This window comes from Musca domestica, unplaced genomic scaffold, assembly GCF_030504385.1.
Source record: "Musca domestica strain aabys unplaced genomic scaffold, Musca_domestica.polishedcontigs.V.1.1 83, whole genome shotgun sequence".
In the NCBI taxonomy this organism is placed as follows: domain Eukaryota; kingdom Metazoa; phylum Arthropoda; class Insecta; order Diptera; family Muscidae; genus Musca; species Musca domestica.
Window position 1 is genome coordinate 85,771 of NW_026712415.1, and position 71,808 is coordinate 157,578.

Consider the following 71,808-nt stretch of genomic DNA (forward strand, 5'->3'; position numbering starts at 1 on the left):
CGAAAAATCCAATTTAGCCCCGAGTGCTTTAGTGAAAATCCTTACTTCTCTTTACTGAAAATCATATCCAGCCCCTAGGGGATAGCAGGAGTTTTCGTTACCGAAAATCCTATTCGGACCCGAGGCTGATTAGGAAATTTCGTTACCGAAAATCCTCTTCAGCCCCGAGGCTGAGTAGGAGTTTTCGTTACTAATCAGCCCCGATAGAAAATGTCATCACTGATGACCTGTCCTTTCTATCGCAAAGGTCATCACTGATATCAGTTTTTTTATGGACAGAGTCATGTTCACAGAACTTTTCTTTGGAAGAAAGTTCCTCTGCTTTGGGCAATCCTCTATGGAAATGCCATCTTCTCAGTTCCTTTCTTATAGGAAAATTTATTTTCTTTTACTTCTTTTGCATCGCTCTTCATTATTAATATGTTTAAGACGCATAAGTTTTCCAGACGCTCGCATAATTTTTAATAAATCTGATGTTGATAGCAATCAGCGATTTCGTAGCATCATGCAGGAGGGGAAGTATAGCCAAGCAACACGGGGTTATATTTTTGTTGTCAACCAGAAGTTGGGACACGATCTTGTTGATGTGTAACAAAATACCCGTCTCAACTGATAACGCACCGGTAATAGCTGTAATTGGTTCGGAATTGAATATCAAATTTTGCTCATTATTTTTATAATTTGTTCCCGTTGGGTCCCATTCCCCGCTTACGGATTCATTGACTTAGCTGTGTTCTGAATTCTCAGACACTTGACAATTGAGTAAAATTTCCATTGTTGTAAACAACAACAATAACGCAATCATGGGCAGCTAATTCGCAAGGAAAATATACACACATTTTTTCAGTATTATTTCAAGTGCCGAGTGTAAACGTCATCAGCGGTGGTTACAAAAAAAAGTTAGAAAACCTCGGAAAATGAGATCAATTGTCTTAAAACAAATTGCCATTATTGCGCCGTTTGCCATAATATTGTGGCTAAGTTTTAATTTGGAGGCGGTGTTGGGTTCGCCCCGGAGAAGAGGATTTGATTGCAAGGATGCAAGCATCAGGCAGCCATATCTGGCAGATACCATAAATACCAGGACCCTATATCTGCTGGGATTGTATTTACCGCTTATCAGCATAATTCTAAATGAACTTCTCTTTTCGAGAATTAGATATCAACAAAGATCTGCTCCGGGATTAAAGGGATATTTGGTGGATCTCTATTTGGCCGCCATGCCATTCTTCTGTGGATTTGCCAGTGAGAGATTTATTAAAAATTTACTCAAATTAACTGTGGGCCGTCTGAGACCCCACTCCTATACTTTGTGTCAGCCCATCAGCCTGGAGGGCTTAACCTGCAATGAACTACCCGAAAATTCCCCCTTTATGCTGGAATACACCTGTACGGGGACAATGCATCTTAGCTCTTCGATATACAAATCCTTTCCCAGTGGCCACTCAAGTCTATCGTGTTATGGTTTGATCTATTTGGCCTTATATCTGAGAGGGTGCAGCCATCATATCAAAAGAAATCCAGGATTTATGGCCACCATTTATCGTCCTTCGGTCATTTTGGTAGAATTGCTGTGCTTGTGTGTTGCTGCCATGGTTGCCATTAGTAGGGTCTTTGATTTTAAACACTTTTGGTCGGATATATTGGCCGGAGCCCTACTCGGCTCAATTGTGGCCTTGGCATTTTTCCGGTATTCCGAAGAGAATTCCAAAGAAGTCAAGCGAATTTTGGAAAATAATTTTGAGGAAAATGCTGAGAAAAGTATTCGGGAGACCTTGAAAGATCCAGAAGCTGGGATAGCATCATTTATGCAGAATAATAAACAACAGCAACCTGAATGTTGTATAACAATGCATGGTGTAGAAGAATTTTCGTTATAAAACCTAAATAAAATAAATAAAATTGTTTTGATATTTTTCGATTTTTCGATAAATTTAGATACTCGAAATTTTAGACAAGCTTTTTCATATCAGCCAAAAGAGAGAATTCATAAGTGACGATTTTTTATTGTAGAGTAGTTATTACTTCTAATGTAGAAGAGGTCATCAGTGATGACTTTTTCCATAGAAGAGGTAATCCGTAATAACTTTTTTAATAGAAGAGGCCATCTTCTTCCATAGAAAAGGTCATCAGTGATAACTTTTTCTGTAGAAGAGTTTATCAGTGATAACTTTTTCTATAGAAGAGGGCATGTGTAAATATTTTTTCAATAGAAGAGGTCATCAGTGATGACTTTTTCTATAGAAGAGGTCATAAGTGATGACTTTTTCTATAGAAGAGGTCATGAGTAATGACTTTTTCTATAGAAGAGGTCATGAGTGATGACTTTTTCTATAGAAGAGGTCATAAGTGATGACTTTTTCTATAGAAGAGGTCATGAGTGATGACTTTTTCTATAGAAGAGGTCATGAGTGATAACTTTTTCTATAGAAGAGGTCATGTGTAAATATTTTTTCAATAGAAGAGGTCATCAGTGATGACTTTTTCTATAGAAGAGGTCATAAGTGATGACTTTTTCTATAGAAGAGGTCATGAGTGATGACTTTTTCCATAAAAGAGGTCATGAGTAATGGTTTTTTCTATAGAAGAGGTCAGCAGTAATGACTTTTTCTATAGAAGAGGTCATCAGTGATGACTTTTTCTATAGAAGAGGTCGTCAGTGATGACTTTTTCTATGGAAGAGGTCATCAGTGATGAGTAGGAGTTTTCGTCACCGAAAATCCTATTCAGCCCCGAGGCTGAGTAGGAGTTTTCGTTACCGAAAATCCTATTCAGCCCCGAAGGCTGAGTAGGAGTTTTCGTTACCGAAAATCCTATTCAGCCCCGAAGGCTGAGTAGGAGTTTTCGTTGCCAAAAATCCCCCCGTTGCCCCAAAGCCTCAGTAGGAGTTTTGGTTGCCAAAAACCCTATTCAGGCCCTAAGGCAGAAGTAAATCCTATTAAAGGAAAACCCCTATTCAATCCTGAAGGCTGAGTAGGAATTTTCGTTACCGAAAATCCTATTCAGCCCCGAAGCTAAGTAGGAGTTTTCGTTACCGAAAATCCTATTCAGCCACGAGGCTGAGTAGGAGTTTTCGTTACCGGAAATCCTATTCAGCCCCGAGTCTGAGTAGGAGTTTTCGTAAACGAAAATCCTATTCAGCCGCGAGGCTGAGTAGGAGTTCTCGTTACGGAAAATTCTATTCAGTCGCGAGGCTGAGTAGGAGTTTTCGTTACCGAAAATCCTATTCAGCCCCGAGGCTGAGTAGGAGAGTTCGTTACAAAAAAACCCTATTTAGCCTTCGGTACTGGATTTTTATACCCTTCGCTATATGGCAAGAGAAGGTATATATCACTTGATACGGCCAAAATGTCCCCCGTCGAAATAACGGTTTTAGACCCTAGCTCTCCTTGAGCTAAATCCGTTGCAGGGTATTTGGAGTCGATCTAGCGATGTCCGTTCGTCTGTCTCTCTGTCGGTCTGGCTGGTGCGCACGATAACCTTCGAAGGGAGTCCAGACTTGGTAGATTATTTTCAAACTTAGATCGAGTTCGTGGGTGGGCAATATCGATCCATCCTTCTGGTACCTCCCCATCACCAAAGGTCGAAATTTAAAAAAAAAAACTGCACTGAAAGAGGATATACAATTCGATTTTGCTCCAACTTTGCAAATCCTAAAAATTCTATCAGTGCTTCGTCAGTTGCGAAAATAGATAATATCGGTCCACTCCATCAAGTACCTCCCCCACAAAGTAACAAAATTTTGAATAATTATAGATAATTATATAATAATTATAGAATCCAATAGTCTTCCAATTGCACTAATCTCAATATTTTCAGTAACCCAAGGCTTGGTGTGAAGATGGAAAGTATCGGCCACTCCCTCATCTACCTCTCCCACAAAGGGTCCAAATTTTGAATATTCATGTAGCTCATAAAACGCGAAATTAAAATCCGATTCCAGACTTGGCACATCTCAATATTTCTAGCAGCACAAAATCTGTTATAAAGAAATGTAGAGATCGGACCACTTCTACTGGTACCTCTTCCACAAAGGGTTAAAGTTTTGAATATTCATAAAACGCGATATTAACATCCGATTCCATTCAGACTTGGCTCATCTCAATATTTCCATCAACACAAGATCTGCTGTGAAGATGGTAGAGATCGGTCCATGTTTCCTGATAACTTCCCCGCATAGGGTTTAAGATTTTGAAAAGATTTTGTAAAATTTTTTATACAGCCCAGGAGTTTTCGTTATCGAACATCCATTTAAGCCCGAGGGCTGAGTATGAGTGTTCATTATAGAAAATCGCCCAGGGCTGAATACCTGGGCTGTATTATAAATTTCCTACAAGAAATTCTATTCGGCCCGGGCTGAATAGCAGATAAATCTATTAAAGTCTAAATTAAATGTTGGTTATTTCAATAATTATTTTGTCCCATCATAAAACGTGCAATGACATTCGAAATTGTCAACAACCTTCTTATCGGCGAGCAGAGAAAGCCACCTCAGGCTATCAGTTTATTTACAAATTGCTTCCAAGTCTTAAAAATTTATTAATTATATGAATTATAATTATATAAAATTTTATTATTATGACGACCTTTTCGCACGAAATTTTGATTGATGTGAATGTCCACAAAAAAAAAAAATAAATAAATAAAAAAATAATACTGGAAAATTTGGACTTGAGGTGACGATCTATGGAACTTTTTGGAATTATTTTTCTTTTCTTGTTAGAATTCCTCTAAACGTTTTTTTGGAGGGTTCCCATTGGTAAAGATAAATTATCTTCAATAGGTAGATCATTTACAGATTAACAGATTTAGATATCAAAAAATGTAAGTTCTTCCATTTAAGGAGGAGAAAAACAGAATTCTGGGCATGTGTCGTCTAGAGGGTTTTATTAAAAAAAAAATAACATTGGCTTTTGGAGGAACTTCTTAGAAGTGTGTTTTTTCTGCAGATTATTAAAATATGCCTTCGATGTTAAGAGAATCTATTGTAGCTACTCTTAAAATAACAGTCCTGCAAATAAACTGAGCCGAATGAACAAAATAGGATTTTTTTGTATATTCCAAATTTTAACAAAAAAAAAAAAAATAAAATACACAGGTAAAAAGCAGCTACTTGGACGGGCCGAACTTTTTATATACTCCACAATTCGAAAGCAACTTACAAATTTTAAAAAAAAAAAAATCCGTCGAAAAATGCAACTTAAACGAAAACCTTTATATGGGGCTATACGAAGACGTGGTGCTGGACAAGTAATATTTTGTCATATGCTGTAGTAACGATTCCGAACTACATATACGAAATTTGACGCAATTCCGGTGAATAATGTCGCTAATATCATCACAATACCGAATAAAGGTGCCGTTGTATAGGAGCTATACTAAGACATGGATCTGCATAGAGAATTTTCCGCCATAGGCTGTAGTACTCATTTCAAACTTTAAATACGAAATTTAAAACAATTCCCATGAATAATGTCGCAAAATCCGACATCCGAATATCTCGGAGTAGCGTTATATGGCTATACGAAGACGTGGACCTGCACAGAATCTTCTGTCATAACCTGTAGTACTTATTTCAAACTTCAAATACCAAATCTGAAAGAATTCCGATGAATATTGTCGCAAAAATCATCAAAATACCGAATATCGGGAGGTACCGTTATATGGGGGCTATACGAAGAGGGGGACCTGCACAGACAATTTTCTGTTCTAGGCTGTGGCATCCATATCGAACTTCAAATACCAAATTTTGAAACAATTCCGATGAATATTATCGCAAAAATTATCAAAATACTGAATATCGGGAGCTACCGTTCTATGGGGGCTATACGAAAGCGTGGACCTACATGACCCATTTTCAATACCAAAAGTCCTGCAGACATAATATACATTTGAGTAAAATTTTATCAATCTACTTCAATTCTTTCGGAAGCTAGAGTGACTTCCACAGACGGACAGACGGATAGACGGACAGACATCCCTAAATCGACATAGAATTTTATGCTGATCAAGAATATATATACTTTGTGGAGTCTAAAATGTATATTTCGAGGTGTTGCAAACGGAAAGACAAACTTAATATACCATCCAAACTATGGTGGAGGGTATAAAAACCATAAGGAAAAGTCAAAAGTCAGGCGGGGCCGACCCTACACCACTATGTATATTTAGTAGAGCTCCCGTAACAAAAGAATTTCAATTTCAAGTAGATCATGCCACCTATCATGACATCACTTGGAGACGGAGCCGTCCCGAAATTCACTCCGTTTGATCAGTCTGATATTAGCCTTTATTTGCACAGATCTTATCCATTCTCGATAAAATTTAGCAAAGGTACTTCCGAGTTCAATAAGATGTCTGGTACCAAATATCATTTTTGTGGAGTGCATATTACGAATGTGAGAGATTTAAAACCCCAAATCGGATGAAACATATATATGTGAGCTATAGCTATATCTGAACCGATTTTCGCTAAAATTTGAAGTACTTATTTCTAGGATGAATTCGGTCGGATGTGCCAAAAATTCAAATAATTTGGACTGATATTGGCCATTTGGTGCACAATTGACCCGAAATCGCTTAAACATATGTATGAGAGCTATATCTAAATTTGAACCGATTCTCACCAATTTTAATAGGGTTCTTGACCAGGCAAATCGACTCAGAAAGTGTTTCTATGCAGATCCTCGAAAGTAACTATGGGTCTATCTTGCTTCCTTCTCCATGTTACGAACAAATGTACAAAGACATAATACCCCTACCACTATGTGATGTAGGGTATAAATACCAACCTAAAAGTTCTCCAAGGGGGTTTCCTTCACAATCTCTCTGTTTTCAATTTAAATCATATTCCTCATTCAACATTGTAATTTTCTCGTCTCATAATGAGAGTTTTATTGCCCTTCGTCACCTGGCTAGCGGAGAGGTCTTGTTAAGGTAGTTAATGACTGCTTTTATGGCCTCATTAATTTCAAATCGATTCGAATCTTGTGACGCTCACTAAATATCATCAATGTCCTTTACTTTTTTTCCAATGACTTTTTTCAGCTGTTTCCGCATTTTCCATAACAACATTTTTTGTTCTTGTCCCCCCTTTTCTCAGTGACATGCAACTAACTTAGAACACTCGGAGCCGCGTTCGGAGCTCTCTGTCATAGTTAGTTTCCATTTAAATTTTTAAAGTAATTAAATTTTTTTCCCTCCCTCATTTGAGTTATTTCAATTTTAATTGTCATTTAAATACTTTTTTATGACTTGAAGTTGTGAGAGGAGTTTTTTTTATTGTCACTTTTTTATTTTAATTGCAGCGACATGTCTCCTACCGTTCTAGACAGTTTTTTTCTGTCCGCATATTTTTTTTTTTTTTTTTTTTTTTTGAATGTGTTAAGAATGCTTTATTATGTGAATGATGTGTTTAGTTGTGGGCCTATGAGCGAGCGTTTGTGTGGGAGTGATAATTGTTCACTTGTTTAAGGTGAGGGGAAGGCATAATTATATTGTGAGGAAAATGGGGGAGGGATTTTAAATTCCTTAGTTTTGTGGAAAAATAGTATAGCTTGATTGTTTAATGTCAAGGGATTGGAATGTAGGTTCAATTCTTGGGCTAATCTGAATATACATAGGAATAACGAAAATGATCTGAAGAGCGGCGAATTTAACCAAGGGTCCAAAGCCTCCTTTTTTTTTGTTTGTAATTTGGAATATATGAAGAAATTATATTTTGTTAGTATGAACCCCAATTATGTTTCGGCCGATTTTTTGCAGGGCTGTTATTTTAATAGTGTTGAGGTTGAGTTCTCCGTATACTTACAAAGGTTTTTAGGTGATACAAATTGCAAATAATCTGTAAATGATCTACTTATTGAAGATAGTAAACCTTTACCCATGGAAAACCTCCAAAAGAAAACCAACCTAAAAAAGAATTCCATAGATCCTCACTTCAAGTCTACATCTTCCAGTCCGAAAATATTCTTCCTTTTTTTGTGGACATTTACATCAATCAAAATTTCGCCCGAAAAGGTCGACATAATAATAAAATTTTATATAATTATAATTCATATAATTAATAAATTTTTAAGACTTGCAAGCAATTTGTAAATAAAATGATAGCCTGAGGTGGCTTTCTCTGCTCGCCGATAAGAAGGTTGTTGGCAAATTCGAATGTCATTGCAAGTGTTATGACGGCAAAAATAATTATTGAAATTAGGATAATTTTAAGGTCCATTCAGAACCACTCAGACCTCAGGCTTTTGTACCTCTAGTACCAATATTTGTTTGATCAAAAGATATATAGGAGCGAGTTTCACCAAATGGAAAAATTAGGTTCAATATGAAAATATATATCCAATTTGGGCTGATATTACATACGTATATGGTGGACAATAGCCGTAAAATCTAATGAAGATATACATCCAAGGTATATAAAAATCTGAACCGATTTCGATATAATTTGGCAGAGGTATTTTCGAGTTGTATCTGATGTTCTGTATCAAATATCATTGTTTGTGGAGTGGATATTACGCATGTGAGGGACTTTAACGACAAATCGGATTAAACATATGTATCGGAGCTGTAGGTGTACCTGAGCCGATTTTTACAATATCCGAAGCACTTGCTTTTAAGCTGATTTCCGTCGGAAGTGCCAAAATTCAGGTAATTTGGACTGATATTGGACATTTGGTGTACAATTATCACGAATTCGGTTGAAGATATATAGGGGAGCTACATTCAAATCTGAACCGATCTTAACAAAATTTTAAACACTTATTTCAGAGATGTATCGTGTATCTGGTACCAAATATCATTCTTGTGGAGAGCATAATACGCATGTGAGGGACTTAAAACCTCAAATTGGATGTAACATATACAGGGTGAGATGAAAAATCTGCAACCAAATTCGGACTGCTGTCATTTCTAAGCCACTCGTCCGACGTATAGCCCCCATGTAACGGTATCTTCATATATTCGGTATTTTGACGATTTTAGGTAAAATATTTCGTATTTGAAGTTCCTAATAGGTGCTACGTTCTGTGACATGAAATAGTCGATGCAGGTCCATGTCTTCGTATAGCACCCATATAGAGGTACCTCCCGATATTCGGTATTTTGATGATTTTAGCGAATTTATTCACCGGCATTGTTTCAAATTTGGTATCTGAAGTTTCTGTTGGCTGCTACGGCCTAAGACAGAAAATTGTCTGTGCAGGTCCACGTCTTCGTTTAGCCCCCATATAACGGTACTGCGACCTAGGGTAGAAAATTGTTTGTGGAGGTCCATGTCTTCGTATAGCCGCCATATATCGGTACCTTCCGATATTCGGATGTTTGATGATGCAGATCCACGTCGTCGTATATACACTAATATAACGGCTACATTCGGTATTTTTAAAATTTTAGTAGAATTTTTAACGGATTTTTTTTTTTTTGAAAATTACCAAATTAGTTTCAAGTGGTGGAGGGTATTCAAAATTCGGCCCTACGGAACTTATAGCTTTTTTTTAATTTTTTTTTTATAATCCTGCTGATACCATGCACTCTATAGCAAACTTTAACTGACCTAAAGCCAAAGTGGTATGATCTACTTGAAATAAATTCTTTTGTTACGGGAGCTCTACTAAATATGCATGATTGGTGAAGGCTATCATATAGTCGGCCTCGCCCGATTTTTGACTTTTCCTTACAGGTTATTTTTTTTATACCCTACACCACAAGCTGGTCAGGGTATTATGTCTTTGTGCATTTGTTTGTAACAGGCAGAAGAAAACGAGATAGACCCATAGTTCCTTTTGATGATCTGCACAGAATCACATTCTGAGTCGATTTATGCATGTCCGTCCGTCCGTCTGTCCGTCCGTCCGTCTGTCCATGTATTTTTGTAAACAAAGTACAGGTCGCATTTATTGCCCGATCCAGATGAAATTTTGCAAAGATCTTTTGTTTGGCCCAAGGACGAACCCTATTGAAATTGGAGATAATCGGTCAAAATTTAGATATTTTGCCTTTTATTGTGCACCATACGGGTAATATCAGCCCGAATTGTATGGAATTTTGCATATTCACCCAAATTAGGCCTGAAAACATGTGTGCCAAATTTGATCGAAATCGGTTCAGATATAGCTATAGCTCCCATATATATTTTTCATCCGATTTGTTATTTTTGTCCACCGCCGCCGTAATATGCACTCTGTAACAACAATATTTGGGGAAATATATCAAATGCAGCTCAGAAATACCTTTGCTAAATTGTATCAAGATCGGTTCAGATTTGGATATAGCTCCCATATATAACTTCGTCCGATTTACCATTTATTGTGCACCAAACGTCTAATATGGAATTTGGCACTTACAAATGATGGAATTTGGCACTTACGACCGAATTGAGTCTAGAAGCTAGTACGTCAAATTTGGTGAAGATCGGTTCAGATATAGCTATAGCTTCCATATATATTGTTCATCCGATTTGTTATATTTGTTACCCACAGCCGTAATATGCACTCCATAACAACGACATTCAGGGAAATATATCAAATACAGCTCAGAAATATCTTTGCCAAATTTTATCGAGATCGGTTCAGATTTGGATATAGCTCCCATATATATCTTTATCCGATTTCAAATTAATTGTGCACAAAATGGTCAATACAATTCCGAATTTAAAAGATACAAATGCTTCGGCATATTTAGTCCTTTGAACTTTAAATTATAATTATAATCATAGCGTGTATGATTGAATTCTCCCATAAAAACTTTTAATTGTTATGTGAAGCTCTACTTAATTAGCAAAGTGGTGTAGGGTATCATAAAGTCGGCCCCGCCCGACTTGAAGACTTTCTTTACTGGTGTCTTTGTGCATTTGTTTGTAACAGGCAAAGGGAAACGAGATAGACTCATAGTTCCTTTTGATGATCTGCATAGAATCACATTCTGAGTCGATTTATGCATGTCCGTCCGTCCGTCTGTCCATGTTTTTTTGTAAACAAAGTACAGGTCGCATTTATTTCCCGATCCAGATGAAATTTTGCACAGATCATTTGTTTGGCCCAAGGACGAACCCTATTGAAATTGGAGATAATCGGTAAAAATTTAGATATAGCTCCCATATATATTTTCGTCCGATTTGCTTTTTATTGTGCACCAAACGTGTAATATCAGTCCGAATGGTATGGAATTTTGCACAAACAACCAAATTAGGCCTGAAAATAAGTATGCCAAATTTTATCGAAATCGGTTTAGATATAGCTATAGCTGCCATATATATTGTTCATCCGATTTGTTATTTTTGTCCTCCGCAGCCGAAATATGCACTCCGTAACAACAATATTTTGGGGAAATATATCAAATACAGCTCAGAAATACCTTTGCTAAATTTTATCGAGATCGGTTCAGATTTGGATATAGCTCCCATATATAACTTCGTCCGATTTACCTTTGATTGTGCACCAAACGTCTAATATTTGCCCAAATGGGATGGAATTTGGCACATACGACCGAATTGAGTCTAAAAGGTAGTATGCCAAATTTGGTGAAGATCGGTTCAGATATAGCTATAGCTCCCATATATATTGTTCATCCGATTTGTTGTATTTGTTACTCACAGCCGTAATATGCACTCCGTAACAACGATATTCAGGGAAATACATTAAATTCAGCTCAGAAATATCTTTGCCAAATTTCATCGAGATTGGTTCCGATTTGGATATAGCTCCCATATATATCTTTATCCGATTTCAAATTAATTGTGCACCAAATGGACAATACAAGTCCGAATTTAAAAGATACAAATGCTTCGGCATATTTAGTCCTTTGAATTTTAAATTATAATTATAATCATAGCGTGTATGATTGAATTCTCGCATAAAAACTTTTAATTGTTATGTGGAGTTCTACTAAATTAGCCAAGTGGTGTAGAGTATCATAAAATCGGCCTCGCCCGACTTTAGGACTTTCATTACTATTTTTTTTTTTTTTGAAAATTTCCAAATTAATTCTAAATGGTGAAGCGTATTCAAAGTTCGAAGCACGGCCGAACTTATATTTTTAATATTTTTATTATTTGCTTTTTAATAAACATTTTATGAAAAAATATTTTTTATCGTCCAATTATTTAAAAAATATTTTCCATTCTTGTTATTTTTAGAAAAAAAACAGTAAAGAAAGTCTTAAAGTCGGGCGGGGCCGAATTTAATCATACACGCTATGATTATAATTATAATTTAAAGTTCAAAGGACTAAATATGCCGAAGCATTTATATCTGTTAAATTCGGACTTGTATTGTACATCTGGTACACAAATTATTTGAAATCGGATAAAGATATATATGGGAGCTATATCCAAATCTGAACCGATCTCGATATAATTTGGCAAAGATATTTCTGAGCTGTATTTGATATATTTCCCTGAATATCGTTGTTACGGAGTGCATATTACGGTTGTGGGTAACAGATATAACAAATCGGATGAACAATATATATGGAAGCTATAGCTATATCTGAACCGATCTCCACCAAATTTGGCATACTAGCTTCTAGACTCAATTCGGTCGTATGTGCCAAATTCCAGCCCATTTGGACAAATATTAGATGTTTGGTGCACAATAAAAAGTAAATCGGACGAAGTTATATATGGGAGCTATATCCAAATATGGACCGATCTCGATAAAATTTAGCAAATGTATTTCTGAGCTGTATTTGATATATTTCCCCAAATATTGTTGTTGCAGAGTGCATATTACGGCGGCGGTGGACAAAAATAACAAATCGGATGAACAATATATATGGAAGCTATAGCTATATCTGAACCGATTTCGATCAAATTTGGCATACTTATTTTCAGGCCTAATTTGAGTGTATATGCAAAATTCCATACAATTCGGGGTGATATTACATGTTTGGTGCATAATAAATGGCAAATCGGACGAAGATATATATGGGAGCTATATCTAAATTTTTACCGATTATCTCCAATTTCAATAGGGTTCGTCCTTGGTCCAAACAAAAGATCTTTGCAAAATTTCATCTGGATCGGGCAATAATTGTGAACTGTACTTTGTTTACAAAAATACATGGAGAGACGGACAGACGGACGGACGGACATGCATAAATCGACTCAGAATGTGATTCTATGCAGATCATCAAAAGGAACTATGGGTCTATCTCGTTTCCTTCTGCCTGTTACAAACAAATGCACAAAGACATAATACCCTGACCACCCTGTGATGTAGGGTATAAAAATAGATCGCGTCTTTTTTAATTCCTAAAATTCCATCCTGTCTGGAGCCCTTTCAAAAATTACGTTTCAAGAATGCAATGATGGGAAGGTATTTCCCCTTCTGGAAAAAAGATATCAAAACATTGCAGAGTCTATAAAGATAAGATTCCAAAATATACGTTGTTTATTTCTTTATTGCCTATTATCAGATCACCTTTTGATAATTATCACCATGGGTTTGGTAAAAATTGCCCTATGTCACAATTCGTCTTCAATATTTATCGGCGTTTGTTTTTCTTTTGGCCTAGTCATCTATGTGCTTTCGAAGATTTCATGTGTTTTGGCCTCAAAAGCCAGCATGAGTCATAGCATAAAAATAGTTACCAAAATACGCCAACGACTTACCATGGTTATCAGAAAATCCCACCTCAAAAAAAAAATTATAAAAAATAACAACAAAAGCCAACTGGGTTTAATTTGAACAAAAATAATTTATAAAATATTTTATGTTTTTTTATTACTATTTTGTTTTTAAAAACTTAAAAATAAAACAAGGCATCTTAAAACTTAATAATACTATGAGACATGTGTTCTGCATTAAACAGCTGGAATGTGATTGTGTGTGTGTGAGTGTTTGTTTGTTTGGTGTAAAAGCTCTTCGTTTTTCGTTTTGTGCATAACTTAAGCTTAGCTACTATATTTTTTCATTTAACAAAAATTTAACATATTTACAAAGCCTTAAAGCTCGATTCCGCCAAGGACCCCTTACACCTTGGTGCAGTATTGATCATTTGTAAAATCCGGCGCCGCTGCTGCCTCTGAGTCTATGGTATAAGGCGGTGGAGTATGGGCCAACACCTCATTGAGTGTGGCCGAGGTATCCTGCCTGGCCAGACCACCGCTAAGTCGCAACGTGGCCAACTCGGAGTGGGGCTTTTTGAAAAACTTACTAATATAATTGGCGGTAATTAAAGCTGCCACAATGCCAATCAGAGAGCCACACAGGACATCGGACCAATGATGCCAATTGTCCATGATGCGGCTGAGGGCCGTAAACCAGGCCACCATAATTAGGGTGAATTGAATGAAATGTCTGGTCAAATCCGATCTGCGCCAGTGCATGCGTTTTTGCAGATACAGAGCAACATAAACCATGCTATAGACTACCAAACTGGAATGGCCACTGGGGAAGGAGAGACGGGCCTGACGCACATCGGCTGCTGTAAAACCCGTGCCCAGGCAAAAATAATTCTCCACATAACGATGTTGATTGAAGGAATCCGCACACGTTGAACCATCCGAGAACTGGGGCTGGCAAACGGCCATGAAATGAGGCCTCAACCGGCCAATGGTGTATTTACCCAATTCCGTGGCATCAAAGGTCAACAGGAGACCAAAAGCAAAATAGACCAATTGTTTGAAAATATTACAATACCAAATGGGTATGCGGCAACCCCAGAGATATCTGGTATTACTAATGGTGCCCTTTTTATACTGCCTCACATACTCCCCGATGCCAATGATAAGGAAGGTAGGCACCGCCAGAATTACACCCAACAGCACAGGAGTAATTGTATTATCCTTGAAGGGATAACGTATGGTTTCATCATCGCAAAAGAATCCCCGACGAAATGGTTCGATGGCAAATTCACACACAGCAATGGGTATGACGAGGACAATGACGATCAACAGATCCAGTAGTATGCGGTGAAGAAGTTTTCGACTCTCAGCCAATTCGGCTGTGGTGGGTTCCACTCGGCTACTGGTTTGCATTGTGATGGGATTGTGGTGCGGACCTGGAAAAGGGTGAAGATTACGTTCCACGAAGTCAGAAGAGACAGACAGGCTATAAAGTTTTCAGGACGAAATTGGAAGGCTTTCCGATTTTTTCTGGACAGATTTTTTAAAAGCTGCTTGAACAGATGTTTTGGAGAGATTAAAGCTCCTCACTTCAACTAAAAACTGAACTTCCCTTTGTTCCCTGTTAGGAAATTGGAATCGATTGGGTGTTTAGATTTCGGAACGGTTCAGTTTCAGACTAAAAATCACTTTAAGGCAAAAAGCTTTTCTTTGAAGCCTTTTCCGTTGCGATAAATTTAGATTCTGCCAATTCGAACTTCGGCTAATCTCGGCGAATTGTTTTCCACCTGAAATTTGATGGTTGATTTTCTGGGAGGGCGAAATGATCAGCGATTTCTCTCTCTCTTTCCTCTCTCTTTCCTCTCTCTTCGGACGATTATTCTCCTTGTGCAGTTTGGGAGCTTTCGATAGCTTTTTGGGTTTTACTCAAATTTCTTGGCAACCCTTGGTTTACTAGTTATTCTCCTCTATTATACTTATTTTCCCTTCTCCTCTCTCTCACTCCCTTTTCTCTCTGAGTAACGAATTGGACGTTTGATTTTTTGATAGGACGAAATAATCAGAGAATTCTGTGTTTCGTTGAAAGCAAATACTTCAAGTTTTCTGCCGTGTGGTGAGAGAGGTTTTGAATGTTTTTTTTTTTTTTTTAATTTACTCAAGGGTTTGGCTGCTCTGGAACTCTTTCTGCCTCTCTCTCTCTCTCTCTCTCTCTCTCTCTGAGAAACGAATTGGACGCTTTAGCTTGTTTTGAGTTATCTTTTCGAAAAAAGCGAAGCTTTTTATTAATTCTCAGAATTCATTTAAATTCCGCAACTCTTTTTCCTGTCTTTCACTATCTCTCTCTCTCCCTCTCTTTTCTCTCTGAGTAACGAATTGGACGCTTGATTTCTTGTCGGGATGAATTGATCAGACCTTCCTTCCTTTGCTACACGTGTGAGCTTCTGAAAGTTTTTTTTCGAGTTCACTGTCTTCCTCTCTCCCTCTTTTTCCGAGGTACGAACTTGGTGGCTGATTTTTGATGGGACGGCCTTCCTTTCTTCAAGTGTATGTAAATGCTTTGGTTTTTTCCTTTGTAACGTCTATGAGCTTTTAAAAGTTTTTTTTTTTCGAATTGACTCTCTCTCTCCAAGGTACGAACTTGGCGGCTGATTTTTGATGGGACGAAATGATCAAGGATGTTCCTCTTGGAGACCAAACAAAAACTTAGGTGTCTAGTGCGAAAGCTTTTGCAAAGTTCCTACTTCTCTCGAACTTTAGTGTTGATTTTATTGTTTCGGAGCTTTCTCTCTCTCCCTCTCTCTCTCTCTTTCAAATGAACTAAAAAGTTGTTGCTTCAAAGTAGTTGTATGGCAAATAAAAAAAGCTTTCTTTGAATTTTCCTTTATCTGCAATTTAATGCTTAGAGCTTACTTAAGCTTAAAGAGCTTTCCTTTTTTTGGTATTTTGAAGAGATTTTGATTAATTATTTAAGCTTTTCAGATCAAAAATATATCTCCTTTAGCTGCGTTTCCAAGGCCAATTTTTTTTTTGTCTTCAGGGTTGTATATCTCGTCTGAGATATCTTTTTTGTGATGGCTCTTTTAGGTTGGACTTCAAAGCTTTTCGATGATTTTTTATCAATTTGCGGATTTTTTTTTTCCTTCCAGTATTTCAGGACTTCAGACTTCAAGTTTCAGAGAATTTCAAAGTTGTTCCAAAAAAGAATTGAAATATTTTGATGTATTTGTTTCTTTTAATAAAATTCCATTGATTTCCTTGAGTTTTCTCTCTCTCTCTCTCTCTATAAAGCTCTCTTTAGACTTCTCTCCGCTCTTAATTAATGTTTGATGTTGTTTGGAAAGAGTTTTAAAATTTCTTTGGTTTGTTAGTTGCCCAGTTGCATTAAGTTGTGTGTTTGGTGGCTAATTGTGAAGCTGCTGTGAGTTGCTTATGCTGTTCATGTGTTATAATTCTCATTCACTTAGTTGGTTTTAAATGTTGCCGTATTTTTTTAGAAATTTTGTTTCGTTTTTTATTAAATATTTATTTTTGTAGTTATGTATGACTTGTCTTGATTTTTTTAAATGATTTTTTAGAATTTTTCTAAATGATTTTTTTTTTTAATTTGTGTTATGCAAATAATTCTCATTTACTCGATATTTAAAAAACTTATTTTATAAAATAATCTTTGGCAAGTTTTTTTTTCTCACATAAAAATTCGTCTGAAATAATTGTTGTATTTTTATTGTAATTTTTTTGTATTGTGTTATTTATATCCACTGCTCCAAATACCGCAACTTTAATTTCCACGAACCCCGTTTAGTGATTGATTATGATTTTTTGATTTTCGATTTGATTTTTGCAAACTTATTTGTATTCAGCTTAAAACCACATTTTGAGGGATTTCTCAATGAGTGTGTGTTTGGTCTCTGAAAAAAAATTGATCTCGTCACAGCTCCTCCGCTCGAATTTGGTAGTAATGCGCGGCGTAACGACGTTCGTGTGCGTTTAATACTAGTTCGATGTGGCGTTGTCGCAGGGTCGTTTGTTGTCGTTAGACTAAAGTTCTCTACATTAATGTCAGGAAATTTTATATGAAGAACCTCATCGTCATCATCACCAATGAGACACAGCAACAATGAGTTGGAGAGCCAGCCGGCCCGCCAGCCAGGCAAGAGAGCAATAAAAACCCAACGTAGTTAAATGAGTCAGTTGAATCCGATGATGTTGCTGATAATGAATGATTAATCCCCACCACTACTACCACCACCAACACACAAGTCGGCTGGGTAGTTATCCAAAAAACAACTGGGTGGTTGAATGTTAACGCCGCTTCGTTGTGCCTACGTCGTAATGAGACTTCTGTTCTATTCTCTCTTGCGCTTTCGCTTGGTCTTTATTAAAGTAGAATCCCAACTACTTTTCTGCGGGTATTTGAACGTGTGTTATTTTTTTTCTCCTCTTTTGATTGTCGTAAATTGCGCTCGGCTTAATCTTATGCGACATTGATCATTATTTTAACTTGTCAAAAGCGTCATCAAAACAGCGTCAGCAACAAAATTCTCTTGTTATTGTCATTTAGCCGTAGAGCATAGAAATTTGCCGCTATTTTATTTCGTTAGTCGTTGTTGTTTTTTTTTTTTTCGGTTATTTTTACTGGAGTACTATTCATAAATTGCCACCGTCGAATCAAAACAAAAGCGGGTGCAAAAGAGGAAATGCCACGAAGTGCTGTAAATAAATCACAGAACTTAAATAGACACCACCAGCAGCAGTAGTAGCAGCAGCAGTTGGAAATCACACGCCGATCACCGGACACTGAAAGAATAATTTAAAAGGAGAGAATTGGATATTAGAAACCTTTTTTGAATGACATATCAACATCTTTGCAGGTGTATTTTGAAACTGTTTAAATATAATTTTTTATACCCTCCACCATACTATGGAGGGTATATTGACTTTGTCATTCCGTTTGTAACTCCTCGAAATACTCATGTCAGACCCAACAAAGTATATATATTCTTGATCAGCGTAACATTCTAAGTCGATTTAGCGATGTCCGTCTGTCTGTCCGTCTGTCTGTCCGTCTGTCTCTCCGTCTGTCACGCTATCTTTCGAATGAATTGAGATAGATGGCTACAATTTTGCACACATGTTTATTTTTCCAGTAGGCAGGTTAAGTTTGTAAATGGGCCATGTAGGTCCACGTGTTCATATAGCCCCCATATAACGGTACCTCCCTATATTCGGTATTTTGATGATTTTAGCGACATTATTCACCGGAATTGTTTCAAATTTGGTATTTGAAGTTCCAAATGGATACTACAACCTAAGACAGAAAATTGTCTGTGCAGGTCCACGTCTTCGTATAGCCCCCATATAACGGTACCTCCCGATATTCGGTATTTTGATGATTTTAGTGACCTTTTTCCCGGAAGTAATTTAAAATTTGGTATTTGAAGTTCAAAATGGATACTACACCCTAAGACAGAAAATTGTCTGTGCAGGTCCACGTTTTCGTATAGCCCCCATATAACGGTACCTCCCTATATTCGGTATTTTGACGGTTTTAGGTACAATACCCACCGAAATTGTTTGAGATGTGGTATTTGAAGTTCGTAATGGATGCTACAGCCTGTGAAAGAAAATTGTCTATGCTGGTCCAGGTCTTCGCACAGCTCCAATTTAACGGTACCTCCTTATAAACGATATTTTGATGATTTTAGCTACATTATTCACCGTTTATTTCAAGTTTCGAATTTGAATATGGTAATTGCTTATGACAAACAATGCCTATGTATGTCTATATTGGGTTCTATACGTCGTATAGAACCCAATATAACGGCTATATTCGGTATTTTTAAAATTTTTTAAAATGGTGGAGGATATTAAGATTTTTTAACTTGTTAAGAATTGCATTTTTTATACCATCAGTCATATGGCTATAGAGGGTATATATCATTTAATGCCTCATCGAAATAACATTTTTAGACCCTAGGTCTTTTTGGACCAAATACGTTTCAGGACATTTGGAGTCGAGCTGGCGATGTCCGTACGACCATCTTTCTGTCTATCTGGATGGCTGATGTGCACGATAACTCTCGAAGCGAGTATCCGATGTGGTCCAAACTTGAAACATCGTAATATTTTTGTCAAACTCATACCGACTTCGGAGATGGGCAATATCGGTCCACCTTTTCTGGTATCTTCCCCACAAAAGTTCGAAATTTTCAACAAAAAAATACCTCTCTGCACAGAAAGAGAAAAAAACCAGAAAAAAAGTCTTAACGTCGGGCGGGGCCGACTTTATGATACCCTACACCACTTTGCTAATTTAGTTTTTATGGGAGAATTAAATCATACACGCCATGATTATAATTATAATTTAACATTCAAAGGACTAAATATGCCGAAGCATTTGTATCTTTTAAATTCGGACTTGTATTGCCCATTTGGTGCACAATTAATATGAAATCAGATAAAGATATATATGGGAGCTATATCCAAATCTGAACCGATCTCGATAAAATTTAGCAAAGATATTTTTGAGCTGTATTTGTTATATTTCCCTGAATATCGTTGTTACGGAGTGCATATTACGGCTGTGGGTAACAAATATAACAAATCTAATGAACAATATATATTGAAGCTATAGCTATATCTGAACCGATCTTCACCAAATTTGACATACTAGCTTCTAGACTCAATTCGGTCGTAATTACCAAATTTCATCCAATTTGGGCAAACATTAGACGTTTTGTGGACAATAAAAGGTAAATCGGACGAAGTTATATATGGGAGCTATATCCAAATCTGAACCGATCTCGATAAAATTTAGCAAATGTATTTCTGAGCTGTATTTGATTTCCCAAATATTGTTGTTACAGAGTGCAAATTACGGCTGCGGAAGACAAAAATAACAAATCGGATGAACAGTATATATGGGAGCTATAGCTATATCTGAACCGATTTCGATCAAATTTGGCATACTTATTTTCAGGCCTAATTTGGTTGTGTGTGCAAAATTCCATACAAATCGGACTGATATTACACGTTTGGTGCACAATAATAGGCAAGTCGGACGAAGATATATATGGGAGCTATATCTAAATTTTAACCGATTATCTCCAATTTCAATAAGGTTCGTCCTTGGGCCAAACAAATGTTGTTTGGAAAATTTCATCTCAATCGAATAATAAATGCGACCTGCATTTTGTTCACAAAAATACATGGACAGACGGACTGACATGCATAAATCAACTCAGAAAGTGATTCTATACAGATCATCAAAAGGAACTATGGGTCTATCTCGTTTCCTTCTGCCTGTTACAAACAAATGCACAAAAACATAATACCCTGACCACCTTGTGGTGTAGGGTATAAAAATACCTCTCTGCACAGCAAGAGAGAGGATAACAGGATTTCGCTCCAACTTTGCAAATCCAAATATTTGCACCAGTGCTAGGTCAGATGCGAAAATGCCAATATCTGGCTACTCCATCAAGTACCTCCCCCACAAAGATTCGAAGTTTTGAATAATTTTAATTCTTATAAAATGTGAAGGAAGTTTCCGATTTTCTGCAAATTACACACATCACAATATTTATATTAACCCAAGGTCTGGTGTAAAGATGGAATATATCGGTCCGCTTCTACTGGTACCTACCCCACAATAGGTCGAAATTTTCAAAAAATATTTTTTTTTTTTTGCACAGAAAGAGAAACGATTTTTCGATTTTGATCCAACTTTGCAAATCATCATATTTGCATCAGTGCTTACAAAATGTGATGTAAGAGTCCGATTGTCTTCAAATTACACACATCCCAATATTTTTTTAACGCAAGGTCTGGTGTGAAGATGGAGTATATCGGTATTTTGATGTTTGCAGGGATATTATTAACCGGAGTTGTTTCAAATTTCGTATTTAGAGTTCGTAATAGGTACTACAACCTATAGTATAAAATTGCCTATGTCGATCCACGTTTTCGTATAGCCTCCATATAAGGGTACCTCCCAATATTCAGTAGTTTTATCATTTCAGCGGAATTATTCACCAGTTTTGTTTCAAATTTTTTATTTAGAGTTCGTAATTTGCCTTAATTGTTACACTTTTTTTAATTTTTTTTTTTTTTTTTTTTTTTTGAAAGAAATCAAAAAATGTCGGAAATAGCATCAAATTTTAGAATAAGTTTAAATTTGTTCGAATTGGTCATCTTTGGCACTAATTATGGCCAATGAAACCGTCACACGCTGTCCGAAAGTTGCTCTGCGGTATTAGTGCTGAGTCCTGTTGGAAAGTCCAAGGTCACAATGTTTGCGTGCCCAAAGCTTTAATACACCCTCCAGAATATTTTCGCCATAATAATCGGCATTTATTCTGATCCCACGGTCGATTACTACGAGCTGAGAGCGACCATCGGCTGTTATGGCGGCCCACACCATCACCATGGCCGGCGCTTGAGTTCTGGTGGCCAACCGAAGGTGCACATTTTCAGCTGACCTCTTTGGCAAGTAAACACGATCATTTTGTTTGTTTACAAATTGCTGGACAACGAATGTTTTTTTTCCATCGGAGAAAAACAAATTCGACAGTTCACTACTTTCGGCCAAGTGAAGCAACTCGTTAGCTCTTTTAAGTCGATTTTCTTATGGTTGCGGTGTAAGTTTTTGCACTTTTTGGAATTTCAATGGCTTTACCACGAGCTCATTTTTCAATATTTGCCGAATGGAATATTGCGATATGTTCAGTTTACGAGCCATTTTTCGGCCAGTGCGACGCGGGTTTCGATCAAGTCGCTTTTTTAACTTTTCGAGCCATTTCTGCTGATGTTTCTGTTTTCTTCCGTCCACTTCCTAGACGTCGGGCTGCGCTACCAATATCACGATAATGAGCGATGGTACGAGACACAAAAGATTTATTTACATTTAAATGCTGGAGTGCTCTAACGATAGCCACTTGTGGTTTTCCAGCCAAATATAAAGAAATTACACTATCGCCCTTGAATTCCATCACGAATAACTTTTTTCTAGAAAATTCTCACCAAAATGCTTTTGTACGCTTGCAAACAATATAATGAGCTGTCACTGGAATAATTTTAACAGCTGTCGGACGAGTGGCTTAGAAATGACAGCAGTCTGAAGTTGGTTGCAGTTTTATCATATCACTTTGTAGTTCCATTTTAGAACTTTTCGTAACCTTAAAGTTCGAATTTCCAAAATCTTTTTACTCTTTACATCTACCCTTCGCTCCATCAGTAACTCTCATTCCAAGTCTCAGAATTCTAGCTCATTCCGTTTATCTAACACCAAGTATTAGATTTGTAGTACATTTTTAGTACTTTCTGTACAATTTTAGAATTTCCAAAAAAAACTCCAGGGTAAACGCACCAGGACTGACCCTCGTGCAAAATTTCAAGATTTTAGCTTCCCCCTTTTCGTGCATAATGAATTCCGCAAATGATTTCTTCCAGTGTATTTACTTACTCGTTTTGCATTGTTGGTTCACGTGAGAGACTGTGCGATGTATTTGTGTATGTGTGTGTTTGCATACGGCTGAAATTTAACGCCAATTTGTTCAGCATTAAATTTCTTTCTTCAAGATCACCTCGCCCTGATAAGATAATTTTTCACAAAACAAAAAAGTAAATATAAAAATAAGACAACAATGAGACAGACCAATTTTGCTCATTTTTGTCATTTATCTTCAATTGTTGAAATCTCGTTGTTGTTGTTGTGCTCCTCTTTTCCCCACCTCAATTATTATATTATCAAAGACAATAAAACAAAACAAAAAGATAACAAGGCGCAACATGAAGTTTAAGTAAATTTTTGCATATAATAATCCAACGGCATTACATTACTTGCAGTTTGTGATGGCATTCGTGTTGTTTTTGTTATAATTATTTTTATTTTCTTTTTGTTGTCAAAAACAACAAACAAGATAAAACTGACACCAAAACATTGAGTAATAGTGTGTGGTGGTGGGTGCAGGCCCCCGTTTGTTTATCAACCACCTAGCCGAGATCAAACAGTAAGTCGTATGGTGTCGTGTAAACAAGAGTTCGTACAATGTGAGAAATGGAATTTACTACCTTTGTAAATATCAGAGAGCGAGAGAGAGTTTAATTGAGGGGGAGGACAAGAACATTCAAAGATTACTTAAAGAGGCAATGTAATAAATGTGTGTGTGCCATTGCAATGCATTAAATAAATAGTGAAGAGCTAGTGAGAGTGGGAAGTTATGGGAGATCAATAATCAATAAATGGAAATCAATGCGGAAAGGAATGTGTGAGAGAGAGTGAGGGAGCATTGTAAAGTACAAAGGCAGAGATTGAATACAAGTTTTATTTGTTTCTGATAATGAGGCAGGAAAAAATCACCTCAGTTATAGAAAGGGGAGATTGTTTACTAAAAATAATATCAATCGTAAGTGGGGGAGCTGTGTGAAGGAGAGAGAGTCTTGTAAATAACAAGGTTTGCCAATTGGAATTTCTCTCCTTCATAGATTGGGTATTCTAAATGAGCAGCATGTACTGTCAATGTTTTGTGTTGTTATTTGAGCATAGAAAACTCTATTAATTTTAGATCATATCATATAGAAAGGGTAGATTGTTTACTATAAATAATATCAATCGAAAGTGTGGGAGCTATGTGAGAGAGGGGGAAAAAAGCATGTAAATAAAAAGGTTTGCCAATTGGAATTTCTCTCATTCACAGAGTGGTTATTCGAAATGAGCAGCATGTACTGCCAATGCTTTGTGTTGTTATTTGAGCATAGAAAACTCTATTAATTTTAGATCATATCGTATTTGTTGTGGCGAGGAATCTCTCCTACCAGTTGAATTGTTATTATTTTTGGTTTCTTGTTGTTGTTTTTTTTTGAATAGTTGTTTTAAAAGATCGCTTGATTACGAATGCACCTTTGTTGAACATCTGTTTTCTTGCCTGTCATGCTGATTACTACCGCTTCTTTTTAAAATTGTGTTTTTTTTTTTTTTTTTTGCTGAATTGTTAATGAGATTTGTTGCTGGAAGCCATGAATGACGTAGCTAAGGTTTGAATTAAAAACCAGCATTCTATTCATGTGTATGCATATAGGTGGGAATAACCACAACAATTCAGGTAGAATGTGATAAGCTACCATCATAAATGGGTAAGAAAAGTTTAAATGGGTACAGCTGGAAAAAATTGGAGGGGAAACCATTTTATAACCTTCGTCACTAGATGGAGGTATATTCAATTCGTTTGCAATTCTGTTTGCAATGCCTTAACCCATTTCGTCCTCTGTTCGATTTTTTGAGCAGTAAAAACACCCCATTTCAAAAAAAATATATATTTAAAAAAAAATCTATTTCTGAAATCCAATTATATGGATACTTTTTAAATTAATTTAAAATAAGACGGAAAAAGTAATGATGAGAGCTTATTGTCAATATATGTAACCATTACACTAAATATAAACAGCATGGCTTACATGCACTAGCGTGACTTTATATATGTGTAAATTTGACTGTTCGAAATTTCGAACACTAGATTCTGAAAAAACGAAAATTCGGAAAAATCTTTTGAGTAAATTTTTGACATCAATTTACACTAAAAAAAGTAGATTTTTTCAAAAAGAAAAATAAAAATAAATGTCTGAACGAAATGGTTTGCAATAAATATGTATTCATGATAAGCATAAAATTCTGGAATTTAAATTTAAAGTCCGACCAACCTATTGGAATTTATGTAGGGAGGGTACAATATTTTAGATAGAATTTTGAAATTCAGAAAAAAACGTATATGATCGGAGGTTTTGGGATTGAATTGTGGCATTCAACAACACACTATATGGAGGGTATATTAAGTATGGAGAGTATATGACGACGTGTCCGTCCGTCCGTCCGCCTGTAGCAATCACGCTAAAGTCAAAACAAATTAAGACAGGAAGCTAAAATTTTGCACAGATCAGTCTTTTGTGTGCATGCGGGCCAAGTTCGAAGATGAGTTTTATTTGCCTACGATATCATATAGCCTTTATATACCCCCGGCATTCGGTATTTTGATGATTGTAGCCAAATTGTTCAATACAATTGTCTGAAAATCCACACGAGGAGTTTCTTCTGAGTACTTTATCCCCGGGAATACAGGGTGATATGAAAAAAACTGCAATCAATTTCAGACTGCTGGCACTTCTAAGCGACTCGTCCGACAGCTGTTAATATTATTCCAGTGACAGCTCATTATATTGTCCAGCAGTCCAGCATTTAAATGTGAATAACTCTTCTGTGTCTCGTACCATAGCTCGTTATCGTAATACTGGTAGCGTAGCCCTACGTTAAGGAAGTGGACGGAAAAAGAAAACAGCAACGTCAGCAGAAAGTGTTCGAAAAGTAAAAAAGCGAAACCCGCCTCGTAGTGGCCGAAAAATGGCTCGTGAACTGAACATATCGCAATATTTCATTCGGCAAATATTAAAAAAATGAGCTCGGGGTAAAGCAATTGAAATTCAAAAAATTGCAAGAATTTACACGGCAACAGAAAGAAAATAAACTCAAAAGAGGTAAAGACTTGCTTCGCTTGGCCGAAAATGGTGAACTGTCGCATTTGGTCTTCTCCGATGAGAAAACATTCGTTGCCCAGCAGTTTGTTAACAAACAAAATGATCGTGTTTACCTTCGGTTGGCCACCAGAACTCAAGCGCCGGTCATGGTGATGGTGTGGTCCGCCATAACAGCCAATGGTCGCTCTCCGCTCGTATTAATCGACCGTGGCTTCAGAATAAATGAATAAATCTCGAAAATATTTTGGAGGGTGTATTAAAGCTTTGGGCACACAAACATTTTGTTCGCAGACATTGGACATTCCAACAGGACTCAGCACCATCGCACTCAGCACGCGTCACCCAAGAATGGTTACAAAATGAAGTTCCTTGCTTCATTTCCAGCCGTTGTGCGGCCACCAAAATCTCCGGGTACCAATACGTTGGACTATTGGACGGTGTCTGGAGTATTTTAGAAAGCATGGTTGCCACTAAAAATTACCTAAGAGTCGATCACCTCAACAAGCAAGCGCTTCGCCGGGAATGGGTCAAAATATCTCAGAGCAACATTCGGGCAGCATGTGACGGTTTCATTGGCCGTTTGAAGGCCACAATTCGTGCCAAAAGGTGACCAATTCGAAAAAATCTAAACTTATTCTAAATTTTGATGCTATTTCTAACAGTTGTTGCTTTCATTCAATAAAATTTAAAACTAAATGTAAAAACCAGTAAAGAAAGTCTTAAAGTCGTCGGGGCCGTCTTTATGATACCCTACACCACTTTGCTAATTTAGTAGAGCTCCGCATAACAATTAAAAGTTTTTATGGGAGAATTCAATTATAATTTAAAGTTCAAAGGACTAAAGATGCCGAAGCATTTGTATCGTTTAAATTCGGACTTGTATTGTCCATTTGGTGCACAATTAATTTGAAGTCGGATAAATATATATTTGGGAGCTATATCCAAATCCGAACCGATCTCGATAAAATTTACCAAAAATATTTCTAAGCTGTATTTGATATATTTCCCTGAATATCGTTGTTACGGAGAGCATATTACGGCTGTGGGTAACAAATATGACAAACCGGATGAACAGTATATATGGGAGCTATAGCTATATCTGAACCGATCTTCACCAAATTTGACATACTAGCTTCTAGACTCAATTCGGTCGTAAGTGCCAAATTCCATCCCATTTGGACAATTATTAGACGTTTGGTGAACAATAAAAGGTGAATCTGACGAAGTTATACATGGAAGCTATATGCAAATATGAACCGATCTCGATAAAATTTAGCAAAGGTATTTCCGAGTTGCATTTGATATATTTCCCCAAATATTGTTGTTACAGAATGCATATTACGGCTGCGGAGGACAAAAATAACAAATCGGCTGAACAATATATATGAGAGCTATAGCTATATCTGAACCGATTTCGATCAAATTTGGCATACTTATTTTCAGGCCTAATTTAGTTGTATGTGTAAAATTCCATACTATTCGGGCTGATATTACACGTTTGGTGCACAATAAAAGGCAAATCGGACGAAGATATATATGGGAGCTATATCTAAATTTTTACCGATTATCTCCAATTTCAATAGGGTTCGTCCTTGGACCAAGCAAATGATTTGTGCAAAATTTCATCTCAATCGGATAATAAATGCGACCTGCATTTTGTTCACAAGAATACATGGACAGACGGACTGACTGACATGCATAAATCGTCTCAGAAAGAGATTCTATGAAGATCCTCAAAAGTAACTATGGGTCTATCTCGCTTCCTTCTCCATGTTACAAACAAATGCACGAAGACATGATACTCTTACCCTTTATTAACAAATCTAAGATTTTTGTCCCGGGAAGAATAATCTTATTAACTCCACGTTAATAAGTCTTAAATCATTTTGTATTTTCAAAAAAAAAAAAAAAAAAAATCGCTGTTTTTGAATAAAATCAAAGTTGGGAAATTTTTTAGTATTTCAGAAAACATTTGAAAATAGTCCATATTTCGCGCGTTTTTTTTTTTTTTTTGGAAATATCCTTTAACGTTTTCGAAAAAAATCAATGTTCCTTTAAAAAAAAAATAAATAAATAAAAATATTAAATTATTAAATTAAATTAATAATAATCAGTGTTTGTAGGTCTAATAGTCCCTCCAAATTTATTCCTAACATCCACTATTTCAAGCTCTGTTCGCCATGCAGAAATTATTTTCGATAAGTCCTCAATTTAAGGTCTGATGCTCCTTCCCAAAATTTTCCTTACAAATCCTCAATAATTGCCAAAAGGGTACTTCAAAATATTTGTATTTTTTTTTTCAAAAAATCTTAGATATAATTATTTCCTTTTAATTTATTTAATTATTTTATTTATTTATTTATTATATATATATATTTTATAATTAGATATGTAAGTAATACATAAACACAAATATGTATATTCGTAGGTAGTTATATGGCATTCCAGTAGGGAATATTTTTTTTGTTATTTAATTTCGAAAATTTGCAACTCAAAATGACTCGTTCGTTCGCTCGTATGTAGATATATAAATTACGATGCTGCCCCTCTCGGGTTGGGGGGGGGGGGTTCACTTAAACTGAATAGGTTGGAAAATGTTCCGTTCTGTTGTCACGATTTCCCGTGCCACATAGCAGAGCAGGTGGCGTGCTACGGGCGGGCCCTGATAATTCCTTTGAATGTTTTGTTTTACTGGGCATTGTTGAGACGACGTCCTGATTCCAAAATTTCACCCGCCTAAATAGTCGCATATAAGCAATGCGATAATTTCGATTACTGGCAGCATAGATGATGGGATTTATGACACTCGAGGCCCAGGCCATTACCGAGGCCACAATGTGCAGCCAGGGGTAGGAGGTTTTGCGTTCATCATCGACCACATTTGCCAACATCAGGGGCAGAAAGCAGATTAGGAAGCACACAAATATCGTCATCATCATCAACGTTAGGCGACTGTCTTCCCGATCTTTTCGCGTATCACTTGCCAGATTTTCAGCATTGCTGGAATTTATCACAAACTGGCGATGACATTTCATTTTCCGTTTTTGTTGTAACACCTTGATGTAGATACAGCTGTAGGAGGCAATGATCACCAGGCATGGCAGTAGGAAACCCAGCAGGAATAGGGGTTTTTTAATCGAACGCCCATTTTTCTTGAGTATCGTACAGGAGAAGGTTACCTCGTCCAGACCCATTTCACCCCACACCCCCAGATAGGGTGGCAACAACAGCAAAAACGACACAAACCACACACAGGCCAATTGGACAATAATCCACTGGCGCCTATACAAACGTCCATAGATATTATGGCAACCGATCAGGATATATCGGTTGATGGTAATGCACACCATGCTTAGCAGCGACACGGCCACATTGCCATAGAAGATCACCGGAAAGATGCGACACAAATCATCGCCCAGCGTCCATTTCTGGGCGAAAAAACGAACCGCTGTCAGCGGCAAACTAAACGAACAGAAAAGCAGATCCGAAATACACAGGGACAGGACAAAGGCTGTTGTGGCATGGCCACGTATCTTGGGTGAGTTCACCAAGGCCAAAATCGTTATGAGATTGCCACAGACCCCAACAACGGTAAAAAAGCAAGCACACACTCCAGCAAATACAGTGGCAGCATCGGGATATATCGAAGTTTTTCCATCCATTGATTATCCTCCCCTCTCTCTTCTTTTGTTTTTTGGTTTCTTATTTTTATTCAGCTTGTCTTCGAAATTGTTTGCATATCCTATTCTTTTCCCGAAATTTTTATGTTTCAAGATCAATTCTAAGGAGAAAAAGTGAAATAAATTAGCTTGAGTGTTTTTGTTGTTGTTGTTTTAATTTGACATTTTCTTTGACACATTGACAGTTAGACAGCAATGTTAGAGATCGTTTGACAAATAATTATCATTGTTTGCTAAATGTCATTTCAATAGCAGGTTGCATAATTTCCGTATTTGAGTAACCTGTGCTAAATACTTACCAGGGTTGGGAGAGTGGAATTTACCAAAAGAGAGTTATAAATTATAAATTCCCTTCTCTTCATGGAAAAATCTCTGCAAGATCCTCTATATCCAGATAACCTCCCAAATGTATTATGTAGTTATAGGACATTTTTCTTTTATGAAAGGAAGAAGCTTTCCATAGAAGACCTTCAATGGATCTTCTCTCCAAGAGAAGACCTTAAAAGAGTCGTCTATGCCCAGAATAGCTTTAGAGTGTCTTCGCCTAGAGAAAACTTATTAAGAATTTTCTAGCCATATAAGACCTACAATGAGTCGAAGGCCTTAAAAACAGGCATAAAAATTATGAAAAGGTATTCCGTCAATACAAGTCCCTTAAAAAAGTTTCCGACCATAAAAGATCCTGAAAGGGTCTTTTGTGCACAGAAGTCCATCAAAATTTTCCTATCAAGAGATGATTCTTTGAAAGTCGTTTTGAATTTGGAAGATATCTTTAAGAAATCCACGTTTGTTGGTCTCTTCGTGTTGTAGGTTGTAGATAATTTTAGGAAATCTACGTCCAATTCTGGAATACCAAAGACCACGTTGGTGGGCAGGTTCGTCCTAAAGAAAATATATTTTGAAATCCATGTTTATGGTTCTCTTCGTCCTTTGGAAAAAGTATCCTTAGAGTTTTCGTTTTCTAATTCTTTCCGATCTTTGAAAAATATTCCGCAAAAAAATGCTTATGGTGTCTTATGGTTCTTCTATAAATAATTTCGAAAATTTTAAGTTTGAAGGTCTGATGGAACTTTAATTTTTTTTTTTAAATCGTGATTTATTTGCTAAGTTGAAATATGTTTTTATATATTGCCTGTTGAAGGTTGAAAAATATTTAAAAAAAAACAACTCTTGAAAGTCTAATGGCTTTAAAAATTCCATGCTTAAAGGTTTGATGGAACTTCAGACAATTATTTTCGTCAATACACGTTTAAAAATCTGATGATGATGAAAATTCAAAGAAAATGTTTTTTAATCCATGTTCGAAGGTCCACTATTTTAAATAATGCATATTCGGAGCTGTAAGTCCCAGACCTTCGATGGCACTTCTAAAAAAGATAGAACTTCAGAAAAAATATTTTTAAAAATTAATTGATAAAAATGTTCGAAAACTGAATATTCGATGATGTCCCTTCTAAAAAAAACTTCAAAAAATCACGTTTGAAAGACTGATGGTCCTTCTGAAACATTCTCGAAAAAATCCGTTTTAAAAGTCTGATGGTTCTTTGAAAACACTTTCGAAGAGTCGCGTCTGAAGGTCTGATGGTATTTTAAAGAAATACTTTTTAAAAATCAATGCTTTAAGGTCTGATGGAACATTAGAAAAATGTTTATACAACTCCATATAACATGTTTGAAGGTTTGGTAGAGCTTAAGAAAAATATAAAAAAAAAAAAAAGATTTCGAAGTTTCCGCTTGAAGTTTTGATGGAACTTATGAAAAAAATTTTAAAAAGACCCCGTTTAACGTTTGAAAGTTTGATGGAACTTCAGAAATATATAAAAATTTAATGTTTGAAGGTTTGATGTAACATCAGAAAAATACTAAAAAAAATCCACGTTTCATGTTTGAAGGTTTGATGGAACTTAGGAAAAATATTTTTAGAAATCCACATTAAACGCTTGCAGTTATGAAGGCCTTTCAGATAAATATTTTTTTGTAAAAATCAATGTTTAATGTTCGAAGGTTTGATGGAAATTCAGAAAAATGTTTTTTTTTTTTAAATCCACGTTTAATGTGGACTTTACCTCAGAAGTATATTTTTAATAATCCAAGTTTAATGTTGAAATGTTTGATGGAACTTCAGAAAATAATTTTTAAATCTATACGTTTAATGTTTGAAGGTTTGATGGAACTTCAGAAAATAATTTTTAAATCTTCACGTTTAATGTTTGAAGGTTTGATGGAACTTCAGAAAAATATTTGTAAAAATTCACGTTAAAATTTGAAGGTTTGATGGGACTTAAGTTTGAAGGTCTGATGGAACCACAGAAAAAGAAACATTTAAGGTTTAATGAAACTTCAATAAAATATTTTTGTTAAATATCCACATTTAAAGTTTAATGAAACTTCAGAAAATATTCTTAAAAATCCACGTTTAATGCTTAAAGGTTTGATGGAACTTCAGAAAAGTATTTCTATAAACTCACATTTAAAGTTCGAAGATTTGATAGAACTTCAAAAAATATTTTTTAAAAATCCACATTTAATGTTTCAAGGTTTGATGGGACTTCAGAAAAATATTTGTACAAATACCTGATTTAAAGTTTAAGGTTTGATGGAACTTCAGAAAAGTTTTTTTTTTTTTTTAAATACACGTTTAATGTTTGAAGGTTTGATGGAACTAGAGAAAAGTATTTTTAAAACTCCGTGTTTAAAATTTGAAGGTTTGATAGAGCTTTAGAAAAATATTTAAAAAAAATCACGTTTAAAATTTTAAGGTTTGATGGAACTTCAGAAAAATATTTTTAAAAATCGATGTTTTAAGTTTGAAAGTTTGGTGGAACTTCAGAAAAATATTTTTAAAAATCCACGTTTTAAGTTTGAAAGTTTGGTGGAACTTCAATTTTTTTTAAAAAATCCTAAAGTTTGAAGGTTTAATGGAACTTAAAAATATTTTTTAAAAACACACGTTTAAAATATGAAGGTTTGATGAAACTTCCAAAAGAAATTAAAATTAAAAAAAAAGTTTGAAGATTTGATAGAACTTCAAAAAATATTTTTTAAAAATCCCCATTTAATGTTTTAAGGTTTGATGCAACTTCAGATATGTATTCTCAAAGTTCCACGTTTAAATTTTGAAGGTTTGTTGGAAATTTAGAACAAATACTTAAAAAATCCACGTTCAAAGTTTGAAGGTTTGTTGTAACTTAAGTTTGAAGTTTTGATGGAACCACAGGAGAATATTTTTTAAAAATCCACATTTAATGTTTGAAGGTTTGACGGAACTTCAGAAAATATTTTTTAAAAATACACATTCGATGTTTGAAGGTTTGATGGAACCACAGGAAAATATTTTTAAAAATCCACGTTTTAAGTTTGAAAGTTTGGTGGAACTTCAATTTTTTTTTGTAATCCTAAAGTTTGAAGCTTTAATGGAATATTTTCTAGAAACGCACGTTTAAAATATGAAAGTTTGATGGAACTTAAAAAAAAAATTAAAACTCCGTGTGCAAAGTTTGAAGGTTTGATGGATCATTAGAGAAATTTTATTTTAAAATCCACGCAAATTTAAAGAGAAATATTTTTTCAAAATCCAAGTCTGAAGTTTTTAATATTTGAAGGTTTGATGGTACTTCAGAAACATTTTTTAAAAATCCACGTTTAGTATTTAACGGTTTGATGGAACTTCAGAAATATGTTCTCAAAGTTCTACGTTTAAAGTTTGAAGGTTTGATGGAACTTGAGACAAAATTTTTAAAAAAATCCACGTTCAAAGTTTGAAGGTTTGTTGTAACTTAAGTTGGAAGTTTTGATGAAATCACAGGAAAATATATTTTTTTAAATTCAAGGTTTGATGGAACTTCAGAAAAATTCTTTTAAAAATCCACGTTTTATGTTTGAAGGTTTGATGGAACTTCAATTTTTTTTTTTCAAAAAATTCTAAAGTTTGAAGCTTTAATGGAACTTAAAAGCATTTTTTAGAAACGCGCAGTTTGATGGAACTTCAAAAAAAAAAATAATCTTCATGTTCAAAGTTAGAAGGTTTGATGGATCATTAGAGAAATTTTATTTTAAAATCTACAGGAATTAGAAGAGATGTATTTTTTTCAAAATCCAAGTCTGAAGTTCCGTATTTGGAGGTCTTATGATCTCAGAAAATTAATTGAAAAATTCTAGACTGAAGGTTTGATTGCCCTTAAAATACGTGTTCAAACATTCAATGTTAAAGGTTTCAGGGAACTTAAAAACATTTTTAAAAACCCACGTTTAAAGTATGAATGTTTGATGGAAAAAAATTAAAACATCAAACATTATTTAAAAATCCACGAAAATTTGAAGAGAAATATTTTTTCAAAATCCATGTCTGAAGTTCCGTATATGGAGGTCTTATGATCTCAGAAAATTAATTAAAAAATTCTAGATTGAAGGTTTGATTGCCCTTAAAAAAGTGTTCTAACATTCAATGTTCGAAGGCCTGGCAGAAAAAATTCCAAATCCTAACGTTTGAAGGTCTAATGGCAATTACTAAATATACTCAGAAAAATCACCGATGTAATTTTTTCAAAAAAAAAAAAAAAAAAATTATAAAACTCATGTTTGATGGTCTGATGACCCTTCAGAAAAACATTCTCAAAATATCCAAGTTTGAAGGTCGGATGACCCTTCAGAAAAATATTAATAAAACACCTGTTTGAAGGTCATACGGCGCCTTACAAAATTTTTTTGAATTTTCGTTTGAAGGTTGCATGGTCCTTTAGAAAAATATTTTCAAAAAAATCTATTTATGTTGGCCCTTAAAAAAAGAATTTCAAAAAAGTCAACAATCATTGATTATTGAAAATATATTCTTGAAAAATGCCTGCATAATGCCCGTACCGCATTTTCATAATTTTTGTTTCATTTTTGTTAATTCCACACTCCCATCTCTGACTCCAGATCACATCACGTACAGTGTTTGTCGCTTGACTTGCAAGTAACCTTTACTCAATAACCGTATACTAGGTCAGGGACAGAAAATTTGTGGCTAACTATACACGATATGAAATGTCAACAAAGCGAGGGAGAGACGAAAAAATAGATCATAAGAAACCAAAAAAAAAAAAAATGGAAGTGAACGAGAGCGAGCGAGAGAGTGGCGCCCAATTATTCCAATTCCAATTGGAAGACAAATGCATTTGTTACAACAGCACAAAGTGTGACATTTGTTGCGATTAGGCCTCCATCCTCTCTTTGCCGTCCGTTAAATAAGACCCACATTTTCCGTATCAGTTTCAAGTCGATGAATTCCGTGTGTTTATTTGAAAATATTATTATTATTATTATTACGTGTATTTGTTTCTTATTTATTACTAATAGTTAATGTCGGTTGTGTCTGTGTGCAAGTTTTCTTTTTCTCTGTTGTGTTATCAATTCCGTGAGTGAGTGAGGCGGCTAATGTAAAAAAAAAGTCCGAATCAATTGTCTTGCAAAATTGTGTCCGTTCGATTTGTAATGCTATGACGTCGTTGTCTTATGCGGTTATTGGAATTTATTGAATGTTGGATTATTTATAATGCGGCTGTGATTTGTTAAAATGGCACTATCCCAAATGCATATGCAGCAACAACAACAACAACAGCGACAACAACGACAATGCCAGCGTCAACCACAACAACAATATGGTCGACGACTATCCGCAATGTCTCATACCAATCACAGCAACAAATACATAAATAAAGGTAACCGTAGAAGACTTAGAATAAGAAGAGGTTACAAAACAATTTTATACCAATATCATGTTTGAAGCTCGGATGGTCATTTTGAACAACATTTTTACAAATTCCCTGTTTGAAGGTCTGATGGAACTTTAGAAAATATTGTCAAAAATTTACCTTTGAAGCACTAGTGCCTTTAAAATAAATAGTTTCAAAATCTTTACTTTGAAGGTTTGTTGGAACTTCAGAAAAATATTTTCAAGAAACTCACGTTTGAAGGTCTGTTGTAAAATATATTTTTATAAAATACTTTTTGATGGTTCGATGGAGCTTCAAAAAAAAATTAAAAATCTACGTTTGAAGGTTTGGTGGTACTTCAGAAAAATATTTTTAAAAATCCACATTTAAAGGCTGGATGGAACTTCAAAAAAATATTTTTAAATAGCACATGTTTGAATATTAAAAAAATATTTTTAATAACCCTCATTTGAAGGTTTAATGGAACTTCAGAAAAATATTTGTAATAACCCTCGTTTGAAGGTTTGATGGAACTTCAAAAAATATTTTTAAAAACCCAAGATTGAACGCTTAATGATTTTAAAAAATCCACGTTTGAAGGTTTGATGGAACTTCAGAAAAATATTTTTTTTAATATCAACGGTTGAAAGATTTATGGTTTTAAAAATCTACGTTTGAAGGTTTGATGGAACTTCAGAGAAATATTTTTTTTAATATCAACGGTTGAAAGATTTATGGTTTTAAAAATCTACGTTTGAAGGGTGTTGGAAAATACATTCTTACAAAATCCACGTTTGAAGGTTCGATGGAACTTTAGAAAAAAATATTTTTATAAAATTTACCTTTGAAGGTTCGATGGAACTTCAGAAAAAATATTTTTATAAAATCCACGTTTGAAGGTTCGATGGAACTTCAGAAAAAACTATTTTTATAAAATCCACGTTTGAGGGTTCGATGAAACTTCAGAAAAAATATTTTTAAAAAATCCTCTTTAGAAAATTGGATGGAACTACAAAAAAAATGTTTTTAAATATCACACGTTTGAAGGTCCAATTGGGAAAAATATTTTTATAAAATCCACGTTTGAAGGTCCATTTGGGAAAAATATTTTTATAAAATCCACGTTTGAAGGTCCATTTGGGAAAAATATTTTTATAAAATCCACGTTTGATGGAACTTCAGAGAAAAATATTTTTATAAAATCCACGTTTGATGGAACTTCAGAAAAAAATATTTTTATAAAATCCATGTTTAATGGAACTTCAGAAAAAAATATTTTTATAAAATCCACGTTTGATAGAACTTCAGAAAAAAAATATTTTTATAAAATCCACGTTTGATGGAACTTCCGGAAAAAATATTTTTATAAAATCCATGTTTAATGGAACTTCAAAAAAAAATATTTTTATAAAATCCACGTTTGATGGAACTTCAGAAGAAAAATATTTTTATAAAATCCACGTTTGATGGAACTTCAAAAAAAAAATATTTTTATAAAATCCACGTTTGATGGAACTTTAGAAAAAATATTTTTATAAAATCCACGTTTGATGGAACTTTAGAAAAAATATTTTTATAAAATCCACGTTTGATGGAACTTCAGAAAAAAATATTTTTGTAAAATCCACGTTCGATGGAACTTCAGAAAAAAATACTTTTATAAAATCCGCGTTTGATGGAAATTCAGAAAAAAACATTTTTATAAAATCCACGTTTGATGGAACTTCAGAAAAAAATATTTTTTAAAATCCACGTTCGATGGAACTTCAGAAAAAAAAATATTTTTATAAAATCCAGGTTTGATGGAACTTCAGAAAATATATTTTCAAAAAATTAACATTTGATGGAACTTTAGTAAAAACTATTTTTATAAAATCCACGTTTGATGGAACTTCAGAAAAAATATTTTTAAAAAATCCACGTTTGAAGGTCTATTTGGAAAAAATATTTTTAAAAAATCCACGTTTGAAGGTCTATTTGGAAAAAATATTTTTAAAAAAAATCCACGTATGAAAGTCTATTTGGAAAAAATATTTTTAAAAAATCCACGTTTGAAGGTTTGATGGAACTTCAGAAAAAAATATTTTTATAAAATCCACGTTTGATGGTACTTCAGAAAAAAATATTTTTAAACGATCCACGTTTGATGGAACTTGAGAAAAAAAAAATTATAAAATCCACGTTTGATGGAACTTCAGAAAAAATATATTTTTTAAAATCCGCGTTTGATGGAACTTCAGAAAAAAACATTTTTATTAAATCCACGTTTGATGGAACTTCAGAAAAAAATATTTTTATTAAATCCACATTTGATGGAACTTCAGAAAAAAATATTTTTATAAAATCCACGTTTGAAGGTTCGATGAAACTTCAGAAAAAATATTTTTAAAAAATCCTCTTTAGAAAATTGGATGGAACTACAAAAAAAAATGTTTTTAAATATCACACGCTTGAAGGTCCATTTGGAAAAAATATTTTTAAAAAATCCTCTTTAGAAAATTGGATGGAACTACAAAAAAATGTTTTTAAATATCACACGTTTGAAGGTCCATTTGGAAAAAATATTTTTATAAAATCCACGTTTGATGGTCTATTTGGAAAAAATATTTTTAAAAAATTCACGTTTGATGGAACTTCAGAAAAAATATTTTTAAAAAATCCTCTTTAGAAAATTGGATGGAACTACAAAAAAAAATGTTTTTAAATATCACACGTTTGAAGGTCCATTTGAGAAAAATATTTTTATAAAATCCACGTTTGATAGAACTTCAGAAAAAAATATTTTTATAAAATCCATGTTTAATGGACCTTCAGAAAAAATATTTTTATAAAATCCACGTTTGATGGAACTTCAGAAAAAAATATTTTTATAAAATCCATGTTTGATGGAACTTCAGAAAAAAATATTTTTAAACGAACCACGTTTGATGGAACTTCCGGAAAAAATATTTTTAAAAAATCCACGTTTGAAGGTCTATTTAGAAAAAATATTTTTAAAAAATCCACGTTTGAAGGTTTGATAGAACTTCAGAAAAATTTATTTTTATAAAATCCACGTTTGAAGGTTTGATGGAACTTCATAAAAAATATTTTTCGAAAATCCACGTTTGAAGGTTTGACGGAACTTCAGAAAAAAAATTAAAAAAAAACACGTTTGAAGATCTACTTGGAAAAAATATTTTTAAAAAGTACACGTTTGAAGGTCTATTTGGAGAATATATTTTAAAAACTCCACGTTAGACCTTCAAACGGAAAAAATATTTTTTAAAAATCCACTTTTGAAGGTTTGATGGAAAATCTGGAAAAGTATATTTAAAAAATCCACCTTTAAAGGATTGATGGAACTTCCGGAAAATATATATTTAAAAAATTCACCTTTGAAGGTCTGTTTTCATAAATCCACGCTTGAAGATTTCGCACTTTAGAAAATATTTCTTATAAATTCACATTGGAAGGTTTGACGGAATTTCAATAAAATTATTTTAAAAAATCCACTTTAAGCCTCAGAAAAATATTTTTAAAGAAATATTATTTTAAGGTCTGTTAGAAAAAAATATACATTCAAAAAAAATATTTCAAGTTTGAAGGTTTTTTAAAAATTCACATTATTTTCTGGGGAACCCTCTTCCATTATCTGCGTCTCTGCCTAAACCGACATACCTGTCGAAATCAAAATAACTTAACTTCAAGTGCTTACCCTCTGACTCATCATTGGCAACGCCAAAGCCGGCGACAACAACAGGTATGATGGCACGGCACGTTGCCACGTTCGTCTGCCGCCTGAATTGTTGTTTGCTTATTGTTTGTTATTGTTATTATTATTCGTGAAGAATATAAAAACGCTATTCATACCTACTCAACAGAAAATCTGGGTAAATATTGCTCAATAATTAATAGCGTCTTCTATTGTGAGCGAAGCTGATGAGTATTTGCCCGACCGGCAGTCATCGTGTTGCTATTAACTTTGTGAGCTGTGATTTTGTTGTTGTTCTTCTTGCCTTCGTTTGTTTGCACATTTGTGGCGCCAAGAATTACATGGGCTTTGCTACTTTACAACTAGCTCTCCCGGACGCGTTCGTCGTGCTAAGTGTCATGCCAAGTGTCATGATGATGGAGGCGAAGAAGAAGAAGAAGAATACCATGAGTGGAGCTTCTTTCAGTGCGCAACAACATTCCTCAGAGGAACAAACTGAAGTCTGGGCTGGCAATGATTATGATTATTCATAACAGCAGGAAGAAGCAGATGATAATGCTGAGGCAAAAAAAAAGCTTGGTTTGTTGATATTTACAACATAACACCGGTAGATGGGTGAAAGGGATTATCTCCGATTTCATATTAAAAGAAGAAAATTAAAATTAAAAAAATGTAGGTTTGACAGAATTTAAAAAAAATAAAAAATTTATAAAAATTAAATATTTAGAATTAAAAAAAAAAAAAATAAAATTGAAAATATATTTTTTAAGTTTTTTTTAATGTTTTTCTATAAGTTCGTCTGGGCCGATCTATGAATACCCCCCACCATTGGGAACGATTTTGGCAATTTTCAAAAAAATAAAATCCGTTAAAAATTCTGATAAAATCTTAAAAATGCCGAATGTAGAAGTTATATTGGGGTCTATACGACGACGTGGGCCTACATAGGCAACTTTTGTCATAAGCCGTTAAAATATTCAAATGCAAAACTTAACCTTTATATGGGGGCTATACGAAGACTTGGACCTGCACAGACAATCTCCTGTCAAATGTTGTAGTATCCATTACGAACTTCAAATACCAAATTTGAAATAATTTCGATGGATTATGTCGCTAAAATCATCAAAATACCGAATATAGGGAGGTACCATGGGGGTTATAAGACGTGGACCTGCACAGACAATATTCTGTCATAGGCTGTAGCATCCATTACGAACTTCAAATACCAAACTTGAAACAATTCTGGTAAAGAATGCCGCTTAAATGTTGAAAATACCGAATATCGGGAGGTACCTTTATATGGGGGCTATAAGAAGACGTGGACCTCAACAGACAATTTTCAGTCTTAGGCTGTAGTATACATTACGAACTTCAAATACCAAATTTGAAACAATTCCGGTAAATAATGTCGCTAAAATCATCAAAATACCGAATATCGGGAGGTACCTTTATATGGGGGCTATACGAAGACTTGGACCTGCACAGACAATCTCCTGTCAAATGTTGTAGTATCCATTACGAACTTCAAATACCAAATTTGAAACAATTTCGATGAATTATGTCGCTAAAATCATCAAAATACCGAATATCAGGAGGTGCCGTTATATGGGGGCTATACCAAAACGTGGACCTTCGCTAAGTCAACATAAAATTTTATGCTGGTCAAGACTATATAAATTTTCTAAAATGTATATTTCGATGTGTTACAAACGGAATGACAAACTTAATATACCCTCCATAGTATGGTGGAGAGTATTAAAAAAGATAATTTTTTATATTTTCTCTCTATTTTTTAAAAGCGCACTTAGCCCACTTTACCTCTCACGCGCCACATAATATTTTTAACCTCGGCTTTCCTCGCCTTCTTATTTTTCAATGGTTTGCCTCCGTGTTTATCATTTGATTTGCTACTTTTTTGTTTTTTTTTTTTCCATTACATGATGCTGAGCTGATGATGCTGTTTTGTTATTATTGTTGATGATCGACACCCGCTTCTAGGCAAATGATGCGGTACTATTTCCTTTGAGAGTTTATTGATCTCAAAAAAAAAAAAACGAAAACCCTGAGAAATAAAAATATGCTTTAGACAAGAAACCTGATTGTGACTCAGTCTTGCGGGGTGAGATTGTGATACTGATGTCACGAAAAGTTCATAGAAAAACCATGACACGATCAAAGAGAAATCATCACAACAACCACCACCGTCGTGTAATAGCTATGACTCAAAAGGACAACAAAGTGTGGTCAGTGGTTAAAGAAAGCCAAGGGAAATACTGGAAAAGTCTGGGGATTTTCAAAACGAAGGGTTGAAGAACCATACAGTCCATATATGAGGTTATGGGCGAGGAATCCTTTAGAAAATATCCAAATTTTTAACTCTAAAATATTTTTAAAAAAGTCCACGTTTATAGGTCCTGTGGTCCTTTAGAAAATATTTTTAAAAAATCCACGTTTATAGGTCCTTTAGAAAATATTTTTAAAAAATCCACGTTTATAGGTCCTTTAGAAAATATTTTTAAAAAATCCACGTTTATAGGTCCTTTAGAAAATATTTTTAAAAAATCCACGTTTATAGGTCCTTTAGAAAATATTTTTAAAAAATCCACTTTTATAGGTCTATTGGTCCTTTAGAAAATATTTTTAAAAAATCCAAGTTGGTCCTTTAGAAAATATTTTTAAAAAATCCACCTTGGTCCTTTAGAAAATATTTTTAAAAAATCCACGTTTATAGGTCCTTTAGAAAATATTTTTAAAAAATCCACGTTGGTCCTTTAGAAAATATTTTTAAAAAATCCACGTTGGTCCTTTAGAAAATATTTTTAAAAAATCCACGTTGGTCCTTTAGAAAATATTTTTAAAAAATCCACGTTGGTCCTTTAGAAAATATTTTTAAAAAATCCACGTTGGTCCTTTAGAAAATATTTTTAAAAAATCCACGTTGGTCCTTTAGAAAATATTTTTAAAAAATTCACGTTGGTCCTTTAGAAAATATTTTTAAAAAATCCACGTTGGTCCTTTAGAAAATATTTTTAAAAAATCCACGTTGGTCCTTTAGAAAATATTTTAAAAAATCCACGTTGGTCCTTTAGAAAATATTTTTAAAAAATCCACGTTGGTCCTTTAGAAAATATTTTTAAAAAATCCACGTTGGTCCTTTAGAAAATTTTTTTAAAAAATCCACGTAGGCCTTTTTGTCCATTAGAAAATATATTTAAAAAATACAGGTCTTTTGTCCTTTAGAAAATATTTTCAAAAAAATCCACGTCTATAGGGCTTTTGGTCCTTTAGAAAATATTTTTAAAAAATCCACGTTTATAGGTCTTTTGGTCCTTTGGAAAATATTTTTAAAAACTCCACGTTTATAGATTTTTTGGTCCTTTAGAAAATATTTTTAAAAAATCCACGTTTATAGGTCTTTTGGTCCTTTGGAAAATATTTTTAAAAACTCCACGTTTATAGATTTTTTGGTCCTTTAGAAAATATTTTTAAAAAATCCACGTTTATAGGTCTTTTGGTCCTTTGGAAAATATTTTTAAAAACTCCACGTTTACAGGTCTTTTGGTCCTTTAGAAAATATTTTTAAAAAATCCACGTTTATAGGTGTTTTGGTCCTTTAGAAAATATATTTTAAAAAATCCACGTTTATAGGTCCTTCAGAAAATATATTTTAAAAATTCCACGTTTATAGGTCCTTCAGAAAATATATTTTAAAAAATCCACGTTTATAGGTCCTTCAGAAAATATATTTTAAAAAATCCACGTTTATAGGTCCTTCAGAAAATATATTTTAAAAAATCCACGTTTATAGGACCTTTAGAAAATATTTTTAAAAAATCCACGTTTATAGGACCTTTAGAAAATATTTTTAAAAAATCCACGTTTATAGGACCTTTAGAAAATATTTTTAAAAAATCCACGTTTATAGGACCTTTAGAAAATATTTTTAAAAAATCCACGTTTATAGGTGTTTTGGTTTTTTAGAAAATATTTTTAAAAAATCCACTTTTATAGGTATTTTGGTCCTTTAGAAAATATTTTTAAAAAATCCTCGTTGGTCCTTTAGAAAATATTTTTAAAAAATCCACGTTTATAGGTATTTTGGTCCTTTAGAAAATATTTTTAAAAAATCCTCGTTGGTCCTTTAGAAAATATTTTTAAAAAATCCACGTTTATAGGTCTTTTGGTCCTTTAGAAAATATTTTTAAAAAATCCACGTTTGTTGGTCTTCTGGTCCTTTAGAAAATATTTTTAAAAAATCCACGTTTATAGGTCTTTTGGTCCTTTAGAAAATATTTTTAAAAAATCCACGTTTGTTGGTCTTCTGGTCCTTTAGAAAATATTTTTAAAAAATACACGTTTGTTGGTCTTCTGGTCCTTTAGAAAATATTTTTAAAAAAATCCACGTTTATAGGTATTTTGGTCCTTTAGAAAATATTTTTAAAAAATACACGTTTGTTGGTCTTCTGGTCCTTTAGAAAATATTTTTAAAAAAATCCACGTTTATAGGTATTTTGGTCCTTTAGAAGATATTTTTAAAAAATCAACGTTTGTTGGTCCTTTAGGAAATATTTTTGAAAAATCCACGTTTGTTGGTCCTTTAGAAAATATTTTTAAAAAATCCACGTTTATAGGTCTTTTGGTCCATTAGAAAATATTTTTCAAAAAATCCACGTTTATAGGTCTTTTGGTCCTTTAGAAAATATTTTTAAAAAATCCACGTTTATAGGTCTTTTGGTCCTTTAGAAAATATTTTTAAAAAATCCACGTTTATAGGTCTTTTGGTCCATTAGAAAATATTTTTCAAAAAATCCACGTTTATAGGTCTTTTGGTCCTTTAGAAAATATTTTTAAAAAATCCACGTTTATAGGTCTTTTGGTCCTTTAGAAAATATTTTTAAAAAATCAACGTTTATAGGTCTTTTTGTCCTTTAGAAAATATTTTTAAAAAATCCACGCCTATTGGACTTTTGGTCCTTTAGAAAATATTTTTAAAAAAATCCACGTTTATAGGTATTTTGGTCCTTTAGAAGATATTTTTAAAAAATCAACGTTTAGGTATTTTGGTCCTTTAGAAAATATTTTTAAAAAATCTACATTGATCCGCTTTGGTCCTTAAGAAAATATTAAAAAATCCAAATTTTTGGTCCGTTCGAAAATATTTATTCCAAGTTTGTAGGATCCTTAGATACAACTTAAAAAAATCCACGTTTGTCCTTCAGAAATTATATTCCTTGAAAAGACCACGTTTAACCCTCAATTGCGAAAACTTGTGTCCCAAGTTTCAACGAATTGTGTTTCGAATTTAATTCTTATTTTTTTTCTTTCCTTTTTTCTTCCCCTGTTCGGCCAGTCTACTTCTTTGAAATGAGACATATGAATTCAAAGTAAATTTTCGTTCATAATTACGTTTAATTAATTAAAACAGCCACAGCAGCCAGGACTAGGAAGTTCAGTTTTTTCGTTGTTCACTTGGAAAATATCACAAAAAAACCAGAGAATTTGAAAAAAGCGCTCACATTTAACGGCCGCTACAAAACAGAAAAGATAAAAAACAACTGCAGTTATGTTTCACTTCATCATCATCATCATCAGTGTTTGAACTGTGTTGCGTTTCTTTTTCCTTGTCATTTCCAGTTTTAATTAAAATCGGTATTATTCCAGTAAAAAACTGACTGACCAAACATAGCCAGCCGCTCATAAAAATTGTCATAATCTAATTGAGGGTTAATCAACGCTGATCATCCCCCATGTCATCCATTTATCCATCCGTCCGCATAAATTTTTGTGGCTCAAACAAAGCCATGAAACACTTGATTTGATGATGACTTGACTTGTATTTTGCGTTTGCTGTTTGGTCGCAGGGATCGTGGGAGTGGGGCGGGGTTTGAGGGGCCTAAGTTTTTGCGATCAAAGTTGAACTTTAATGTTTATGTTTACAACTCATGCATGTATGTAGACATACATCAGCATATGTATGTCAGTCAAGTGCTGGCGCTGCGAAACGACATAGTTTGCAATTTATTTTGATGAGTGCCTCTCTCTACGCACAACAGTTCATAATTCATGGCAAGTCAAATGGGATAACCCACGGCTCAGCAGAACTGGGGTGGAAGTTGAAAAAAAGTTCAGTGAAAATTAACGAGGTTTCATGGGAGAGGAGGTCATGGTATTCCATAAGAAAATTGACCCTGAGATTTTCTCTTAAAACATAGTGAGAGATATTCTCCTAAAAGGCCTTCTTAAAGAAGAGAGGTCCGTGCAGATCTTCTCATAGAAAAGAGGTCCGTGACAGGTCTTCTCCTCGTGAGAGGTCTTTTCAAATAAGACCATGAAGTCTTGTCACGGAAGAAAACTGAAATTTTCTCATAGAAGACCATGGAAGGTCTTCTCACAGAAGACCATGAAAGATCTTCTTATAGAAGACCGTGAGAGGTCTTCTCACAGAAGACCATGGAAGGTCTTTCCATAGAAGACCATGAATGGTCTTATAGAAAACCAAGGAGACCATGAGAAGTCTTCTCTGCTAGAAGACTATGAGCGGTCTTCTCTGCTAGAATCCCATAAGAAGTCTTCTCACAGAAGACCATAAGAGGTCTTCTCGTAGAAGACCATAAGAGGTCTTCTCACAGAAAACCATAAGAGGTCTTCTCATAGAAGACCATGGAAGGTCTTCTCTGCTAGAAGACCATGTAAGGTGTTATCCCAGAAGGCCATTAAAGGTCTTCACTGCTAGAAGACCATGATATCTTCTCACAGAAGTTCATGGGAGGTCTTCTCATAGAAGACCGTGAGAGGTCTTCTCATAAAAGACCGTGAGAGGTCTTCTCATAGAAGACCGTGAGAGGTCTTCTCATAGAAGACCGTGAGAGGTCTTCTCATAGAAGACCGTGAGAGGTCTTCTCATAGAAGACCATGAAAGGTCTTGTCATAGAAGACCATGAAAGGTCTTGTCATAGAAGACCATGAAAGGTCTTCTCTGCTAGAAGAGATCTTCTCATAGAAGACCGTGAGAGGTCTTCTCATAGAAGACAGTGAGAGATCTTCTCATAGAAGACCATGAGAGGTCTTCTCACAGAAGACCATGAGAGGTCTTCTCACAGAAGACCACGAGAGGTCTTCTCATAAAAGACCCTGAGAGGTCTTCTCATAAAAGACCGTGAGAGGTCTTCTCATGGAAGACCGTGAGAGGTCTTCTCACAGAAGACCGTGAAAGGTCTTCTCATAGAAGACCGTGAAAGGTCTTCTCATAGAAGACCGTGAAAGGTCTTCTCATAGAAGACAGTGAGAGGTCTTCTCATTGAAGACCGTGAGAGGTCTACTCATGGAAGACCATGAGAGGTCTACTCATGGAAGACCATGAGAGGTCTTCTGATAGAAGACCGTGAGAGGTCTTCTCATAGAAGACCGTGAGAGGTCTTCTCATTGAAGACCGTGAGAGGTCTTCTCATTGAAGACCGTGAGAGGTCTTCTCATTGAAGACCGTGAGAGGTCTTCTCATAGAAGACCGTGAGAGGTCTTCTCATAGAAGACCGTGAGAGGTCTTCTCATAGAAGACCGTGAGAGGTCTTCTCATAGAAGACCGTGAGAGGTCTTCTCATAGAAGACCGTGAGAGGTCTTCTCATAGAAGACCGTGAGAGGTCTTCTCATAGAAGACCGTGAGAGGTCTTCTCATAGAAGACCGTGAGAGGTCTTCCCATAGAATACCATGACGACTTCTCACAGAAGACGGTGAGAGGTCTTCTCACAGAAGACCGTGAAAGGTCTTCTCATGGAAGACCATGAGAGGTCTTCTCATGGAAGACCATGAGAGGTCTTCTCATGGAAGACCATGAGAGTCTTCTCACAGAAGACCCTGAGAGGTCTACTCATGGAAGACCATGAAGTCTACTCACAGAAGACCATGAGAAGTCTTCTCATAGAAGACCATGAGAGGTCTTCTCATAGAAGTCCTTGAGAGGTCTTCTCACAGAAGACCATGAGAGGTCTTCTCATAGAAGACCGTGAGAGGTCTTCTCATAGAAGACCGTGAGAGGTCTCTCATAGAAGACCGTGAGAGGTCTTCTCATAGAAGACCGTGAGAGGTCTTCTCATAGAAGACCGTGAGAGGTCTTCTCATAGAAGACCGTGAGAACTCTTCTCGTACTTCTCTCATAGAGCACAATCAGAAATCATCTCACAGACCGCGAGAGGTCTTCTCATAGAAGACCTTGAGAGGTCTTCTCATAGAAGACCTGGAGAGGTCTTCTCATAGAAGACCTTGATAGGTCTTCTTCTAGAAGACCTTGAAAGTTCTTCTCACTGAAGACCATGAGGTTTTCTCACAGAAGACCGTGAGAGGTCTTCTCATAGAAGACCGTGAGAGGTCTTCTCATAGAAGACCGTGAGAGGTCTTCTCATAGAAGACCGTAAGAGGTCTTCTCATAGAAGACGGTGAGAGGTCTTCCCATAGAAGACGGTGAGAGGTCTTCTCATAGAAGACGGTGAGAGGTCTTCCCATAGAAGACGGTGAGAGGTCTTCTCATAGAAGACGGTGAGAGGTCTTCTCATAGAAGACGGTGAGAGGTCTTCTCATAGAAGACGGTGAGAGGTCTTCTCATAGAAGACCATAAGAGGTCTTCTCATAGAAGACCGTAAGAGGTCTTCTCATAGAAGACCGTAAGAGGTCTTCTCATAGAAGACCGTAAGAGGTCTTCTCGTAGAAGACCGTAAGAGGTCTTCTCGTAGAAGACCGTGAGAGGTCTTCTCATAGAAGACGGTGAGAGGTCTTCTCAAGGAAGACTATGATAGGTCTTCTCATTGAAGACCATGAGAGGTCTTCTCATAGAAGATTATGAGGGTTTATCTCATAGGAGACCATGAAAGGTCTTCTCTTATGAGATAGGGAGGTCTTATCAAAAAGGGCCATGAGAGGCCTTCTCATGGAAGACCGTGAGAACTCTTCTCGTGGAAGAGCGTGAGAACTTTTCTCATAGAGCACAATTTGAAATCATCTCACAGAAGACCGTGAGAGGTCTTCTCATAGAATACCGAGAGTGGTTTTTTCATAGAAGGCGTGAGAGATCTTCTCATAAAAGACCTTGAGAACTTTGCTCATGAGAGTCCGTGCGAGGTATTCTCATAGAAGAATGTGAAAGATCTTCTCATAGACGACAGTGAAATGTCTTTTCATAGAAGTCCGTGAGAAATCCCTTCGAAGATGCCCATCAGAGGTATTTTCACAGAAGTCCGTGAGAAATCTCAATCTTCGAAGATGTCTCTTCAAAGAAGCCCATGAGAGGTATTCCCATAAAACACCTTCAATTATTCCAAATTTAATTTTATATCTTTCCCCCTCACCCCTAACCATTCGAACTCACTGTCAATTGTCAGTCATGAACACCATGTCCACAAGTTGACAGATCGTCATGACTCCGTAACATCAAATGTCAATAGGCTAAAGAGTAACTATTGCTCTCAATGTGACCCCCTTCTCTAAATGCCTGCATATATGCGACTCACCCCAACACCAAAAAAAAAAATGTCACCACCATTCTCTCCTCTCTCTGTAAAACTCACTCCCTCGGGCGAACTTGCACTTTGGACAGAAATGGTAATGCAGTTGTGAACTGCGTTTAAATTGGCAGTTAACATTAATCTTAATAAATTTAATCTACATTAACTTAAACTTGTACTTATCTCATTGGTGCGGCTGTCAGTTGGTGATGTGTGTTTTGTTTAATTTTTTTGGTGTTTTTTTTGTTTGTGGGTTAGGCCTTAGTGGCCAGTTTTGCAGTTAAAAAACGAAATATTAATTCATGGTTTGAAGCTGTTTTTTTATTTTTTTTTCTCAGAAGAAGTCAAACCTAATTTAGTATTGTGGCACTGGCGGCAGATGGGAACTGGATGGCCGCTTTGCTTTGCATTTAGTGTTATGGGGTCACCGGAAGTTTTATTAACTTTTTTTGGAGTGCCAGTTTTTTGTGTTTTTGGTTTAATTGCAAGTAAATAAAATTCATCAAGGCAAAGTTATTAAAATTTTGCTCCAAAACTGCCGCTTTTAATAGCCTACAACACTATGTGTTGGGGGTATTATAAGTTTGATTGGGCCAAAAATTATGTAACACCACGAAATATTGATTTCCCACATAGGAAAGTATACATGGATCTTCCTATCTCGCCGAGCTGAGTCGATCTAGCTATGTATGTCCGTCCGTCCGTCTGTCCATGTTAATTTGTAATCACTCTACAGGTCGCAATTATGGTCCGATCTTCACGAAATTTAAAATGGAGGTGGGGCTAGGGTCAGAATAGAACCCTATTTCTTTTGGTGATGATCGCATAATATTTAGGGGTTGAAATGGACCAAAAACTGAAAAAAATCCTGATTTTGCACTTGCTCTACAGGTCACAATTATAGACCAATCGACGCGGAATTTCGCATGTACTAGAGTTTAGGGCAGAGAAGAATCCTACCAATTTGGGTGGTCATCGGATAATATTTAGCGGGTAAAATAGACCATATATATTCAAAATTTTTCATTAAACCGCTAATATTTTAAATCCCGGCGAAATCACAAAGCCATGACAAGGTTACTTCTGATCTTTACATTGATGTTAACATCCAACGAAACGGATATATAGCAAAATATGTGCGATATATATGTCTATCAAAGAAGATATGCTTGAAAGATCTCTTATATTTCGAGAACGGCTGAACTGATTTCGACAGTTCTCATTAATTCAGAATGGCCTCTTGGCGGGAAAGAAAAAACGTCTAAAAAATCGCATAAAAATATCTCTCTAAAGATGAAAATATTGATTTTCTAACATTTTCTCATATTTTTTCAATTTTGTCATATTTTTGGCATATTTTCATTTTGAATTAAATATTTGGTAATATTTCTACAGCTTACAAAACTAAGTAGTTAGGATATCAGGATATCATATACAGATCGCATTTATGGCCCGATCCTTACGAAATTTTGCATGGAGATAAGATGAGGGTCAGAATAAAAGCCTATTCTTTTTGGAGATGATCGCCATATATTTAGGGGTTGAAATGGACCAAAAAACTGCAAAATTGTCAGCAGGTCGTAATTATGGGGGTTACCGGACATTGCAAAAGCCAAGCAGTTTTGGATGGCCATCCAAAAATATTCAATGTGTGAAGGAGTTTGCCAACTTTTGTAGACAAAATACGAAAATGTCCATTACAGTGACTTCTTGGAGAATTCACAAATACAGGAAAGACGCACTTCTGACTATTTCGTAACGCTGATTTGATTGAAGAATATAGTCAAATGTCTGTATCTCATATAGATGCGTTTTAGTCAAAAACCAATAATAAATGTTGATCTTTTGCCACTTCTGAGAGGTTATAGGTCTTTGGGAAATATTGGTTCCAGATCTAGGAAGACCATTTACGTGCAACATCTACCAATAAATTGGAAATGAGCAAATAAGTTTAAGTTGCTATTATTCGAAAATTAGAGAACGAAACCTGATGGTTTTCTTTTATTATTTGTCACAATATCTTGTGGAATTCTTTCGAGTATCTCGCCTATATTAACTGTATCGTTTATTATAGTGTTGTAGGGTATTCAACGGTCGGCCCCGCTCCACTGTAGCCTTTGCTTACTTGTTTTTTTTTTTTTTTTTTTGGAGGGGGATGGCAATTATTTCCGTGATTAAATAATATTTTGATGCAAAGGCATAGTTTGTAGTCGTTCTCTGAAAAAAAACCCATAAAATTTTCTTTGCAATTTAGATAACTTAATTTTATTGAAAATGTTTTTATTATTATTTAGCAATTATAGCTGTTATGCTATTTGTCGAGGTGAATCACTATATTTACTTTAATACCTGTCTTATTTTTATCATATTCAATCCATAAAAATATGGTTCCTCGGGTAAGGCCCCTGATCTTATTATAGATAATTATAAATATATATATGAATGTGATGACTAAAGCTTTATGGCACGAAAAGCTCATAAAAATATATAAAAATCTTGAGTCGCACATGTGAAAATTTGGACGGATGTTGAGTATATATATCTCTCTCTCTCCCTTAAACCACTTATAAAAGTAGGGTGAGATGAAAAAAATTGCAACAAAGTTAAAAGCCATAATTTTTATATTTTTGTTTTTTAAATTTTATTAAATGAAAGCAGAAAATTTCGGAAATAGCATCAAATTTTAGAATAAGTTTAGATTTGTTCGAATTGCCAATGAAACCGTAACACGCTGCCCGAATGTTGCTCTGCGGTATTTTGGCCTATTCCCGGCGAAGAGTTTGCTTGAGGTGATCTAGACTTTGGTATTTTTTAGTGTCAACCTTATTTTTCAAAATACTCCAGACACAATAGTCCAACGGATTGGTATCCGGAGATTTTGGTGGCCATTGTGCGCTGGAAATGAAGCGAGAAACCTCATTTCGTAACCATGCCATGTGCGGCCAAGTCTGAAGACTGAAGTTGGTTGCAGTTTTTTCATCTCACCCTTTTTATACCCTCCCTCTTAAGCTTGCCATTCCGTTGGAAACACCTCGAAATATACATTTTAGACCCTACAAAGTAAAGAGTGATTTGTTAAGAGCTTGATAACTTTTTTTTAAAAAAAACGCATAAAATTTGCAAAATCTCATCGGTTCTTTATTTGAAACGTTAGATTGGTCCATGACATTTACTTTTTGAAGATAATTTCATTTAAATGTTGACCGCGGCTGTGTCTTAGGTGGTCCATTCGGAAAGTCCAATTTTGGGCAACTTTTTCGAGCATTTCGGCCGGAATAGCCCGAATTTCTTCGGAAATGTTGTCTTCCAAAGCTGGAATAGTTGCTGGCTTATTTCTGTAGACTTTAGACTTGACGTAGCCCCACAAAAATAGTCTAAAGGCGTCAAATCGCATGATCTTGGTGGCCAACTTACCGGTGCATTTCTTGAGATGAATTGTTCTCCGAAGTTTTCCCTCAAAATGGCCATAGAATCGCGAGCTGTGTGGCATGTAGCGCCATCTTGTTGAAACCACATGTCAACCAAGTTCAGTTCTTCCATTTTTGGCAACAAAAAGTTTGATAGCATCGAACGATAGCGATCGCCATTCACCGTAACGTTGCGTCCAACAGCATCTTTGAAAAAAATACGGTCCAATGATTCCACCAGCGTACAAACCACACCAAACAGTGCATTTTTCGGGATGCACGGGCAGTTCTTGAACGGCTTCTGGTTGCTCTTCACTCCAAATGCGGCAATTTTGCTTATTTACGTAGCCATTCAACCAGAAATGAGCCTAATCGCTGAACAAAAATTGTCGATAAAAAAGCGGATTTTCTGCCAACTTTTCTAGGGCCCATTCACTGAAAATTCGACGTCGTGGCAGATCGTTCGGCTTCAGTTCTTGCACGAGCTGTATTTTATATGGTCTTACACCAAGATCTTTGCGTAAAATCTTCCATGTGGTCGAATAACACAAACCCAATTGCTGCGAACGGCGACGAATCGACATTTCACGGTCTTCCGCAACACTCTCAGAAACAGACGCAATATTCTCTTCTGTACGCACTGTACGCATTCGTGTGGTTGGTTTAATGTCCAATAAAGTAAACTGAGTGCGAAACTTGGTCACAATCGCATTAATTGTTTGCTCACTTGCTCGATTATGTAGACCATAAATCGGACGTAAAGCGTGAAACACATTTCGAACCGAACACTGGTTTTGGTAATAAAATTCAATGATTTGCAAGCGTTGCTCGTTAGTAAGTCTATTCATGATGAAATGTCAAAGCATACTGAGCATCTTTCTCTTTGACACCATGTCTGAAATGCCACGTGATCTGTCAAATACTAATGCATGAAAATCGTAACCTCAAAAAAATCACCCTTTATATATATTCTTGATCAGCATAAAATTCTATGTCGATTTATCAATGTGCGTCCGTCTGAGGAAATCACTCTAGCTTCCGAACGAAATGAAGTAGGTTGATAAAATTTTACTAAAATGTGTACTATATCTGCATGACTATATCTATACTACTATATCTGACTTGATATTGAAAATGGGCCATGTAGGTCCACGTCTTCGTATAGCCCCCATATAACGGTACCTCCCGATATGCGGTATTTTGATGATTCTAGCGGCATTATTTACCGGAATTGTTTCAATTTTGGTATTTGAAGTTCGTAATGGATACTTCAGATTAAGACAGAAAATCGTCTGGACAGGTCCACGTCTTCGTATAGCCCCCTTATAACGTTACCTCCCGATATTCGGTATTTTGATGATTTTAGCGACATTATTTACCGAAAGTGACTCAAATTTTGTATTTGAAGTTCGTAATGGATGCTACAGCCTATGACAGAAAATTGTCTGTCCAGGTCCACGTCGTCGTATAGCCCCCATATAACGGTACCTCCCGATATTCGGTATGTTGATGATTTTAGCAACATTATTCGCCGGAATCGTTTCAAATTTGGCTCTTGTTGTTCGTAATGGATACTACAGCCTATGACAGCAAATTGTCTGTGCAGGCCCACGTCTTCGTATAGCCCCCATATAACGATAACTCCATATATTCGGTATTTTGATGATTTTAGCGACATTATTTAACGGAAGTGTTTCAAATTTCGAATTCGAAGTTCGTAATGAATGCTACAGCCTATGACAGAAAATTGTATGTCCAGGTCAACGTCATCGTATAGCCCCCATATAACGGTACCTCCCGATATTCGATATTTTGGTGATTCTAGCTACATTATTCACCGGAATTGTTTAAATTCGGTATTTGAAGTTCGTAATGGATACTACAGCTTAACACAGAAAATCGTCTGTGAAGGTCCACGTCTTCGTATAGCCCCCATAATACGGTCCATCCCGATATTCGGTATTTTTGATGATTTTAGCGACATAATTCATCGGAATTGTTTCAAATTTGGTACTTGAAGTTTGTAATGGATACTACAGCCCATAACAGAAAATTGTCTGTGCTGGTCCACGTCTTCGTATAGCCCCCATATAACGCTACCTTCCGATATTCGGTATTTCGATGATTTTAGCGACATTATTCACTGGAATTGTTTCAAATTTTGTATTTGAAATTCATAATGGATGCTACAGCCTATGACAGAAAATTGTCTGTCCAGGTCCACGTCGTCGTACAGCCCCCTTATAACGGTACCTCCTGATATTCGGTATTTTGTCGATTTTAGCTACATTATTCACCGGAATTGTTCCAAATTTGGTATTTAATGTTCGTAATGGATACTACAGCCTATGACAGAAAATTGTCTTTGCAGGTCCATGTCTTCGTATAGCCCCCATATAACGGTACCTCCCCATATTCGTTATTTTTATGATTTTAGGTACATAATTTTCGGTTTTTATTTAAGTTTCGCATTTGAATATTGTAATGGCTTATGACAAATGTTACCTATGCAGGTCCACGTCGTCGTATAGACCCTAATATACGCCTACATTCGGTATTTTTAAGATTTTAAAAGAATTTTTTTAACGGATTTTATTTTTTTGAAATTTGCCAAAATCGTTCCAAATGGTGGAGGGTATTAAAAGATCGACCCAGCCGAACTTACAACTTTTTAACTTGTTTTCTGAAAAATGCTTATCAAAATATTTTTGTACGCTTGTAAACAATATAATGAGCTGTCACTGGAATAATTTTAATAGCTGTCGGACGAGTCGCTTAGAAATGACAGCAGTCTGAAGTTGGTTGCAGTTTTTTTCATCTCAGCCTGTAGAGGCGGTTTGGGAAATTTGTACCATAATTGTACGAAAAGTACTAAATGATACTATATTTTGTATTGGGTCAATGAATACGGCTGGAATTCTCAAATTTGATATGGAGGTATATGTTGGTGGGAGGGGAAAATTTGACACCTTTGCCTTCTTTTTTTCTGCTGCTCTACTCTCATAATCACCTGGAATTTTCCGGTATTTGTTGAAAAAATTGTATTTTGTTGCACAGTATTATTGTTCAAAAAATCGTTGAAAATATCTATTTTTAAATCTGATATTATTTGAAATTGGTTATTAATTTTTTTTACAATTAATGATTGAAGGTCTGTTAGTTCATGGACATTTTTTTTTAAGAATTTAAATTTTTGAAAAGTATTAAAAAATTGTCAATTGATCGTTAAAGAAATATTTGAAAATCCTACTTTGTTGAAAAATCTTTGCTGCTTGCAAGAATATTTTTAAAAAATCAAGGAATTTTAATGATTATTTGTAAGAGTTTTGATTTTTTTTTTTTTAATTCTTTGAAAAAAATCCATGATTATTAAAATTTTCGATTATTTGTCCTATTTTTGAAAAATCCTCAATTATTTGTGAATTTTATTTGTTTTAAGAATTTGTTCTTGAAAAAATTATTAAATCCAGGACTATAAAATTCCTCGTAAAAACTTCTGGATTATTGGTCAATTTGTCATTGAAAATATTTTTAAAATTTGAAAAATATATTTAAAAAGATCTGTCATTTAAAATATTTTAAAAATAAAAATATTTTAAAAAAAAATTACGAGGATATTGCCTAGAATCTGCTTAAAAATCCAACACTGGTTATTCCATATATCCTAGAAAAAAATATTCTTCAAAAAAGTAAAAAAGCTGTAGGATTGGGCGGGCCGAACTTTGAATATCCTCCACCATTTGGAATGAATTTGGCAATTCTCAAAAACATTAAAATCCGTTAAAAATTCTGTTAGAATCTTAAAAATACCGAATGCAGCTGTTAGGGTCTATAAGACGACATGGACCTGCATAGGTAACTTTTATCATAAGCCATTGCAATATTCAAATGCGAAACTTCAAAAAAAAAAAAAAAAATGGTGAATAATGTTGCTAAAATCATCAAAATACCCAATATCGGGAGGTACAGTTAAATGGGGGCTATACGAAGACCTGGACCTGCACAAACAATTTTCTGTCTTAGGTTGTAGTATACATTTCGAACTTCAAGTACCAAATTTGAAACAATTCCTGTGAATTACGTCGCTAAAATCATCAAAATACCGAATATCGGGTGGTACCGTTATATGGGGGCTATACGAAGACGTGGATCTGCACAGACAATCTCCTGTCACAGGCTTTAGTATCCATTACAAACATCAAATATCAAATTTGAAACAATTCCGGTGAATAATGTCGCCAATATCAACAAAGTACCGAATATCGTGAGGTACCGTTACATGGGGGCTATACGAAGACGTGGACCTGCGCAGACAATTTTATGTCTTAGGCTGTAGTATTCATTACGAACTTTAAGTGCCAAATTTGAGACAATTCCCGCAAATAATGTCGCTAAAATCATCAAAATACCGAATATCGTGAGGTACTGTTATATGGGGGCAAACCAAAACGTGGACCATTTTCAATACCACATTGTCCTGCAGGCATAATATACATTTTGAGTAAAATTTTATCAATCTACTTCAATTCGTTCGGAAGCTAGAGTTTATTCCACAGACGGACAGACGGACGGACATCGCTAAATCGACATAGAATTTTATGCTGATCCAGAATATATATACTTTGTGGGGTGGGGTAAAATGTATATTTCGAGGTGTTACAGACGGAATGACAAACTTAATAAAACCTCCATCATTTTTTTATACCCTACACCACAAGGTGGTCAGGGTATTATGTCTTTGTGCATTTGTTTGTAACAGGCAAAAGGAAACGAGATAGACACATAGTTCCTTTTGGTGATCTGCATAGAATCACATTCTGAGTCGATTTATGCATGTCCGTCCGTCCGTCTGTCCGTCCGTCCGTCCGTCTGTCCATGTATTTTTGTAAACAAACTACAGGTCGCATTTATTGCCCGATACAGATGAAATTTTGCAAAGATCTTTTGTTTGGCCCAAGGACGAACCCTATTGAAATTGGAGATAATCGGTCAAAATTTAGATATAGCTCCCATATATATCTTCGTCCGATTTCCTTTTATTGTGCACCAAACGTGTAATATCAGCCCGAATTGTATGGAATTTTGCATATACACCCAAATTAGGCCTGAAAATATGTGTGCCAAATTTGATCGAAATCGGTTCAGATATAGCTATAGCTCCCATATATATTTTTCATCCGATTTGTTATTTTTGTCCACCGCCGCCGTAATATGCACTCTGTAACAACAATATTTGGGGAAATATATCAAATGCAGTTCAGAAATACCTTTGCTAGATTTTATCGAGATCGGTTCAGATTTGGATATAGCTCCCATATATAACTTCGTCCGATTTACATTTTATTGTGCACCAAACGTCTAATATTTGTCCAAATGGGATGGAATTTGGCACTTACGACCGAATTGAGTCTAGAAGCTAGTATGTCAAATTTGGTGAAGATCGGTTCAGATATAGCTATAGCTTCCATATATATTATTCATCCGATTTGTTATATTTGTTACCCACAACCGTAATATGCACTCTGTAACAACGATATTCAGGGAAATATATCAAATACAGCTCAGAAATATCTTTGCCAAATTTTATCGAGATCGGTTCAGATTTGGATATAGCTCCCATATATATCTTTATCCGATTTCAAATTAATTGTGCACCAAATGGGCAATACAATTCCGAATTTAAAAGATACAAATGCTTCGGAATATTTTGTCCTTTGAACTTTAAGTTATAATTATAATCATAGCGTGTATGATTGAATTCTCCCATAAAAACTTTTAATTGTTATGTGGAGCTCTACTTAATTAGCAAAGTGGTGTAGGGTATCATAAAGTCGACCCCGCCCGACTTGAAGACTTTCTTTACTGGTTTTTATTTATTATTATTTTTTTTTATACCCTACACCACAAGGTGGTCAGGGTATTATGTCTTTGTGCATTTGTTTGTAACAGACAAAAGGAAACGAGATAGACCCATAGTTCCTTTTGATGATCTGCATAGAATCACATTCTGAGTCGATTTATGCATGTCCGTCCGTCTGTCCATGTATTTTTGTAAACAAAGTACAGTTCGCATTTATTGACCTATCCAAATGAAATTTTGCAAAAATCATTTGTTTGGCCCAAGGACGAACCCTATTGAAATTGGAGATAATCGGTCAAAATTTAGATATAGCTCCCATATATATCTTTGTCCGATTTGCTTTTTATTGTGCACCAAACGTGTAATATCAGCCCGAATAGTATGGAATTTTGCACATACAACCATATTAGGCCTGAAAATAAGTATGCCAAATTTTATCGAAATCGGTTCAGATATAGCTATAGCTCCCATATATACTGTTCATCCGATTTGTTATTTTTGTTCCCCGCAGCCGTAATATGCACTCTGTAACAACAATATTGGGGAAATATATCAAATGCAGCTCAGAAATACATTTGCTAAATTTTATCAAGATCGGTTCAGATTTGGATATAGCTCCCATATATAACTTCGTCCGATTTACCTTTGATTGTGCACCAAACGTCTAATATTTGTCCAAATGGCATGGAATTTGGCACATACGACCGAATTGAGTCTAGAAGCTAGTATGCCAAATTTGGTGAAGATCGGTTCAGATATAGCTATAGCTCCCATATATACTTTTCTTCCGATTTGTTATATTTGTTAGCTACAGCTGTAATATGCACTCCGTAACGACGATTTTCAGCGAAATATATCAAATACAGCTTAGAAATATTTTTGCCAAATTTTATCGAGATCGGTTCCGATTCGGATATAGCTCCCATATATATCTTTATCCGATTTCAAGTTAATTGTGCACCAAATGGGCAATACAAGTCCGAATTTAAAAGATACAAATGCTTCGGCATATTTAGTCCTTTGAACTTTAAATTATAATCATAGCGTGTATGAACTTTTAATTGTTATGCGGAGCTCTACTAAATTAGAAAAGTGGTGTAGGGTATCATAAAGTCGGCCCCGCCCGACTTTAAGACTTTCTTTACTGGTTTCAAATATAGTTCACTCTCCATTCTAATAAAATTAACATTCTCAATTAATAAAAATTTCCACTAATTTATTAAATTATTCGCCATGCATACAAACCTCTTCCTTGGCTACAGCTCGATTACAATTTCCAATTGGTGGTGGCGGCGGCGGCGTTTTTCACACAAGCCGGCACATTGATTTTTCTAATTGGTATTGCGAATGCGTTTCTAGCGATTTTTCATGCCGCAAAAATTTCACTTTTTTTCCAACACAGATCTTTTATTTTTCGCGTTTTTTGGTGATTAATTTAATTAAGCGAATAACAAAAAAAAAACATTTGCCATTAATTAAAGTATTAAATGCAACCATAAATACTATGGCCCTGAGTAGTGGGTTGATGGATTTGTACAATATTCGAATTAATTTCAATTTTTTCAAGATCTGTGGCGTAACGCTTCGCTGATCATGCCTTAGTCATGAGCATTGAAATATTTATTTTTATTTATTTTTTAATTTCACAGAACTTTTTTTCTTTTCTCTTTTTTTTTTTTTTTTTTTTTTTTGATTCACATATGTTGTGGATTTTTGTGGTTATAAATCGCAAAATCTGTTGTGGTTATTTTGAAATATTGCATCCACAAGATTCATTCACTCACTACTCCACTTCTACTTCCACTGATGCATTACGTGCGGTCGGCTTGAAATGGAAATAATGAAAATGCATTTTGTTTTCATTTTCACGATGGCACTTGTTTTCTTTGTTGTGTTTTTATTTTATCTGTTGTTTTATTCCATCCTCATCATCATCATCATCGTTTATTTCACTTTCTGTCTTAATTGCTTAAAGCTGAGATTCATTGGGGTTTCTTGATTTTTCTTTGAGAATGACTTCTTCGTTGGCGATAATTGTTCACAGCTGGGATTTCTTTCCCCGACTCTGCAACGTAATTTTGATAAACGATTTTTTTTTTTTTTTTTTCAAAAAAAGGAAAGAAAACTTTCGTTCTCGAAAAGTTTATCCGAGCCTCAAGACTCCAGACTCAAAACAAAGTCTTGGCCCAACCAAGTTCATTCAAACATTGGAGACTATTTCAAACCTCGCTTGCGATCGTGTTTCTTTGCCAAAGAAGATAATAAAAAATGTTTTATTAGCATTGTTCGTGTTGTTGTTGTTATTATTGTTTTCTTTGCTCTTGCGACAAACGCCTTGTCACATTGTTTTGGTTTTATTTTTCCATTTATTAATGACATTCAAGTCTGCTCTCTCTCTCTCTCTCTCTCTCTCTCTCTCTACTCTGAGAGATAGGGTTGCATCCAACCATAAAATCCCCTCGAAACATTTAATGCTCAAAATTAATTAACATGACTCTCGTTCTCATAAAATAAACTCTCTGAGAATTATTTGTTTATTCTCGACCGATGGGGTTATGGCTGGACCCCATTCTTAATGAACTATGACGAAGCTTTGATAATTAAATTTAAACCACCAGTCATAGTCAATGGTCAGTTATTGTTTGGTGCTCCGGCAAGTGATGTCTCAAAGGCCGAAAACAACTACACCATTTCCGAGGGAAAATACCATTTTTTATTGGTGGTCAACTCCCACAGGAATCCTCATGGAATTTAATACAAGGCTTACCATTTGCGTATTTTGAGGTCAGATATAAAAACATTTTTGGGAATTCGAACAAAAAGAGTACCGAAAATACCAAAACGTACTAAATGCTAGACCATTGGCTAGGATACTGAAATTTGAATCGGTGTTGGTGTGAAGGAAAGAATATTGGTGACAAAGTATATATATATATATATATATTCTTGATCAGCCTTAAAAACTATGTCGATTTAGCGATGCCCGTCCGTCAGTCTTTCTGTTCGTCTGTGGAAATCACTCTAGCTTCCGAACGAATTGAAGTGGATTGATAAAACTTCACTCAAATGTGTGTTTTGTCTGCAGAACTTTTGGTATTGAAAATGGGCCATACAAAGACCTAGTTTAGGTGTAGCCCCATATAACGTTACGTCCGGATATTCAGTATTTTGATGATTTTGGCGTTATTATTCACCGGAATTGTTTCAAATTTGGTATTTGAATATCGCAAAGGCTTCTACAGCCTGTGACGCAAATTGTGCCTACATGTCCACGCCTTCGTATAGCCCCATATAACGCCACCTCCCGATATTCGGTATTTTGATGATTTTAGCTACTTTTTTCACCGGAATTGTTTCAAATTTCGAATTTGAAGTTCGTAACTGGTACTACAGCCTGTGACAGAAAATTGTCTATGCAGGTCCAGATCTTCGTATAGCCCTAATATGTCGGTACCTCTCTATATTCGGCATTTTGAGGATTTTAAGTACAATATTCACAGGAATTCTTTCAAATTTCGAATTTGAGTTCCTAACTGAAGTTCCCAGTCTATGACAGAAAATTGTCTATGCAAGTCCAGATCTCTGTAGAGGCCATATATATTTTGATGATTTTAGCGACGTTATCCACCGGAATTGTTTCAAATTTAGTATTTGATGTTCCTAATGTGCAGGTCCAGGTCTTCGTATAGGCACCATACATCAGTAACTCCCTATATTCGGTAATTTTACGATTTCAGGTACTAAACTCAACGAAATCGTTTGAGATGTCGTATTTGAAGTTCGTAATGGATGCTACAGCCTGTGACAGAAAATTGTGGTTTCTTCGATAAAGCACTTCAGCATTAAAATGTGAATAAATCTTTTGTTTCTCTTACCATCGCTCGTTATCGTGATACTGATAGCGTAGCCCGATGTCAAGGAAGTGAAGGTAAGAAAACAGCAGCATCAGTAGAAATGGTTCGAAAAGTAAAAAAAAAGCGAGTTGATCGAAACTCGCTTCGCAGTGGCCGATGAGCTGAACATATCGCAATATTCCATTCGGCAAATATTGAAAAATGAGCTCGGGGTAAGGCCCTTAGAATTCCAAAAAGTGCAATAACTTACACCGCAACAGAAAGAAAATAGATTTAAAAGAGCTAAAGAGTTGCTTCGCTTGGCCGAAAGCGGTTAACTGCCAAATTTAGTTTTGGTTTTCTCCGATGAGAAAACATTCGCTGTCCAGCAGTTTGAAACAAACAAAATGATCGTGTTTACATGCCAAAGAGGTCATCTGAAAATGTGAACGTTCGGTTGGCCACCAGAACTCAAGCGCCGGGCATGGTGATGGTGTGGGCCGCCATAACAGCCGATGGTCGCTCTCCGCTCGGATTAATCGACCCTGGATATCATATCATCAGAATAAATGCCGAATATTATCGCGACAATATTCTGGAGGGTGTATTAAAGCCTTGGGCACTCAAACATTTTTGCCGCAGACCTTGGACATTCCAATAGGACTCAGCACCATTGCACTCAGCATGCGCCACCCAAGAATGGTTGCAAAATGAGGTGCCTCGCTTCATTTCCAGCGCACAAAAGCCACCAAAATCCCCGGATACCAATCCGTTGGACTATTGTGCCTGAAGTATTTTGGAAAGCAAGGTTGGCACTAAAAAATACCAAAGTGTCGATCACCTCAAGCAAGCGTTTCGCCGGGAATGGCCCAAAATACCATAGGGCAACACTTTGGCTTTTGTGCAACGGTTTTATTGGCCATTTGAAGGCCATAATTCGTGCCAAAGGTGACCGATTCCAACAAATCTAAACTTATTCTAAAATTTGATGCTACTTCCGACATTTTTTGCTTTCATTCAATTAAATTAAAAAAAAATGTAAAAATTATGGCGTTTGACTTTGTTGCAGTTTTTTTACCTCACCTTTTGGCACTTCCGTCGGAATTCAGCCTAGAAGCATATACTTTGGATTTGAGGAAAATCTGTTCAGATATAGTTATAGCTCTCATACCTTTTGATGATCTGCATAGAATCACATTCTGAGTCGAATTATGCACGTCCGTCCGTCCGTCTGTCCATGTATTTTTGTAAACAAAGTACAGTCCGCATTTATTACCCGATACAGATGAAATTTTGCACAAATCATTTGTTTGGCCCAAGGACGAACCCTATTGAAATTGGAGATAATCGGTCAAAATTTAGATATAGCTCTCATATATAACTTTGTCCGATTTACCTTTTATTGTGCACCAAACGTGTATTATCAGCCCGAATATTATGGAATTTTGCACATACAACCAAATTACGCCTGAAAAGAAGTATGCCAAATTTTATCGAAATCGGTTCAGATATAGGTATAGCTCCCATATATATATTGTTCATCCGATTTGTTATTTTTGTCCTCCGCAGCCGTAATATGCACTCTGTAGCAACAATATTTAGGGAAATATATCAAATGCAGCTCAGAAATACATTTGCTTAATTTTATCGTGATCGGTTCAGATATAGCTCCCATATATAACTTCGTCCGGTTTACTTTTTATTGTACACCAAACGTCTAATATTTGTCCAAATAGGATGAAATTTGGCACATACGACGGAATTGAGTCTAGAAGCTAGTATGCCAAATTTGGTGAAGATCGGTTCAGATATAACTATAGCTCCCATATATATTGTTCATCCGATTTGTTATTTTTGTCCTCCGCAGCCGTAATATGCACTCCGTAACAAAGATATTCAGGGAAATATATCAAATACAGCTCAGAAATATCTTTGCCAAATTTTATCGAGATCGGTTCCGATTTGGATATAGTTCCCATATATATATTTTTATACGATTTCAAATTAATTGTGCACCAAATGGGCAACACAAGTCCGAATATAAAAGATACAAATGCTTCGGCATATTTAGTCTTTTGAACTTTAAATTATAATTATAATCATAGCGTGTATGAATGAATTCTCCCATAAAAAATTTTAATTGTTATGCGGAGCTCTACTAAATTAGCAAAGTGGTGTAGGGTATCATAAAATCGGCCTCGCCCGACTTTAGGACTTTCTTTACTGTTTTTTTTTTTTTTTTTTGGAACAGTTTGGCTTGTTTGTTTTGGATACCGTAGCATTTTGTTGTTGCAAAATGGTCAGGCTTTATCCCTTTATTGTTGTTTTTATAAAAACAACGTTTGTTTATTAGTGGAGAACGATGGTAATGTTTACCAGGGTATAATTTTTTTTTAATTTTTATACCAATATTGTCATATATATTTTTGAATGGACAATCCCCCTTTCCGGGTTTCAATATATTATGCCGATTTTTTTTTAACAATTTTACAAAAAAAAAAAACATCCCTTTTATGGTCCCAGATTTAAGGAACAATTTTTTTATTGTTGAGGAATTTTTAACAATATATTTAGAATATATTTTTTGCTAATTCATTATTATTAATTAATTATTATTTACACAGTAAATGGTGTATTTTAATTACGTGTGCTACGAACAATTCTATACAAAAGAACACTCAAAGCTTCAGGCTAATTAATTGTTCTTTAACTCAAAAGCTCATTCTTAACGGTCATCGCTCATTAACATAACGACAACTCAGCCCATAACTGAGTGAAATTCTCGGCCCCAAGTGTGGATGGTAAGCTTATGCACCCATTCAATAACAGATCACTTGGTCGAACTTAAAACCCAAAAGCTCTCTTTAATGAATTCTAAGCTTTTTCCCCCACATAAATACTTGTTTATACAACGTCGTAGAATTGTCAAAAAATACAACAACCATTGTTTTGGGAAATAACAAACCCAAAAACACAAAGCTCATTATGTGAGGAGATTCTTGAATTGAAAACAATTTTTAATTATTGCCATTAAGACGCTCTCTCTTCCTCTCCCTCTCTTTTTTATACCCTCCACCATACTATGGAGGGTATATTAATTTTGTCATTCCGTTTGTAACTCCTCGAAATACTCACGTCAGACCCAACAAAGTATATATATTCTTGATCAGCGTAAAATTCTAAGACGATTTAGCCATGTCCGTCTGTCTGTCTGTGTGTCTGTCTGTCTGTCTGTCCGTCTGTCTGTCTGTCTGTCTGTCTGTCTGTCTGTTGTAATCACGCTATCTTTCGAACAAATTGAGATAGAAGGCTAAAATTTTGCACACATGTATATTTTGCCAGTAGGCAGGTTAAGTTCGTAAATGGGTCATGTAGGTCCAAGTTTTCATATAGCCCCCATATAACGGTACCTCTCGATATTCGGTATTTTGATGATTTTAGCGACATTATTCACCGGAATTGTTTCAAATTTGGCATTTGAAGTTCGTAATGGATACTACAGCCTAAGACAGAAAATTATCTGTGCAGGTCCACGTCTTCGTATAGCCCCCATATAACGGTACCCCCCGAAATTCGGTATTTTGATGATTTTAGCGACATTATTTAACGGAACCGTTCCAAATTTGGTATTTGAAGTTCGTAATAGATACTGCAGCAGAAAACAGAAAATGGACCATGTAGGTCCACGTCTTCGTATAGGCCCCATATACCGTACCCCCCGATATTCGGTATTTTGATGATTTTAGCGACATTATTTACCGGGATTGTTTTAAATTTCGCATTAGAAGTTCGTAATGGATACTTCAGCCCATGCCAGAAAATTGTCTGTGCAGGTACACGTCTTGGTATAGCCCCCATATAACGGTACCCCCTATATTCGGTATTTTGATGATTTTAGCTACATTATAAACAAATTTTTCTTCATGTTTCGCATTTAAATGTTGTAATAACTTATGACAAAAGTTGCCTATGCATGTATACGTCGTCGTATAGACATTCGGTATTTTTAAGATTTTAACAGAATTTTTAAAGGATTTTTTTTATTTTATTTATTTATTTATTTTATTTTTTTTTTGGAAATTGCCAAATTTGCACCAAATGGTGGAGGGTATTAAAAGTTCGGCCCGGCCGAACTTACAGCTTTTTTACTTGTTTTTTTTCCACAATGCCGGGGCCGGGACTGTGAGTGTGTGAAGTTATTAATAATTTTAGTGTCGAATTGTCTTGTAAGACAGCGTTTTTTTAATGTAGCCCTTGTCACAAAGTGTCATGGTGGCCGCTGTTGTTGTTGTTTTTGTTCTTTTTGGGAAGAGACCCACTTAACATTTTATGACCCTGAATAGAAACATCAGCGAAGAATGATGATGAACCAGTACTCAGGGCTATCAAGCCAGACAGCTAGCTAGCTAAGCTGGCTAGTCATTTTGGGTGACAATTGTGAATTTTGTCAAAAAACAAATGCCAGACAGACTGAATGGAAAGAAGTTCTTCTAGTAATTGCCTGGTAAAACATTTCGTGATCATAAAACGAAAACAAGACCCCAGAATGGCTGCTGATAGTCGCTTGAGCCCGAGCTGTGACATGACAAGTGTTTGAGAATAGAAACTATTTCGAAACTGGAAAGTAAACCACACTTAGAAAGGGGGATGGGGGGCGGGGACATTCCCTAATTGTTTCAAGATTAAGACATCGTGGAGATAAGGGGGAACTTGCTATGCAATTTATGGTGTCAAGAAGAGTAACATAAAATTGAATTATATTTGAAATTAATTGCAAAATTGAATTATGTGGTTAATTGAATAATGGAACAATGTTACAAAATCCGGAATGGATTTATAAATCATGTTAGGGACAAGGGGTTTCACAACAACTTATTTTATAGAAAAATTTTAAACAAGTTAAATGGCGCCCAATAATAAATATTTTTAATAGAAAATCATGGGAATATTTTTCAGGAATAGATTTTCATAATTTTCTTAAACACATTCTGGAGCCCTAACCAGAATTTTTATTTTCATAATTTTCTTAGAAAATTATGGCGCCCAATTCTCATTTTCATAAAAACTGGCTAAAGCTCAATCAAATATTTTTCAGGAATCATGGACAATTTTCAGGGATTTTCATAATTTTCTTAAAAACATTCTGTGGCCCTAACCAGAATTTTTATTTTCATAATTTTCTTAGAAAATTATGGCGCCCAATTCTTATTTTCATAAAAACTGACTAAAGCTCAATCAAATATTTTTCAGGAATAGTGGACAATTTTCAGGGATTCTCATAATTTTCTTAAAAACATTCTGGAGCCCTAACCAGAATTTTTATTTTCATAATTTTCTTAGAAAATTTTGGCGCCCAATTATTATTTTCATAAAAACTGGCTAAAGCTCAAACAAATATTTTTCAGGAATCATGGAAATTTTTCAGGGATTTTCATAATTTTCTTAAAAACATTCTGGAGCCCCAGCCAGGATTTTTATTTTCACAATTTTCTTAGAAAATCATGGCGCCCAATTGTTATTTTCATAAAAACTGGCTAAAGCTCAATCAAATATTTTTCAGGAATTATGGACAATTTTCAGGGATTCTCATAATTTTCTTAAAAACATTCTGGAGCCCTAACCAGAATTTTTATTTTCATAATTTTTTTAGAAAATTATGGCGCCCAATTCTTATTTTCATAAAAACTGACTAAAGCTCAATCAAATATTTTTCAGGAATAGTGGACAATTTTCAGGGATTCTCATAATTTTCTTAAAAACATTCTGGAGCCCTAACCAGAATTTTTATTTTCATAATTTTCTTAGAAAATTATACCGCCCAATTCTTATTTTCGTAAAAAACTGACTCAATCAAATATTTTTCAGGAATCATGGAAATTTTTCAGGGATTTTCATAATTTTCTTAAAAACATTCTGGAGCCCCAGCCAGAATTTTTATTTTCATAATTTTCTTAGAAAATCATGGCGCCCAATTGTTATTTTCATAAAAACTGGCTAAAGCTCAATCAAATATTTTTCAGGAATCATGGACAATTTTGAGGGATTTTTATAATTTTCTTAAAAACATTCTGCACCCCTAACCAGAATTTTTATTTTCACAATTTTCTTAGAAAATCATGGCGCCCAATTGTTATTTTCATAAAAACTGGCTAAAGCTCAATCAAATATTTTTCAGGAATCATGGACAATTTTCAGGGATTTTCATAATTTTCTTAAAAACATTCTGGAGCCCTAACCAGAATTTTTATTTTCATAATTTTCTTAGAAAATTATGGCGCCCAATTCTTATTTTCATAAAAACTGACTAAAGCTCAATCAAATATTTTTCAGGAATCATGGACAATTTTCAGGGATTTTCCTAATTTTCTTAAAAACATTTTGGAGCCTTAACCAGAATTTTTTTTTTCATAATTTTCTTAACAAAAATATTGTTTATATTTTCATAAAAACTGACTAAAGCACAATCATGGTACTCTTCATAAAAAATATGGCGCCCAATTGTTGGTATTTTTCTTAAATAATTTGTCGGAATTTTTTGTACTTTTTTTTATAAAATCATAGAAAATAAGTTATTTCCTCATAGAAAAAACGTAGCATTTCAAAAAAAAAAAAAAAAAAAAAAAAAAAAAAAAAAAAAAAAAAAATCTACCAACAATTGTGACAAATTGTAAGTATTTTTATTGAAAATTATGGGGTTCTATTGAAAGGAATTTTTGTAAAAAAAAAACCTTTCCTTCAAATTCTGAAGCTCTAACGTGAGTTTTTATTTTCACAATTTTCTTAGAAAATTATGTCGGCCAATTGTTTGTATTTTCTTAAAAACTTACTGATACTCAATTATAGAACTTTCATACAAACGAATGGCTCCCAATTGATGGTATTTTTCTTAAATATTTTGTCGGAATTTTTTGTAGTTTTTTTTTTCTAAAATCATAAAAAATAAGTTATTTTATCATAGAAAAATCTATGCATTTAAAAAAAAATTAGAAAAATGGTAACAAATTGTAGGCATTTTTATTGAAAATTATGTCGTCCCATTGAAAGCGACTTTTGTAGAAAAATCCAGCAACATCCGCAGAAATGGTTCGAAAAGTAAAGAAGCGACTTGATCGAAACCCTCGTCGCAGTGGCCGAAAAATGGCTCGTGGGCTGAACATATCGCAACATTTCATTCGGCAAATATTGAAAAAATGAGCTCGTGGTAAAGCCATTGAAATTCCAAAAAGTGCAAGAACTTACACCGCAACAGAAAGAAAACAGACCCAAAATTAAAAAATGTGGTTCCTCGCTTCATTTCCAGCGCACTATGGCCACCAAAATCTCCGGATACAAATCCGTTGGACTATTGTGTCTGGAGTATTTTGGAAAGCATGGTTGGCACTAAAATATACCAAAGTGTCCATCATCTCAAGCAAGCGCTTCGCCAGGAATGGGCCAAAATACCGGAGAGCAACATTCGAGCAGCGTGTGACAGTATCATTGGCCGTTTGAAGGCCATAATTCGTACCAAAGTTGAGCAATTCGAACAAATCTAAACTTATTTTAAAATTTGATGCTATTTCCGACTTTTTTGCTTTCATTTAATAACATTTAAAAATATGTAAAAATTATGGCATTTGTCTTCTTTGCAGTTTTTTTATCTTACCCTGTATGTTCGACCGATTTCGGGTTAATTGTGCACCATATGGCCAATATCGGTCCAAATGGCCTGAATTTTGGCAAATTCGTCCGAAAACCGTCTAGAAGCAAGTACATCAAATTTGGTGTACTTCAGTTTAGAAATAGCAATAGCTTCCATATATGTTTCATCCGAATTTTGGTGAGAATCTTTTTGGATCCTCACATGCGTAATATGCACTCCACAACAATGATATTTGATACCGGACATCGGATATATACCTTCGATAAACATCTTCACCCGAATATACGGTTATTTTCCTCCATATATGTAGTATCAGCCAAAATTGTGTAGATTTTTTCATATTGAAACGATTTTTTCCAATATTTGAAACGCGGTATATCTATTGCTGCAATAAAAATTTTTATACCCTCCACAATAGCATGGTGGGTATATTAAGTTTGTCATTCCGTTTGTAACACCTCGAAATACACATTTTAGACCCCAAAAATTATATAAATTCTTGATCAGCATAAATGAGCCATGTAGGTCCACGTTTTGGTATAACCCCAATATAACGGTACCTGCCGGAATTGTTTCAAATTCCGCAGTTGAAGTTCGTAATGGATACTACAGCCTATAACAGATAATGGTCTGCGCAGGTCTAACTCTTCGTATAGGCCCCATATAACAGTACCCCCGATATTCGGTATTTTGATGATTTTAGCGACATTATGTACTGGAATTATTTGAGTCTATCACTGTGCAGTTCCACGATTTATAACCCCAATGGTACCTTCCTATATTCGGTATTTTGATGATTTTAGCTACATTATAGACAGATTTTTTTTTTTTCAAGTTTCGCATTTGAATTTTGTAATAGCTTATGACGAAAGTGGCCTATGCAGGTCCACGTCGTCGTATATACCCTAATATACGGCTATATTCGGTATTTTTAATATTTTAACAGGATTTTTAACGAATTTAATGCCAAATGGTGGAGGGTATAATCCTTGTTTAATATAATCCTTTTCGAAGTCATATCATGCACTATACAGAGTTATTATTTGGTACTACAGGTACAAAATCCTCCTTCAAATTTATTGAAAATCGTTTCAGAGTTGGATATGGTTCCCAAATTTTGACTACACTAAAACTATGATATGAATTCAAGTAAGCTATAATAAATACGCATAATGGTTTAGGGTATCATATGGTCAACCCCGCCCGGCTTTTGACTTTTCCTTACTTGTTTTCATTTAAATCAATGCCGCTCAATATGGGCCATGTTAAAAAAAAATCATAGAAAAATTTGCCTTCAAATCCAAGGTGTGTTTAAAAAAAAAAAAAAAAAAAAAAAAAAAAAAAAAAAACGGCGCCCAACGTGGGTCGAATGATAGGAAAGTTTGTATAATAGACCAACTACAAGTCCAAACTTTAAATGAGATCGACTACAGGCTGAATCAGAATTCTATACTATAGACGAACTTGGAGTCTATGTTACTGACATAGTTGTCCAAAAATTGAGAGAGAGAGAGAGAGAGAGAGAGAGATTATGAGAGTGTAGTTCCCATTACCAAATAACGGCTGACATAAGAAAAGAGAGAAAAAGTTTGGTGGGTTATTACGGCACTGTGTATGGATGGAAATCGCATCGATTAGGAGTGTATATTTTAGTCAAGCTGGAATATAGAGAAGCTTAACGATCCAGTGAGTCTATATAATCCCACTAACTAAGTCAGTGAGTCTATATATCTCAGACCTGTATTTCAGATTTTTTGATTACTGATTACTTCACATAGTCAGCCAATTTTTCAAATGACTAGTACTGCAGTTGTTTTTTTTTCTCTGTCTTCATCTCTCGTCTTTGATATTGACAATTGTTAGCTCCATCACATAAACACTCTCGATTTTTTTATGTTGTCTGTTGAACGACAATTAAAAGGAACGTGACTTGTTTGGCTAAAGATTCTCGTATTTCATTCAAATATTATTTTGTTATTTTTGTGGGTTGAGTTTGTGGTGTGGTTGTTAATTTAACCTCTGTGGCAGGGAGGTGAGTTGACATAATTTGTTGTTGGTTTTTTATTTTTGCAAATTTTATGAAGCTATTAAGAAACAGGTGTACTTATGATTTATGCAGTTTAGTAAAATTTTAAGCAATACTCAAATTGTTTGAATAGTTTTTGTGGGTCAATCATTCATATTAATGTCGTTTATTATATGTATGGAGTATATTATGGAGGGTATATTAAGTTTGTCATTCCGTTTGTAACACCTCTAAATATATACATATACATTTTAGATCTCACAAAGTATATATTCTTGATCAGCGTAAAATTCTATGTCGATTCAGTAATGTCTGTCCGTCTGCCCGTCTGTAGAAATCACTCTAGCTTCCGAACAAAATGAATTATGTTGATAAAATTTTACTCAAA

At 35.0% G+C, this 71,808-nt stretch overlaps 3 protein-coding genes across 3 annotated transcripts; 1 reads left to right on the forward strand and 2 right to left on the reverse strand.

Moving 5' to 3' along the window:
• Positions 1-813: 813 nt before the first annotated feature.
• LOC131806682 (putative phosphatidate phosphatase) lies at positions 814-1,911 on the forward strand. The gene has a single exon (XM_059131223.1). The coding sequence runs from the start codon at positions 918-920 to the stop codon at positions 1,878-1,880; it is 963 nt and encodes a 320-aa protein (XP_058987206.1). The 5' UTR covers positions 814-917; the 3' UTR covers positions 1,881-1,911.
• An 11,802-nt stretch (positions 1,912-13,713) lies between these two features.
• LOC131806684 (putative phosphatidate phosphatase) lies at positions 13,714-15,737 on the reverse strand. The gene has a single exon (XM_059131225.1). It carries the CDS (start codon positions 14,978-14,980, stop codon positions 13,973-13,975), a length of 1,008 nt encoding a protein of 335 aa, XP_058987208.1. The 5' UTR covers positions 14,981-15,737; the 3' UTR covers positions 13,714-13,972.
• Positions 15,738-28,411: 12,674 nt separating this feature from the next.
• Positions 28,412-59,553, reverse strand: LOC131806683 (protein trapped in endoderm-1-like). The gene is made up of 2 exons (XM_059131224.1): positions 59,165-59,553; positions 28,412-29,873 (listed from the first exon to the last, which is right to left on the reverse strand). The coding sequence occupies exon 2, from the start codon at positions 29,752-29,754 to the stop codon at positions 28,666-28,668; it is 1,089 nt and encodes a 362-aa protein (XP_058987207.1). The 5' UTR covers positions 29,755-29,873; positions 59,165-59,553; the 3' UTR covers positions 28,412-28,665.
• Between the last annotated feature and the right edge of the window lie 12,255 nt (positions 59,554-71,808).

Coding starts and splice junctions, on each gene's coding strand:
- LOC131806682 (XM_059131223.1), top strand. CDS start 918: ATGAGATCAATTGTCTTAAAACAAATTGCCATTATTGCGCCGTTTGCC.
- LOC131806684 (XM_059131225.1), bottom strand. CDS start 14,980: ATGCAAACCAGTAGCCGAGTGGAACCCACCACAGCCGAATTGGCTGAG.
- LOC131806683 (XM_059131224.1), bottom strand. CDS start 29,754: ATGGATGGAAAAACTTCGATATATCCCGATGCTGCCACTGTATTTGCT.